We start from the raw sequence: 65,247 nt of genomic DNA, 5'->3' as shown, positions 1-65,247 counted from the left end.
AGTGGATCCAACCCATCAAGAGACAACTGCCATTGAGAAGAGGGCTGTTAGCCAGGTGCTGGTGGCTCACTCCTGTAATCCTACTCAGGAGGCTGAGACCTGAGAAACGTGGTTCAAAGCCAGCCTGGGCAGAAATGCCTGTGAGGCTCTTTTCTCCAACAAACTACCTAGAAAAGGCCAGAAGTGGCGTTGTAGCCTTGAGCCAAAGAAGCTCAGGGACAGTGATCGTCCAGGCCCTGAGTTCAAGCTCCAGGACTGGCACAAAAGAGAGGGAGGGAGGGAGAGAGAGAGAGAGAGAGAGAGAGAGAGAGAGAGAGAGAGAGAGAGAGAGAGAGAGAGAGAGAATTGTTATTCACAGATCTCAAGGGGGAAAGGCATAGTGCTTTTTTTTTTTTTGGCCAGTCCTGGGCCTTGGACTCAGGGCCTGAGCACTGTCCCTGGCTTCTTCCCGCTCAAGGCTAGCACTCTGCCACTTGAGCCACAGCACCGCTTCTGGCCGTTTTCTGTATATGTGGTGCTGGGGAATCAAACCTAGGGCCTCGTGTATCCGAGGCAGGCACTCTTGCCACTAGGCTGTATCCCCAGCCCCGGCATAGTGCTTTTTGGTGATTAATTGGAGATAAAAATATCTCACGTATTTTCCTGCCCAGGCTAGCTTCGAACCTCCATCCTCAGATCTTAATCTTGTGTAGCTAAGATACAGGCATGAGCCACCAGCGCCCGGCTGGAACCAGTTTTGATGGCTGTAACCAAGGGCCCCAAGCTGCACAGGACCTCTCTCTTCCTTCTACTTGACCCCAGGACACCAGGCTTTTGTTGCAGATCCCACCAGCCCCCAGGAGAACATCTTGCATTGACAGGGCCCAATCCACTCCTCCCTGGCCCCAGCCCTCCCTCTGGCCCTCCCCTTCCTGTTTCCTTTCTATTTATGCTGCCTCTCTTCCTAGGTCTTTGCAAACCAGCTGTATGTAATCCCACAGTCCCTGTGACATCCGAGGAACTGATAACCTGGACAATCCTCTTAAATCCATCCCTTTCAGACTGTGAGCTTGCAGGGCTGCCATAACAAAGAACCGAAGCCTCGGTGAGGGAAACTGCGGTTCTGGAAGCCTCCAGTCCAAGGTCAAGCTGCTGGCTGGCTGTTTCTGTTAAAGCCATCTTGTTTTGTTTGTAGATGGCCATCTCCTCCCTGTGTCTTTGCGTGGCCTTCCCTTCCTACAACTGTGTTCTCTTTTCCTTTTCTTTTTTTTTTTTTTCTTTTGCCAGTCCTGGGGCTTGAACTCAGGGCCTGAGCACTGTCCCCTGACTTCTTTTCTCTCAAGGCTAGCACTCTGCCATTTGAGCCACAGCGCCACTTGTGGCCGTTTTCTATATATGTGGTGCTGGGGAATTGAACCCAGGGCTTCATGTATATGAGGCAAACACTCTTGCCATTAGGCCATATTCCCAGCCCTCTCTTTTCCTCTTAAGGACATCACTCAGAGTAATTCTGGGACCAGCCTAATGACCTCATTTCATTTCAACTTGACTGCTTCGTTGTTTGTTTGTCATCTGCAGGTCCTGCGGCTTGGACTCAGGGCCTGGACACTATCCCCCCTCCCCCAGCTTCTTTTGCCCAAGGCTAGCACTCTAGCACTGGAGTCACAGCTCCACTTCTGCCTTTCTCCATAGTTTATGGGAGAGAAGAGCCTCACAGGCTTGCCTTCCCCTGCTGACTTCAAACAGACCTCAGCCTCCTGAGTAGCTAGGATGACAGATGTGAGCCACCAGCACCCAGCTTTTGCCCTTTCTTCAAGTGCAGTTCCATTTGGAGGTGCTGGAGGGGTTGTCACTGGCATAGAGGGCACGCCATTATAAGCCGTGGCCCCCCTTTCCTCTGCCTCAGCCTCAGCCCTGCCTTTCTCTCCTGTCACAGGACCAGCTCGGCCGCTGGAGCACACAGTACCTGCACTCCTTGGCCAGCCGCCCCTGCTCTGAGAGCTTCCCTAGCTCCTCGGTGCTTCCAGAACGCCGTGCTGCCAGCCAAGGCCCTTCAGAACCCAGCTCCAACCTACGATCGTCATTGCCGGCAGGGCCTGGGAAAGGCAAGGTTGCCCAATGTATCTACCATGGGCCAGTGGCATCAGCGACTCCCAGGATTTTGTTGGAAATGCAGAACCGTAGGCCACTCCCCAGCCCTGCTGAATCAAAGTCTGCGTTGCTAGCACAAGATTTAGGACAGACTCTAAACCCAATGACCAATAGTCCTTATTTAAATAGGAAATAAAGGGCAGGGGAGGGAGGGAGGTTTAAAGCAGGTCAAACCTGGGGTTTGCTTTCTTTTCTTGGTAGTGTTGGGGTTGGAACTCAGGACCACACACATGCAAGTGTGATTATTTGTAGGGGGCTGGGGTGTGGCCCAAGGGTTCCATCCCTAGCACCATTGAATGAATGAATGAATGAATGAATGTGTTAAAAACAAAAGCCATACTTGCAGATGCCAGCGAGACATTCCCAGGAGCAGGCCTAGGAATTTCCCTAAAGGAGCTAGTGATTCTCAGGAATCAGCGATGCTCAGCAGATAACACTGAACTTGACCTCCCTCCTCTCTAAGAACAAGCTCACGGGGATGAGCTAAGGCAAAGAGGGCCGGTGCTAGCTCCCTGGGGGGGAAAGGCAGGCTCTCCCCCTCACCTCACAGGTAACGCCCATGGGTCCCTTGCTGAGGGTGCTACTGGGGTAGAAAGTGCCCGGTCCTGCAGAGAGCTCACCACCAGGAAAGGACGTGGACCCCACGCAGCACTCCCTCCCCACCCCTGGGAACACATCAGGTCCCTGGCTGCTCAGCACAGAAGGTCTTCCCACGCCTCTCCTCCTGGCCGCCCCCGCCCTTTGCCCAGCTCAAGCTTATTTATTCATCTTTTCGATTTCAGCTGAGGCATCAGATCTTCCAGGAAAATCATGCTGACTGCCCCCACCTGGGAAGGGGGCCTCTTCCACACTCCCATGACTCCTCTCAGCCCACCACTTCCCTTATTGTGGCATTTTTTTTCATCATTCAGAGTGAATTTCCTGTTTGTCTATCTCACCCCCCCCCCAGGCTAAGAACATCACCCAGGCAGGAAACCTCATCTGCTGGGTGCACTGTAATCCCAGGTATTTTCTTAAATATAGAAAGATAATAGTAATTGTGCTCAGCTGTTCTGGAGCTCATACTCTGTGCCAGGCACCATCCTAAGAAGTTATCTGTAATATCTCATTTAATCCTTATAAGTAGCCAGCGAGATGGGTACTGTACGATAGAGGCACAGAGAAGTTAGGTAACTTGCCCAAGGTCACACAGCTATAAAATGGCACAGTGGGGACTGGAACCCAGGAAGCCTGGCTCCAGAGTACATAGTGGAAGAGGAAGTGAGGTCAGAGGTCAGGGAAGGTTTCTGCAGGCGGCTGAGCCAGGTGACCAGGAGTTTGCCAGATGGAAAAGAAAGAGCAGAGCAGGGCATCAGTAGCCCATGCCTGTAATCCTAACTACTTGGGAGGCTGAGATGGAGGCTCAAAGCCAAGCTGGACAGAAAAATCATCCATGAGACTCTTATCATCCCCAATTAACCAGCTGGATGTACAGCTATAGCTCAAGTGGTCCAGCACCAGCTTTGAGTGAAAAAGCTAAGGGACAGCTCTCAGGCCCCGAGTTCAAGCCCCAGGACCAGCAGAAAAGAAAAAAAAAGAGCAGGAGAGGAGAGGGCGGGAGAGGGAGAGAGAGCGCTGGGGAGCAGAAGTTGTTTAATTTAACAATCTCCAATCTGGGCTCCACCTGTCAGTGCCATAGCACTGAAGGACAAATGGAAGGCAATTGGCAATGCCCCAGACACTGGCAGACGAGGCTTAGACAGGGCGAATGCCAGGCCCTGCTTCACCTTGAGTCACCCGTGGTGGGGCAGGGCAGGGCACACACACCCTGGGGTAAGGTGCCCAAACCCCACGCCTTGCCCACGGTTCAGGCTCTCTCCCTCCTGGTAGACTGTCCCCCCTCAAGGCACACCTCCGGGAGGGCTGAGCTCACAGTGGCCTACAGGCCGGAAGGAGAGCCCCACGTCCCCTCTCGGCCCTCCGCCTGACCACACAGAAGCAGCAGCTGGATGTGAAGGGGGCCTGGAACTGTGTACAAACCCATGCATTGCCCCTAAAAGAACCCGACCAGGACAGCAGCTCCCAGAGCTCCCAGAGCTCCCAGGGCCAGGACCCTGTGAAAGCGTTTAGGAATTGACTGACATTGGCCAAATGTGGGACTACTCATTTTTCCAGGGGGGAAAAACTATTTTTCAGCTTGTTCATTTTTGAGACAAGTTCCCACTATGTAATCAAAGCTGGGTTGAACTCTCTCGATCCTTCTGCCTCGGCCTTTAGAGTGCTGGGAGGACATGCGTGTCCTCCCAGAAAATGCCTGGATACCAGGAAATGTTTAAGAAGTAAAAACAAACAAACAAACAAAAGAAGTAAAAACAACCCCCAAAAAAGTAAGAGCCAGGCACTAGTGGCTCACTCTGTAATCCTAGCTATTCAGAAGGCTGAGGTCTGGAGGATCATGGTTCAAAGCTGCCTGGGCAAAAAGTGCATGAGACTTAAGCTCCAATTAACCAGCATAAAGCTGGAAGTGGAGGTATGGCTAAGGTTGTAGGAAATATGAGGTTATGAGTTCAAACCCTAGGACTGCCAAAAAAAAAAAAAAAGTGGAGGGGGGGACAGGGACAGAAAGATGGAATTCTGGACCTCACTTATGCCAGGCAAACTTGGATGGCTGAGCCTCACCCCAGCCCAGTATGATTCTTCTCCCTGGGCCATGAGTTTAAAATATAGTCATATAGCGTACTGGTCCAGGGAATCCGGGAGGGGACGTTAGTGCAGCCAATGGAGAAATGTGAATAGAGATTGCTTGTTGGCTTCCCAATCTGTGGGAGAGGGCCCTGGGTCTTAGAGGTGGAAGGATGGAGGCTTAAGAACTGAAAAGAGAGGATGCCTACAACCTAACCCCCATGCTCAGAAAGAAGTATACATAAACATATATATCAGTAGGGGGCTGAGGATGTGGCTTAGCGGTAGAGTGCTTGCCTTGTATGCCTGAAGTGCTGGGTTCAATTCCCCAGCACCACATATATAGAAAATGGCCAGAAGTGGCGCTGTGGCTCAAGTGGCAGAGTGCTAGCCTTGAGCAAAAAGAAGCCAGGGACAGTGCTCAGGCCCTGAGTCCAAGGCCTAGGACTGGATACATAAATAAAAACTGGGTGCTGGTGGCTTAGGCCTGTCACCCTAGCTACTCAGAAGGCTGAGTTCTAAAGATCAAGGTTCAAAGCCAGACCTGGCAGACTCTGATTTCCAATGAACCAGCAAAAAAAGCCAGAAGCGGAGCTGTGGCTCCAAGTGGTAGACCGCTAATCTTGAGCACAAAAGCTCAGAGACAGTGAGTTCAAGCCCCAGGATTGGCACACAAAATAAAAAATTTAAAAGTGTATGTACACACACACACACACACACACACACACACACACACACACACCTCGACACATAGAGAAGCAGCACCCCTGCCGGGACGCTCACCCTGCTGGACCCTGCCACTTCTCGGAAGATGAGAGACTTCTTCCAAATTCAGCTGAAGAAAAATGAGAAGTCAGGTAGGGGCGACTCGTGTTTGGACACAGCAGGAGGGAGTCCTCTGGGGCCACACGACACCCCGTGTCCTCCTAGGGTATGGGCTACTAGATGTGGTCCATTGAAAGGTGCTCTAAATCAGCTGCACCCTATGCCACCTCCTACCCCTCCCCACCCCACTCAAGAAAGGATATTTACAAATCCTTAAGAATGAGGTGAGACTTAGGATGGACTCTAAATATAATAACTGATGGTCCTTATTTAACATAAATTTAAAATAAGTTAATTAATTGAAAAGGGCAGGGGGAAAGAGGGAGGTCTGGGATTGAGGAAGGGAAAGTGCTGTTGGACAGTGCTGTTGGCCATGGAGAGGCTGGTGTTCCCTCTAACAAGCCAAGGAGACTGCAAAGGAGCTCAGCTTGCAGAGGAACAGGTCCCCCGGGACAGCTCGCAGAGGGACAGGTCCTGAGACACCAGGATGACCCTGAACTATGACCTTCAAACCAAGCTTGTGCAAGTTGGCTGTAGCAGCTGGAGGAAATTAGTGCAGGTGTTGAATTAGTGACAATTCATTGAGCTGGGCACTTCAGATTGGTGCATGTCCTCAGTGGGTTATTCTCCTTTAGAAAGACACTAAAAATAAGAGAGAATGACCATCCACTCTTAACATTAATTTACCTAAACTTCTTCAACACAAAAGGTAGCCAGTCCATAATCTCAGAAGGAAAAGATGCACCTGGCAGTGAAATGTAACTTTATGGTACTCTTTCCTTTTCTTTCCTTCAGGACTAAGAATCTACAAAAATATCTCGTCATAGATGAGCACCATCTGTAGACTGACTGCATCCGAGTCACCTGGGAGCTCTAAAAAGTCCCAAATCCCAGACAGAGCGCTCACCAGGACAGGACGGGACGGGACAGGACCGGACAGGGACTCCAGAAATAGACCTGGGCACACCTGGGAGTTCGGTTATGCTAAGGGGTGGTGTCTGGAGCCCGTCCGGGGAGGACAGATCATCCAATATCATGCTGATTCAACTGGCCAGCTGCTTGGAGGAATGAAGCTGTATCTCTCCCTCATTTAAATCACCAAAATAAATCCCACAGAGGGGGAAATTCCAACTGATGGGGAAAGTGGGAGAGAGGGAGGGAGGGAAGGAGGGAGGGAAGGAAGAAAGCAAGAAGGAAGGGAAGGAGGGAGGAAGGGAGGGAGGAAAGGAGGGAGGGAGGAAGAAAGGAATGAAGGAAGGAAGGTAGGGAGGAAGGGAGGAAGGGAGGAAGGAAAGGAGGAAGGGAGGAAGGAAGGAAGGAAGGGAGGGAGGGAGGGAGGGAGGGAGGACAGACTCTAGAAGATCAGCGAGCTAGGCACTGGTGGCTCACACCTGTAATCCTAGCTACTCAGCAGGCTGAATATTTAAGGATCACAATTCAAAGCTAGCACAGTCAAAAGTCTGTGAGACTCTTAGCTCTAACTAACCAGTAAAAGTCAGAAGTGGAGGAGTGGCTCAAGTAGTAAAGCACCAGCCTTAAACACAAAACGCCAATAAGAATAGGAGGCCCTGAGTTCAAGTATCAGTACCAGTACCAAAATGGTGGAGAAAAAAAAAAAAAAGGTTTTCTTTTAGAATCTCCAAACAGGAACTTGCTTGTAAGCAATGTTTCCTGAATACTTATCTGTTCTCTCACTGACTTTGTGCTAGGGCTCTTTTTTTTTTTCCAGTCCTGGGGCTTGAACTCAGGGCCTGAGCACTGTCCCTGGGCTTCTTTTGCTCAAGGCTAGCACTCTACCACTTGAGCGACAGCGCCACTTCCACTTTTTTCCGTGTATATGTGGTGCTGAGGAATCGAACCCAGGGCTTCGTGCGCTCTACCACTAGGCCATATTCCCAGCCCCAGGCCCAATTTTTTACTGGTTGTTTTGGAAATGAAGTTTCAAAGACTTTTCTGCCCCAAGCTGGCCTCCCATTGCCATCCTCTGGATCTCAGCCTCCCAGTGCCGGGCAGCACTCTGAGCTTTACTGGAGTCTTCCTCTGTGCCCTCTCTACTGGGCAAGAAGTCAGGGAGGGGTGAGGAGAGGCTAAGAACGTCCACAGCAGAGTCTGCGGGACTCCTAGGGCACTCTGGCTCCCCTGACTCCTAGCCCAAACACCCATGCAGACGTTCTCCAGGGCCAAGCCTTCTGAGGGTCGAAGAGTGACCAAGGGAGTCACTGCGGGTGCAGAGCGGCGCAGCTGCTGCAGCTGGGCTGCAGTGTGCACATCCCCACCGGAGGCTGCATCTGGCAGCTCACTTCTTTGCTAGGCAAGCACTGTACCACTTGAGCCAGGTCCCCAGCCCTCTGCATTACTTTTTTTTTTTTTTAACATTACAGGTTTTTTTCCCCCCCAGTAATATCCAACCATTTTACATTCATGCAATGAAACAAAGAATATAAATCATATTGGAGATTAAAATACATAACATCGATGGATTATAGAGCTTACATTGTCAAAATGAAAAAAATCACTGAAAATTTATATCTAGGTGTTTTATTTCAGCAAATATTTAATTCAAAGGTAGTTTTTTTGTTGTTATTATAAAGTGATGTGCAGAGGAGTGCATTATGCATGTTAATACCATTAGCTCCAGCTCATTTGACTTCTCACTCCCATACTGTACTTCATTAGTTTCTGATTCCTGGTGCATATTTAGAAGCCAAGCTCCTGATGTCGGGAAGGATCGCGCACCTCCGGGGAGAAAAGTTCTGGGTCCTGAGGTGGGAGGGGGACCAGCGCCCCCTGCTGGGAGCCATCGGAACTGAGCAGACCTGCCTTCTCTGCTCCGGCCTCCCCCACCTAGGGCTCATTTAATAAGGCCTTAGTCCATCCTGCACCTGCAGAGATGTTCCTACGCAACAGGTATTCTGATGGCTGCCATTTACAGAGCCTCTACTGGGGAGAAAGCGGGGACTGAGAGTCTGCCGGACTCGCCTTCTCCACTGATTGCTCAGAGACCTCTGACAAAATGGAGGACCTCATGGCTGGGAATATGGTCTAGTGGCAAGGGTGCTGGCCTTGTATACATGAAGCCCCTGGTTCGATTCCTCAGCACATGTGTAGAAACTGGCCAGAAGTGGCGCTGTGGCTCAAGTGGTAGAGTGCTATCCTTGAGCAAAAAGAAGCCAGGGACAGTGCTCAGACGCTGAGTCCAAGCCCCAGGACTGGCAAAAATAAAATAAAATATGGAGGACCTCAGAGTCAGTCAGGTCCTCAGGATGAAGATGGGGACAGCGCCGTCACCTACCTGCAAGGGCTGCTTCTCAGTGTGACATGTTTGAAGTGGTGCCCTGTGTGCAGGCAGCACTAGTTACCATTAGCCCTGCCAGAGGCCTTTGCCAGACACTGGCCCACAAGGCAATCATTCCACTTAACTCCCCATGGGAGTAGAATTTTTTGTTTTTTATTTTTGTCAGTTGTAGGGCTTGAACTCAGGACCTCGGTGCTGTCCCTGAGCCTCTTTGTGCTCAAGGCTATCTCTCTTCCACTTGAGACACAATGCTCCTTCTGGTTGTTGAGTGGTTCATTGGAGATAAAGAGTCTCATGGGGGACTCTTCTGCCCGGGCTAGCTTTGACCCTTGATCCTCAGATCTCAGCCTCCTGAGTAGCTAGGATTATAGGTGTGAGCCACCAGCACTCAGCTGGGAGTGAACTGTTCACCCTACTTAGCAGGAGAGGAAACTGAGGCAGGGAGATCGCATGACTCAAAGTGATAGAGCAGGATTTGAACTAAAAAAATGTACTCCCAGGGCCTGGCTTTATATGCTCACAGTGGTCTGGTGAATCAGGTCTTGTCCCTGATAGATGGATGGGGAGATAAAGGCTCAGAGAGGTGAAGTGACTTGCCTTAGGATAGACAGCTAATTAGTACTGGAGTGCTGGTTTGGACTTGACCTAGTTCTGTCTCCCTGCCCTGTCTCATGGAATACCATGACAAATGCAGCCCTGGTGACCCACTGTGACAAGCGAGGACACTGAACTGAGATGCTTACTTGCTCAAGGTCACAGAGCAAGTGAGCAGGGAGCCTTACACCAAGGGGAGGGGGGACATTTATTTTAGCACCTCCTTTGGCGCTCTGCTGCAGCTCCCAGCCTTCTCTTGTCTTTCTGATCAAGAGTCCTCCTCTTCTCAGGCTCCAAGTTTAGCCCTGTTTGCTTCTGGCCAGCTCCAGCACAGCTGTCAAAGTCCAGGTCTCAAGCTGTCAGTCAGCCAGTGCCTGGTGTCAGCATTGGGTCTTGGAGCTCAGTTCCTCTCCTATCCCCTGCCCTGTAGAAGGCAGCTGGAACAGCAGGAAGAATAGGGGCTTGGAGCTGGACAGTCAAGAGTTCAAATCCAGCTGTGCTCCTTTGTCCATCAGTCAAACGTTTAGGACACACATCCTCTGCAGTGCCGGGTAGATCCTCTGCAGTGCCAGGTAGGGGAGTACGTTGCAAAGCTCTGTGTTTCTAAGAAGAGCATCGCTCAAGCCAGGCACTGGTGGCTCACACCTGCAATCCTAACTACTCAGGAGACTGAGATCTGAGGACAGAAGTTCCAAGCCTGACCGGGCAGACAAATCCAAGAGACTCTTATCTTCAATTAACCGGAAAAAAAACCAGAAGTAGAGCTGTGGCTCAAGTGGTAGAGTGCCAGCCTCAAGTGAAAAAGCCAAGGTGAAAGTGTGAGGCCCTGAGTTCAAGCCCCAGTACACACACACACACACACACACACACACACACACACACACGAATAGTGTCACTGTCATTGTGCAGTGGTCCAGCAGAGATGGACTGAGCACCCACTGTGGGCAGGTGACTATGCCTGGTGGGGTGGCTCTGGGCCTCCGATTCAGCACTTGGTCACTGGGCGAGGCACCATACATGATGCTACTGAACGCTGCACTCGTTTCCACACAGGATCTCTGAACCCCCGTGGGGAGCCTGTCAAGCATTAATATCACCATTCGTTTTCAGGTGAGGGGCAGGGCCGTGGAGAGCTAAGTGCCTCCACATGGTTCCAGGCTACAGCTCAGCAGCCGCACACATTCTCCGCTGCACTTGGGGTGTTCCCCGAGTGCCAGTCCCACTTCACAGATGAGGATCCTGAGGCTCAGAGGGAAGGACACCCGTCCAAGGTCAGACAGCGTGGAACCACAGATGCTGGGATTGGGGGGGCCCTTGGTGGGCCCACATTCTAGAGGTCTTTGTTCCATGTACCAAGTGTTGATTTGATCAACAGCCAGTTTGTGCCAATCAGGAAATCTGACCCAGGTCTGGCTCTGGGAAGCTCAGTCCACGGAAGAGGCTGGGAACTGGCGGCATCATGGGCGGTACTTGCTGTGAGGGGCCCGTGGAGCACACTGGAAGAGCTCCGCTCCACAGGGCAGGAGCTGGCCCGTGCACACCATGCTGCCTGGGCTCCCTCGCCACCTGCTTCAGACTAGGCATGGCCAATGGGAGCCCCGGTGAGAAACTGACAGCAACCAGGGAGTTTCTCCCTGTGCTCAGGGAGGACTAGGTGGGAGCACTTTTGCCACTGCTGTGATCCCCCGGATTTGGCTCCTGCTAGGGAGTCCCTGAGGACCCACCTAGGGGAGGCCGTGGTTGAAATCCCAGGTTGCCACCTCCTCCCCTACTTGCTATTTTGGCCATCAAATAACTTTGTAGCTGATTCCTCATATAAACTTCCTGCTTTTAAACCACCTGGCATGGGGATTGGCATCTTGGCTGGACCGTGGATAATCTATTTCCATGTCCATAAAATGAGGGACCAACAACGTATGGTGGGTCCTGCCTGTAATCCCAGCAGCTGGAAGGCAGGAGGATCATGAGCTCAGGGGCCAGCTGGGGTTGGCTTGCACATGCATGCGCATGCACACACATGCACGTGCATGCGCACGTGTGCACACACACGAAGATAAAATGGAGGTTCATCTACTCATTCACACACAAATAGATACCTATTATCTTCCTTGGTCTGCAAAACTGGGCTGAATGTTGGGGATACCATAGGAAAAGGGAGGAAAACCTCAGGCCCTGCCTGTCCCTCATGTCTTATAATCAGGTGAGATGTTTGCAGACCTGTGACCTATGCCCGAAGTTCACATTCATCTACAGACAGGAAACAACATTTGCACTTCAGTCTATTTCCTGCATCCAAGCGTTCTGGTCCTAGGACCTTCTTCCACTCACTACCGACTCCCCCTTCAATCCTGAAAGATTTAGGATGAATAAAAGGAAGCCTTAATTTACACCACAGGGAGTCAAGTTAAGGGGCTCATTATACCGAGTGATGGTGTAGTCTAAGCTATAAATAGAGCTTCAAAAACAGGTTTCGCTAAACCCATAGATGGAGGTGGATGGAGAAGGTAGTCCTGAGTCCCTGAGCACCACCTGCTACCTGCCGGCTCTCAGCTCTGTGGTCTCCCTGGGTAGCCAGTGCCACGGAAGGAGCCAGAAAGCCATGGTTTGGATCCCAGCGGAGCTGCCCACCAAGTGCCTGACCTTAGACAAGTCACTCCCAAGCCGCTGCTTCCGCATCAGTGACACGGAAATATTAAGAGGATCTAACATCTCTAGTTGTTATAATTACGGCTTAAAGCACGCAGCAGCAGCTGGTATTGGTTAAGTGCTTAATAAACATTCACTATACAATATATTATAATATTATAAATAAACAATCCTAAGCAATCTTAGGATTATTAACTGATGCAGGGGGAAATATGGCTTGGACTCATAGCTTTTCCATTAGACCAGGAAACTTTGCAGTGTGAGTTTCAGTAAGTTGTTTCTTCCCTCTGGGCTTCAGTTTCATCATCTGTAAAAGGAGAAAATACCTAACAAAAAAAGTAAATTATTCTCCAACAAGGTATTACTATTTTTTTTCTGCCAGTCCTGGGACTTGAACTCAGAGTCTGGGCACTGTCCCTGAGCTTCTTTTGCTCAAGGCTAGCACTCTACCACTTGATCCACAGTGCTGCTTCTGGCTTTTTCTGTGTATGTGGTATTGAGGAATCAAACCTAGGGCTTCATGTATGCTAGGTAAGCACTCTACCACTAAGCCATGTTCCTAGCCCAAGGTATTACTATTTTTGCATGAGAAATGGTAGAACAATTTGAAAGTATGGAGTCTGGCACCACTGCCAATGAATGGTGCAGTCCCTAATTGCCCTTTGAACCAGATGTTACTGTGTGCTCTGTGTAACTTCACCAAAATGCCTAGTTCCAACTTCTTTTCCCAATCACACTTCCTGGGATCTGTTGCATAAATCCATTTTTTGCATGTCATATGCATTACTGTTCTAAAGGATATTTTGTGTATTATATCAGTAGTGTACATTGGCATGTAATGTAAAAATATGAACCGTGCAACAACTATCCACATGTTATACTGAAACACCAAATAAACATTAAACAATGGGGGGAAAAAAGTATGGAGTCTGGAGCCAGACTCTTGTTTTTAAGCTTTGACTCTTTCCTTCCTCAGGTGTATTCTTTACTGTTCTGTGCCTCCATTTCTTCATATTTAAAACAAAAATAATAACTACCTAAAAAGGTGGCTGGAAAGGTTAAATAAATTAATAGAGATGAAGTGCTTAGAGGCAGGGTATGGTAGTTCATACCTGTAATTCCAGCACTGGGATGAACAGTTTGCTCTCTGCCTCAGCTATGCAGTAAATTCAAGACAAGCCTGCTAGGTGCCAGTGGCTTCCACCTATAGTCCTAGCTACTCAGAGGGCTGAGGTCTGAGGATTGATGTTTGAAGCCAGACCAGTCAGAAAAGTCTGTAAGACTCTTCTCCCCAATTAGCCAGTAAAAAAGCCAGAAATGGAGGTATGGCTCAAGTGGTAGAATGCCAGCGTTGAGCAAAAATGGGAAGCAAGAGCACAAGGCACTGAGTTTAAGTGCCAGTACTAGCATAAATGTAAAAAAAAAAAAATTTTTTTTTAAAGGAAGCGCTTCAAGCATAGGATTACTAAATCTACTCGACATGGTAGCTAAGTCCCACGAAGCTTTGGAAGAAGACACACCTGGGTCTACATGCCAGCCCAAGACCTTTCCTAGCTCCTGCCTTCTCCTCTCTAAGGGGAAGATGACAATCTTTTGTGATGGGTGGATAGGAAGTGCTCCTCCCAAAAGGTTTCCCGTGTTGAAGGTTTGATCCCTGGCTAATGGCACTACTGACATTATTAGATGTTTTGTCATGGGGCTTGAACTCGGGGCCAGGACACTGTCCCTGAGCTCTTTTTGTTCAAAGCTAGTGCCCTACCACTTTAAGCCACAGCATCTCTTCTGGTTTTCTGGTGGTTCATTGGAGATAGTCTGATGGACTTTCCTGACCAGGCTGGCTTTGAACTGTTGAGCAGCTAGAATTACGGGAGTGAGCCACCAGCACCTGGCATTACTGGATCTTGAGGGCACTAGCTGTACCCATGGGTTAATCCATGGCTAAGTTCATAAGTGAAAGGGCTCTTAGGTGGGGCTCTCTTGAAGGGGGGGGGGAGCTTGAAGAGAACTTGTTCTCTCTGGATGCTCTAGCCAGCATAAGGTAAGCAGCTTTCCTTCACATGGCTCTCTTCCATGTTGTCTGAAAGTAATAGCCAGCCAGTGAGCCAAAAGCTGAAACCTCAGAAACTGCGAGCCAAATTAAATCCCTCTTTCCTTCCAATTGTTCTCAAGTATTTTGTCACAGCAACAAAACCAGATCAATGTGCCTTCCTTTCTGAAAGGGAAGCACAACACCGCCAAGTCTACAGGCAGCGCCTGACACAGGTCTGCCTCCTTCCCGCTTGACTCCCTGTCTCTTCATTTTTTTCCCAGTGGTTCACTTTAAACATCCTTCTGACTCAGAGCCCCTTCCTTCACTGCTTCCAGAATTCTTGCCCTTGGTGTGCTCTAGCAGCTCCGACTTCAGTCAGAAAGCAGTCAGGATATGCCTGTCTTAGGAACAAAAGGATTTCGACATGTTTCCGAGGAGCCTTGAGCCCCTGGGCCACTTTAGGCTTTGATCTCTTCAGTTCGGAGATAAGGCTATTTCTTTATCTTAACCCTCGGCAATCCTGTGATATGGCAGGAAAGGCCAAGGTGCGGGCTGGGAATGTGTGCTGCTGGGTTTCTCTTGGGTACCCCAGATGACTTGGTCAGAAACAGCCATATGCTTCCATCTTGGAAATGGGCTGAGGAATCAAGTCCACTGGGAACCAACCTGCTGCCAGCACATTCAGCACGTTGTAGTCCTTCCTGGACTGCTCTGCAGGCCTGCTGCCGACACTGCTGGGCCAGAGGGGAAAAAAGGGAGGAGCCTAATTCGGGTAGAGCCTCCAGCTCAATACTCATCCAAGATTGAGGCCAGGGAGAGTGTGAGGGGAACTCCTTTATACCCAGGTGTAGGCAACCAGCTCAAAGCCCTTTAATAGGCTTGTAATCTCAGCAACGCTCCTAATGCCCAGGGGAGGCAGAAGCAGGAGGACCAGTTTGAGACCAATCTGGGCTATAAATGCTGGGATGGCTGGATGTAAGCATGGACTATTGTTTTTGTCTCAAAAACAAAAGCAAGGAACATTTTGCCCCCATCAGGAGTTTCCTTAGATCTCCCTCCACCCCCACCTCCACCTCCCAAGTTATGTTTTCCAAACAGCCTGAGCAATTTAACACTTGGGGACAACACCAGGGTGCATTACTCCCTCTCAGGTTCTCTTCCATTGCAAAAAAGGCGTCAACAGAAGGTGACATTTTGGGCACCTACATGTATATCTCCCCCCCCCCCTTTACTTTGGAGCTGGGGATTGAACCCAGGACCCTGGCTAAGTCTCTGACCCCTAAATTTACCTATACTGTCTACAGTGGATAGAAGACAGCTCTGAAAGTATGACCTATGCAGGTAACAAATACACGTAGGAAGCTCACTAGAGGGCAGGCATTAACTCCCTTCCCATCCCCAGACTCATGCCTTCCGGATTTGCCCCAGGAGTCCTCTCCGTGTAATCTTGAACCAGCCTTTCCCATCTTTTAATTAGGCCATAAGGATGACAGGCTCTACTCCATCAGGGCACATCAATTCTAACTGGGAAGGATTAGATCGAGCTCAAGGAGAGAGTTAAGTAATCGGTGAAATGCCAGGGAAACGATCGATAACATTTACTCCTTTGCTGCCAAGTCCAAGGCTCCCACAGCCGCAGGATTCCCCCCACCACTCCCGCAGCCACACCAGGAGGGGGCGTGGCTATCAGGAGCCGCGCCCAGCGCCACGCCCAGGAGAGCCGAGCGACGCCGGACCCCACCCGCGGTGCGAGCGAGGAAGGGACCTGCATGACGTCAAACCACTTCCTATGTAGCCATCCGCCGCAAGGGAAAGTAGTCCCTAGGTCCTTGCAGAACCCGCCCGCTATCCGGGGCATCACACAATATCTTAGAACACATCTGGACCCGAGTATGGTTTTCAGGCCTTCAAGTAATCCTCCGGAACACTGGAAACCTTATTTTCCCTGGGGCGACGGTGGAAGTAGTCCCGACCTACAGTGAGCCGATGGGTCCCTCCGCAGCGGGGGGAAGAGGATGGCGACCTCGTCGATGCCGGAGTCGGGGAGAGACGCGCCGACGAAAGCCTCAGGTGAGCGCCGGGTAGGGTTAGTACGCCCCCCCTGCACGCTGCACTGAGATTTAGGGTCCCGCCTAGGGGCTACTCGGAGGCGAGGTCCCAGGCCGGCGGGGCTGTCCGAACAGGGCCCTGGGGTCCCAGGCCCTTTAGTCGCTCTCGCACTTGCCTGAGCGGAAACGCGGCGCCACCACAAGATGGCGTCGGGCCTGGAGCTCAGGCAGCGCCGGGGACAGCCCCTAGTCACCAGGCCCCGAGCCTGTCGCTTCGGCCCCCTCCGCAGGGGAGCCGCGGGGGGGGGGCGGGAGAAGCGAACCACTGACCCCGGGGTCCTGTGGGCTGTACCACCGACCCCGCACTCGGGGGGGGGGGCGCGGGGGGCCGGAGGACTGAACCACCGCGCCGAGGCCCGTAGGGGTCCAGAGCCCACGCTGTGTGGCCCCGATTACCCGCCCCTGACGCACCTCCCCGGGAACGGCGCCCGCCCGAGAGGCCTGGCTTGTCTTCCGGAAGCTTCTTTCCCGAAACGCCTGCAAGCCCCACCCCGGCGGAGACTCAGTCTTTGCATCTGCGAAATGGGCGCCCGGGCGCCGGCGGGCGGGTCGCGGCGGCCGGGGAGTCGGCCCGCTGGTCGCAGCCCTCCTGGCCTCTCCCCGCAGAGTGAGGGCCCCGCTCCCCGCGTCCCCCCGGCCATCCGTCCCCCGAGCCCATGGAGGAGAACGAGGTGGAGAGCAGTAGCGACGCCACCCCTCGGCCGGGCCGGCCCGAGGAGCCCTCGGAGAGCGGCCTGGGCGTGGGCACCTCGGAAGCCGTGTCCGCCGACAGCAGCGACTCCGCTACGGTCCTGGGCCCGGCCGAGGCGGACGACTCCGGCGTGGGGCAAAGCTCGGACAGCGGCCGCCGCTCTTTGGTATGGACGGGCTGGACGGCAGGGGTGTGACGGCACTGGGACTCTGCCCAGCCCTTGGCAGGGATCCTCCCTTCACCTTCATAACTTGTAAGACACATACGATCACTGTCCCCCCCTCCCCTCCACCTTACATTAAGGGAAATCGAGGCACAGAATGCTAACAGACGCGGGATTCAAATCTAGCCTGAATCACACCCACAGCACTTTCCAGCGGCCTCCCACTATGGGAGGCAGTGTCTTGGTTCAAATCTTGTTCCGGTCCCTCTTTCACTCTGAGACCTTTCAGCCTCAGTTTCCCCATATGTCAAGTGGGAAACACTTGTGAATCATCTCTTCCAGGCCCAGCTTCTTTGTAGGTCTGTGATCTTGACTAACCAACGCTTATCCCTCTTCTTGCTCATCTGTAGAGTGGTAATAACAGATACACCTGCCTCAAATAGTTTTCATGAGGCTTACCTGGATGCAAAGGAATTGAAGCAGTGCTCCCCACACGGAAGCACTCAGCGAAATAGTGCTAAGTGTCCCTGGAGAAAGCAGGGTGGGGCTGCCAAGTGTTGAGCATGGGCTCGACCCCAAGGCCAGTGAGTTTTTGACCACTGTGGTCCCAGCCCTTGTGTAGAGCAGTGTGACATGGGGACCTGAGGTGCAGGGGCCTAAGAAATTGGGTCCACACTGGGAAACTGCCCCAGAGGACAAGCCCAGCCTGTGAGTTCAGTGATGGGGGGCGGGGGGGGCGGGGGGCAAGGGGTTGTGGTGCCACGGATGAAGAGGTCCTGCCTTGGCCTTGGTGTTGGGGTTGGCTTCCTAGGAGAGCTACCAGCCAAATGAGGGTGAGTGGAGGCTGCCACCGGTGGGGCCGGAAAGGACTTGAGGCCTAAGGAATAAATTAGGTGAAGCCCAGTCATGCTCACTCCACCCGGCTGGGATGTGACAGGGCCTCTGAACACCACTGGAAACCCTGTGGCTTCTTGGTGCACTGTGTATGGAAAGCTGTCACTGGCCCTCTGTGCAGTTGAGGATGTGTTCTGCTCCACCTCTGTATCCTGGGGCCCAGGAACCAGACCTAGCAGGCAGAGGGAGCTGTCAGGCTGCCCAGCCTGGCCCACTTATGTCACCCGAACCCTTTGTTTCTTCCCTTCAGGAGGAGGTATCTGAGAGCAGCTCCAGCACAGACCCCCTCCCTCATGGCTATCTCCCAGATTCCTCTTCTGTGTCCCAGGGGACTGTGGCCAGGCTAGCGGGTGGCCCCACAGTCCTGGTACACTCGAGTGCCCTCCCAGACCCCAGCATGCTGGTGGCGGACTGCACAGCTTCCTCCTCAGACCTGGGCTCAGCCATCGACAAGATCATTGAGTCCACCATTGGGCCCGACCTCATCCAGAGTGAGTCCCGAGGTGACCCCACACTCGTGCTGGGAAGCACCGCACTGAGCCTGCTCCCACCAGTGAGGTCCGAGTGCCTCACGCAGTGCTGGGGTAGTCAGAAAGGCATGCCCTAAGTGTTTGAGAGCCAGGCAGGCTCTGGTGACTCAGACCTGTAATTCTAGCTACTCAGGAGACTGAGATTTGAGGATTGCCATTTGAAGCCAGCCTGGGCAGAAATGTCTGAGTTTCTTTTCTTCAGTTAACTAGCAAAAAGCTACAAGTAGAGCTGTGGTTCAAGTGGTAGAGTGCTAGCTTTGAGTGAAAATCTCAGCAACAATGCCCAGGCCCTGAGTGTGTCAATGCTCCAGCACTGACACACAAAAGGGAAGGAAAGGGAGAGGGGAGGGAAGGGGAGGGAGGAGAAAGAAAAAAAAGGAAGAAAAGAGCGAGCCAGGAAAAGGCTGGAAGTGGAGCTATGGTTCAAGTGGTAGAGCATTATTAGCCTTGAGCACAAAAGCCCAGGAACAGTACTCAGGCCGAGTTCAAGACCCAGTATTGGCACCAGAAAAGAGAAGTGCAGGGCCTAGGTCTGACCTTAAGTTTGGAGAGAAGGAGGAAGGTGGACAGCTGTGGTAGCACTGCTATCCCGGTGCCTGGGCCACCATTGGCACCAGGGCTAGCCCTGTTGGGGGCACACCTGAGGCTCAGAGGAACAATTCAGCTGGTCTCCAGTTGCCCAGTAGGCTCCAGGGTGCACACTGACAGCTGGGAGCCCCTCCTGGGATGAACACCTCCCCTCTCTACCAGGCTGCATCACTGTGACCAGTGCTGAAGATGGCGGGGCTGAGACCACACAGTACCTCATCCTGCAGGGCCCAGATGACGGTAAGACCCTGCTGCCCCTCAGTGAGCCCCATAGCAAGCATGGGTCCTCTAGGAGCATGACAATTCCCCATTGCTCTGGGTCAAGTTTCCCTCCTGGCATAGGATTTGGTTCTGGGATCCCCAGGCCTGTGTAGGAGGGGCATCTGCAGGTCACAGCCAGCCTTGCCCACTGTGTAATCTCCCCTGTCTTATTGCATCCCCTCCCCCCCAGGTGCCCCCATGACATCAGCACTGTCCAGTTCCACCCTAGCCCACAGCCTGGCAGCCATCGAAGCCCTGGCGGACGGCCCTACGTCAACATCCACAAGTCTGGAGCCTTCTGAGGAGGCAGTGGCCGGATCGAGCTCTCAGACCCAGCCGCTCCCAGCCCCTGGCACTGAGGAGCTGGACCTGCAGAGCCTGGAGGCTCTGATGGAGGTGGTGGTGGTCCAGCAGTTCAAGTGCAAGATGTGCCAGTACCGGAGTAGCACCAAGGCCACATTGCTGCGGCACATGCGGGAGCGGCACCTCCGCCCAGGTGTGGACACGCACCTGTCCCCCGGGGGTGGGGGTATTGGGATGCTGGGGCCTCACATGGCAAGCCTGACTCTCCCTACCTGGTGGTAGTAGTGGTGTCCACAGCTGGCAAAAAGGGACGTCTACGGAAGGGGATGCCGTCGCTGCCACCAAGACCCCAGAGGAGGAAGGGCCAGAGGAGGAGGAGGACGATGACATTGTAGACGCGGGGGCCATCGATGACCTGGAGGGTAAGCGCCTGTGCTTCCCAGCCCTGCCGCCCCCACTCCCTCCACAGTCACTGGGTTCCTGCAGAGCACCTCTGTTACACAAGACCCCCATCCCCATGTGCAGTGGTGCAGGCTGTGCACCAAAAAAAGAAATGAGCCTCGCTTATATTTATCCAAGAGAAGTACTCAAGCACATAGCCAGGTAGGGTGGCAGTTCACGACTGTAACGCCATCTAGTCAGGAGGCAGAGATCTGGAAGATGGAGATTTTACGGCTAGTTTCCACAAAATGTTACCTATCTCCACCAATGATCCAGGTGAAGTGATGAACACCTGTAGTCCAAGCTACTCAGCACTTGCAGGTAGAAGATTGAAGTCTAGGGCTAGACCCCCGCAAAACGCTATCCAAAAAATAGCCAAAACCTTAAGGGCCCAAGGCCTCTCTCTCAAGGGTGTAGCACTGCCTAGCCATCACAAGTCCCCTAAGTTCAAACCCTAGTGGTACCAAAAGAAAAAATAATCATTGCTGGCCGCCAGTAGCTCACGCCTGTAATCCTAGCCACTCAGGAGGCTGAGATGTGAGGATTGTGATTTGAAGCCACCCTGAGCAGGAAAGTTCATGAGACCCTTATCTCCAGAAAAAACTGGAAGTGGTGCTGTGGCTCAAGTGATAAGAGCACTAGCCTTGAACACCAAGAGGCTTAGGGGACAGCGCCCAGGCCCTGAGTTCAAGCCCCATGACTAGAAAAAAAATTAAAAATTAATAATAAACCACATGCGTGCTTTTCATTATTTTAATAGAAAGTTAAAAAAAAAGATTAACTGTTTGTTATATACTTAATATATGTGAAGTATTAGTTCCATGAACAACTATTACTAAAAAAAATTAGCTGTTTCCACTGTGTATGAGAGAGAGGGAGAGAGACAGAGACACACAAGGCTCCATGTGTAGCTCAGGCTTACACTGAACTTGAGATCTTCTTTATTCAGCCTCCCAAGTGTTGGGGTTGGCAGGCATTTTGAAACCCAGTGTATATTTTACACCTACTTATATCTCAGGTGGACAAGGCACATTTTAAGTGGTGAGCCGCCGAGTGCCCCGGGAGGGGCTAGTGTCAGGAAAGGTGCAGAGAAGGTCCTGCCGGGGCATGCGCTGAGGGGCCTGCAGGGTGCTCCCCTGGTGGGCTCGAAGCAGAAGTGGGCCAGGATGTGGGTGGTCTTCTAGAGGATCGGGGCTGGGGCTGGGGCTGCAAGGCTGGTCCAGCGCTGCCCTTTCACGGTCTCCACAGAGGACAGTGACTACAATCCAGCTGAAGATGAGCCCCGAGGCCGGCAGTTACGGCCCCAGCGCCCCACCCCCAGCACCCCAAGACCCCGGAGGAGACCTGGCCGGCCCCGGAAGCTGCCTCGCTTGGAGACCTCAGACCTCCCGGGTGGTGAGACTCAGTCTGGGAAGGGCTGTGCTCTGGGCAAGGGCTGTGCTCTGGGGAAGGGCTGTGCTCTGGGAAGGGCTGTGTGGGTACTGGTGGGCACTGGCCTCACTCCCTGCTGCTTGTGTATGGCTCTTGGGAGAAGAGGTGTGCCCAGTGACAGTCTCAAACCAGCCCGCAGGTCCTCAGCAGAGTCCTCCTGGCCCCAGCCAGTGACTTGAAGGCTTCAGGGAGGTGGGTCTATGGCACTGGCACAGCAGAAGCTTGGCTAGGTTTTTGAAACTAAGCAAGAAAGCTTTAAATATTGGTGAAATAAGAACCGAGCAGGCTCAGACCTGAAACTTTCAGCCCAAGGAGTCGTGACTCTAGCATCCGGCTGGAGCAGGGAGCCTGTCATAAGTGTGAGTGCCACTCAGTGCGCTGTGTGACCGAGAGCGGCTCCTTGTCCACTGGGCTCCTTCTCCTGGCTGGAAGGGTTCAACGTGCACAGTGGTACCTGGTGGTCTTGTGCATCTGCAGTTTGGAGATCTGATTGAAGGCCCTGTCCTGGAGCTTCAGCTCAGCCTGGGCACTGCCCTGAGCTTCTTTGACTCAAGACTAGTGCTCTACCACTTGAGCCACAGTGCCACTTCTGGTTTTGAGTGGTTAATTGGAGATAAGAGTCTCACAGGGACTTCAGACCGCAGTCCTCAGATCTCAGCCTCCTGAGTAGCTAGGAAGGATCACAGGTGTGAGCCACCAATGCCCGGCTTTTTATTTTTATTTTTTAAAGAATAGTCCTACTGGGAAAAGTACATATATATATTCCAGAGCCAGTGAGAGCTTACACTAATAGCCCCCACTGGAAAACATGACCCGGGTGTCTGCAGTGTGCTTAAATTTTTGGCAGTACCGATATGAACTCCAGGCCTCCGACTTGCACTCAGGGACTGCATTCCTTGAACCACACCCCACCCATTCTGCTTTATTTGCTTTTTAGATAGGGTCTTTCATCCTGTTTATCTGCTTGTTTATCCTGTGGCCCCATCCTACATAGCTGAGATTACATGTGTGTATCTACATACTGGGCTTGTTAGGTATTTTGCTTCTAGCTTGTATTTTGTTTTTCCTGGAACAGAGCTGCTTGTGTAACCCCAGCTGGTTTTTAAACTCTCATCTGCCAGACTTAGAGATACATGGCACCTGGCCTTTTTTTTTTTTTTTTTTCCCCTGGTTGGTAGTGGGGCTTGAACTCAGGGCCCGGGCATGGTCCCTGAGCTTTTTCAAAAGATCAAGGTTATATTCCACACTTTGAGCCACAGCCTCCAGTTTTCTGGTGGTTAATTGGAAATGAGAGTCTCAAGGACTTTCCTGCCTGGACTGGCTTTGAACCATGATCCTTAGAGCTCAGCTTCCTGTGTAGCTAGAATCACAGTTGTGAGCTATCAGTGCCTAGATAACTCCTTAATTTCTAAAGTAGTATTGTCCAACACACTCAGGTGGTTAAGACTTGAAAGGAAATCTGACCAGCTTCTCCAAAGGAATGCCAGAATTAGTCTTGCTGTTGCTTCCCTAGCCTAAAATGTCCTGTAACATCAGAGGGGACTCAGGACAGGAGTGGCTTTGCCCGAGGACACACAGCAAGTCAAGTGAGCTGAGGCTGGAAGCTAGCTCTCTGGAGCTGGGCGGTCCCCAGCTCTTGAGGGCGTCCCTGATCCGAGGGGCTGTGCTGGAGGCCTCAGCTCAGGAGAGGGTGGCTTATGCGCGGGTCCCGCTGTGAACTGACTAGAGAGAGGGGTTGGCTGGTGTCCAGTCCTCCACCTACATCTGGTCCGCTCTGTCTGGCTGACTATGACCTGCGTGTCTGGCAGGTGTGGGCGAGCCTCTTGTGAGTTCCCAGAGTGGACAGAGCCCTCCAGAGCCTCACGACCCCGAGGCTCCCAGCTCTTCAGGCCCAGGACGCCTGGTTGCCCCAGAGAAGACCGGCAAGAGCCTTGCAGAGCCAGGTGTGAGCCAGTCCGACGAGCCCGACGTCCCACCCCGCCGGCGGGGCCGACCGTCCAGGCGCTTCCTAGGCAAGAAGTACCGCAAGTATGTGGAGCAGAGGTAAGGGGCGGGTGGCGGGTCCCCCAGAACTCCCACCCCAGCAAGACCTCCCCATACCCTTCCGCCAGGTACTACTACAAATCACCCAAACCTCTTCTGAGGCCCTATCTGTGCCGAATCTGCGGCTCCCGCTTCTTGTCCCACGAGGACCTGCGCTTCCATGTCAACTCCCATGAGGCCGGGGACCCTCAGCTCTTCAAGTGCCTGCAGTGCAGCTACCGCTCCCGACGCTGGTCCTCGCTCAAGGTGGGGAAGGCAGAAGGCTAGTGGGGGGAGTTGGGGTCCCCAGCATCCCGTTCCCCAGCACATGAAGGATATGTAGCTTTTCTAGACATGCTGAGATGACTACATTCTTCAGAAGGCAGCCAGTGGGGGCGGGGGCACCCTATTGTACAGTTCACCCCAGGATGCAGATTAATTTACTGTAGTCTGGCAGTGGTGATTTCATGAGATGCATTTCCAGCAGATGGCAGCCATGTGTCTCAAGAAAGGGCCTCTTCCTCTGCAAGCTGTAGGTGCTGGCTGGTGCCTACTGTAGCCCTAAGAACCAGCTCACCCAGCAATTCATTCTCTGCCCTGTGGCCCAGTGAGATTGTAGACTGGTGGCTCCATTTTCCTGACCCAGGGAACTTGGGGGGGGGGGGCATCAGACACAGGGGCGGAGCTTGTGCTTTCTTCATATGCCGCCCCCTCCCAGCCTCAGGGACCCACAGCTCGACATTGTGGGCTTCACCGGGGGACGTTCCATTGCACAGCCGGAGGAGCATGGGCTGTGGAGCCCAGCTACCTGGAACATCTCCAGGGACTGCCATTTCAAGGCCCCATCCTTGGCTTCCGTTTCCTTTTGTGTCAAATGTCAAGCCAGCACTCCTCTCTGATGAGACTTCCCCGCCATCGCAGCCCTGACCCTAGCTGCTGTGTCACCTGTCCTCAGCCCCTTGGCCTGGAGCCTGCTGGGAGCCCCAAGGCTGTGGGCATGGGCATGGGAGGGAGGCCGAGCCCCAGCCCACCAGCCTGCCTCTCTTGCAGGAGCACATGTTCAACCACGTGGGCAGCAAACCCTACAAATGTGACGAATGCAGCTACACCAGTGTCTACCGGAAGGACGTCATTCGACACGCAGCTGTGCATAGCCGGGACCGGTTAGTGGGTGGGACAGGCGGGGGGGGGGGGGGACAAGGAGGCCAAGGGGGGGGGCGGGTGGAGCCCTAGGATCATCACAGTCCCAGCAGCTTACGAGAGACGGCCAGGAAGACAAGGCAATTCATCCCTCGTCATTTGGCAAGGAAGGCAGTTCCCCAGTCTAGTCTTCATTGATTTTGTTTCTCAACTGGAAACTGAGGGCGGAAGTGGCTTGCAGGCGCTCCCTCAGGGACTTGAAGATCCTGTGCTTTCTGGGCACAGCACTGAAGACAGATGGGACTCAGGGGTCTGGTGGCTGCTCGTGGAATTGTAGGAAGGCCTGCAGCTCCCATGGCTGGCTGCATGGGGAGCGGTCTGTGCACCACAGGTGGATACAAAGACCCCTGGAACCCTGATTCTAGCCAGGAGTGTGGAAAGCCAGCCTCCCAAAATTCTATGGGCTTCCTTAAAAATTTAAGTAAAAGGGGCTGGGAATGTGGCTTAGTGGTAGAATGCTTGATCAGCATGCATGAAGCCCTGGGTTCAGTTCCTCAGTATCACATAAATAGAAAGATGGAAGTGGTACTGTGGATCAAGAGGTAGAGTGCTAGCCTTGAGCAAAAAGAAGCCAGGGCGGTGCTCAGGCCCTGAGTTCAAGCCCCAAGACTGGCAAAATAATAATAAAGAAGCCAGGCACCAGTGCCTCACTCCTGCAACCCTAGCTATTCAGGAGGCTAAGATCTGAGGATTATTGTACTTCGAAGCCAGCTGGGGCATGAAAGTACATAAGACTTCTCTCCAATTAACCACCAGAAAACCAGAAATGGTACTGTGCTCAAGGTGGTAGAGTGCTAGCCTTGAGCAAAATGGCTCAGTTACAGTCCCCAGTCCCTGAGTTCAAGCCCCATGATGGAAAAATAGGAAGAGAAGCTCTGTGGCCCCCTAAGGTTATGGTCACGAGGCTGATGGCCTGTTTTCCCATAGCTCTCTTTCCTGAGGGTCTTCTAGAAGCCATAGTAGAGAATGTGTTGTGTGATTGCAGGGAAAGAATCCTAGTGGCCATGTCAGGACGAGACACCCGCAGGGAGCTGTAGCATCTCCCTGTGGGCTCCCTCTGGGGAAATACTGGTCTAGAAGAAGGGGCAAAGGTCCTCATGTCGGAGATGGGGTGTGGCGGGCACGAGAGCTCCTATATAGGCTTTAGGGAAGGCATGGTTTAATTTCTCGATCTTTCTTTCCAGGAAGAAGAGGCCAGATCCGGTGAGTCTGGAGCCCTGGGCTAGAAACGGATTTGCCTGTGGCTGTCGATGGATAGAGGCAGAAGGCAAGGCCCCTTCCTCCTCTTCTCTCCATATCATCCCTTCTCTTTCTCCTCAGACCCCAAAGCTGAGCTCTTTTCCCTGCCCTGTGTGCGGCCGTGTGTACCCCATGCAGAAGAGACTGACACAGCACATGAAGACACACAGCACTGAGAAGCCCCACATGTGTGACAAGGCGTGTGTGGGGTGTGGGGGCGCACTCTGGGGCTGGGGTGAGGACCTTCCCTGAGCAACATCCCACCTAATCCCTCCTCCCCCCCATACACAGTGCGGAAAGTCTTTCAAGAAGCGCTACACCTTCAAAATGCACCTGCTCACGCATATCCAGGCTGTAGCCAACCGCAGGTACGTCCCCACCCCCACCCGGCGTGCTGGGCCTCCACAGGTGACTGCCCCTCATCACTGAGCCAGCCCCCCTTGAACTGCCTCCAGGTTCAAGTGTGAGTTCTGTGAGTTCGTGTGTGAGGACAAGAAGGCCCTGCTGAACCACCAGCTGTCCCATGTGAGCGACAAGCCCTTCAAGTGCAGCTTCTGTCCCTACCGCACCTTCCGCGAGGACTTCCTGCTGTCCCATGTGGCCGTCAAGCACACGGGTGAGGCCAGGCACGACCCCGTGGCCCTGTCCAGTCCTCGTTTCCCCAAGCCGCCCGCAGAGGCGCGCCTTTCATGGTCTCCCCTCTGACAGCCCCTGCCACGCAGAGTCCTGCCTTAGGAAGGGATCTGAAGGACCCACTGTGGGGGGGTGGGGGCAGCCATGGGAAAGTGAGTCTTTGATCCTGAGCCCCATGTGTGCGCTGGGCACTGGGTTTAAAGGGCTCCTGGAGCCTCCCCCAGATGCAGCAGCGGTGTTACTCAGCCCACAGAAGGGGGTTCTGTGGTCCCATGGTGGCAGCTATGGGAAGGAGCTCGAGGCTCTCAGAGCCAGGTTTCTGGCTATCTGGTGACTCAACAGAAGAGAGTGCAGTCACGTGAGCCTGAGCAGGCCGGGAAGGCTGAGTGCAGAGTGGCCCTGGTCCCTTCTACCCTGGCCCACCAATGGCCAGTGCCCCGTGTCTACCGCCCATGGGAGGGTGTTGCTGCAGATTAGGGGTGCAGGTGTGCCCGTGTGTCCGCAGGAGCCAAGCCCTTTGCCTGTGAGTACTGCCACTTCAGCACGCGGCACAAGAAGAATCTGCGCCTGCACATCCGCTGCCGACATGCCAGCAGCTTTGAGGAATGGGGGCGGCGCCACCCCGAGGAGCCCCCCTCCCGCCGCCGCCCCTTCTTCTCTCTGCAGCAGATCGAGGAGCTGAAGCAGCAGCACAGCGCAGCCCCTGGCCTGCCCCCCAGCTCACCGGGACCCCCTGAGGTAGGCCCCGCTAAGGGCCAGGATGGCTGGGATGCCACCTCTGCTGTCCCCACTGTCCACATCTGGGCAGAGGCATGGGGACAGCTGTCCAGGACTAGTATGGACAATGGAAACACCAGTAGCTGAGTGGTGACAGTAACTTAGGGCGCTTTCACACAGAAGAATTCCTAAGGACCACAGTCCACCTGGTTATCGAGGGCCAAGCTCTCAATACTTTTGGGCGTCCATCCTAGGCATGTGGCTTCCATCTTGTAGTTGCCTGATGGTCCAGCAACAGCTGCAGGAAAGCCAACCCTCCCAGCCACATCCCACACTGGAAGGAGGGGGCGAGGTGAGGGCAAAAAGAATATGTGCTGCCTACCCACCCATCTGTCTTCCTCACAAACTTCACCAAAAGTCCCTTGCTTAGCAGTGTGACCGCACTGTACCTGGCTGTAAGGGAGAGTGAGAAGTGTAGCTTGTAGCCATGTCTGCTGCTTGTCCTGAAAGAAATCAGTGCTGTTAGCAAGAAAGAAGGAGTCAGTGGGCAGCTGGCATTCAGAGCCATCACCGAGGCTCACGGGCCACCGGAGGACCACACACCATGCTGATAGAACACAGGCCCTTGGGTTCAAGTCCTAGGCCTCCAGCGGCCATCAGCTCACCTCTGTGAGCCTCTAGGTTCCTCTGTGGCACTGAGCTCTGGGAGGGAATTGAAAAGTTGAGAAGGGAGAGGCTGAGCTATGGACGTGCTTAGGGAAGCTTCATGGTTCTGGGCCACCCTCCTTAGGCTTGGCCCTGTCCCCACCCTCAGGTCCCCCAAGAGGCAGCACCTTTCCAGCCATCCGAGACCCCCCCACTGCTCTGTTCCGACACCCTGGGTGGCGCCACCATCATCTACCAGCATGGTGAGCTCCGGGGAGACCAGGGGCCCACGGGGTGCCACGGGGAGGAGGGCAGCACTTGTACCATTTCCGGGCACTCTGAGGCTCAGGTCCCGCCCCACCCAGGAGCTGAGGAGTCTACTGCAATGGCCACACGGACAGCCTTGGACCTGCTGCTGAACATGAGTGCCCCACGGGAACTGGGGGGCACAGCCCTACAGGTGAGTCTCCTGGGCCCTCCTCCCCTACCCAGCACGCATCGCTCCATGTAGGACACGGGACAGGATGCAGGAGAGTGATGACTCAGAACACCACCTGCAGGAAGCTCCAGCTAGTGGGGCACAGTGCTGACAAGGAGGCTCCAGGAGTCCAGGGCATCACCCACCCCACCCTCTGCTGTATGGAGGTGTCCAGCATGTGTACAGCTTGTACCATTTTTCCCTAGAAAGGTCCAAGGTTAGATACACATTGATTTATAACCTTTTTTGTTGTTGGTGTTCATGGGGCTTGAATTTAGGGCCTGGGCACTGTCCCTGAGCTTTTTTGCTCAAGGCTAGCACTCTACCACTGAGACACAAGTCTACTTCCAGTTTGTTTTGGTAGTTAGCTGGAGATGAGATCTGACGGAGCTTCCCTGCTGGGACTGACTTTAACCACGATTCTCAAATCTCTGCCTCCTGAGTAGCTAAAATTACATGTGTGAGCCACCTGGTGCCCAGCTGATTTGCAAACCTTTTTAAGAGTTTCTTGTTCTACACTTAAGTATTTAATCTGGAATTTATTTTTGTATGTGTGCAGGAAGGTAGGGTCTATTTTTCTTCTAAAAGTAGTCCCAGTGAGATGGTTCAAAATGATCCTTTCATCATATGCACTGTTCTGATTTGCTGGTGGTGGTGGGGGGGTGTGTGTGCACGCACGCACATACATGTGCACATGTGCATGTGTATGACCACATCTAGGGATCTGAGCCTAGTGCATGTACCACTATAGAGGTACGTCCTCAGCCCTTGATCTCACTGTGCTGCCTGAAGCCCTCAATCCTGTTACCTCTATTTTCCAAGTACTGGGATTACAGGTGTGCACTACGATGCCCAGCTTATTTTGGTTTCTGATTACAAAAGAATGTGCTTGTATAAAAACCAAAATGGGCACTAAGAAGTGAAAGTCCTTAACATTCCTCTAGTCCCCTCAGGTAACCAGTAAGGAGACTTTTTCGGAGTATTCTCCATGTACACACTCACACTTAGACCTTTGTTCCTTTAAAAACGAGATCACACCAGGCGCTGGTGGCACACACCTGTAATCCTAGATACTCAGGAGGTTGAGATCAAAGGATCTCAGTTCAAAGCCAGCTGGGGCAGGAAAGTCCATGAAACCCATTTAACCAGTTAACCACCATAAAACCAGAAGTGGCCCTGTGGCTCAAGTGGTAGAGCCTTGAGCTGAAGAGTTCAGGGACAACACTCAGGCCCAGAGTTCAAGCTCCACAACTGATACAAAAAAAATGAGATCACACTTGATACTCCTTAGCCACATACTTTTCTCCTCAACAGTGTGATGCATAACTCAGCGCTTTCACGTGATATCACACCTTCATCATCGCAGCATGTAGATGTTCTCAGGATTATCTGCATTGTTTGCAGGTTGTCATTAATTCAAGCAGTGTGGTCTGATTGAAGTTTTATCTATGGTCTCTTATAACTGTGTGACTGTTACAGGTTGAATTTCTCCTCTTTCTACTAACTTGGAGAAAGATTCCCTTTTTTTTTAATTATCAAGATGACATACAGAGGGGTTACAGTTAGATACTTAAGGTAGTGAGTACATATGGAAGTCTCCCTTTTATCTTACACAGTTGTTAAATATTCCGTTCTATTTTCTTTGTTTCCCAGTCTCATTTCCTGATTTGTTTTGCTATATGCTTTATATTTTCTGTCATCAGAAAAATCTGTGTATTCCAAGATTACAAAATACTAATTCTTTGTTTGTTTTTTTGGCCAGTCCTGGGGCTTGGACTCAGGGCCTGAGCGCTGTCCCTGGCTTCTTTTTGCTCAAGGCTAGCACTCTGCCACTTGAGCCACAGCGCCACTTCTGGCCGTTTTCTGTATATGTGGTGCTGGGGAATTGAACCCAGGGCCTCATGTATACGAGGCAAGCACTCTTGCCACTAGGCCATATCCCCAGCCCCCAAAATACTAATTCTTATACACTGTATTTTATAAAATATACAATATTTTATTTTATAGAATACAGTATGTTAGAAACAGTATAACATATAGTATAGCCTATTAACATAATTATAAAAACTCTTACATAAAATGCTATATATTTTAAAACTATTGCATTTCAATTTTTAATTCATTTAAAGCAAACCTTGGAGTAAGATGTTAGGTAGAACTCAGACTTTTGTTGCAATGGTTTGTCACTTGTCCCTCTTCCCTAGGGTCTCTTGGTTGTAGCACTGTTGACATTTTAGTCTATCTCTGTGGTGGACGCCCTGTGCATTCTGCCGTGCCCTGTGCCGGTACTACTACATGCCAGTACCAGCCATCACCCCAGTAGTGACGACCAGAAATGTCTCTACACAGTGCCACATGTCCCCAAAGAGGAAAAGAAAGGCAAAACCACTGCTCTACCCATGCACCAGTGGCTCTCACCTATAATCCTAGCTACTCTCAGGAGGCTAAAATCTGAGGATCCTGGTTCAAAGCCAACCTGGGGAGGAAATTCCATGAGATTCTTATTGCCAGTTAACCACCCAAAAGCCCAAAATGGAACTGTGGCTCAAGGGGTAGAGCACTATCTTTGAACACAAAAACTCAGGGATAGCGCCCAGGACCGGCACAAAAAATAAAAGTCACTGTTGTAAGCCTGTTTGCAGTTGCTCAGTGCAACTTAGAAAACCAGAGGGTATCTTGGAAAGCACTTGGGTTTTGCAAATGAGTGGTGGCAGCACTAGGTCTGGCCTGTGAGCTTTGGGGCACTGAGATTAGAGAAGGGCCTTGCATGCCAGCTCCTTGGCAAGCTCTAGCCCGTCATGCCCCCGGTGCCGTTGCAGGTGGCTGTGGTGAAGTCGGAGAACACAGAAGCAGCAGTCCCCGGTGGGCAGCCCTCCCCTGAAGACCCTACTCCCCAGGTGGTGACGCTGCACGTGGCAGAGCCGGAGGGCGGCATGGCAGCCGAGAGCCAGCTAGGTCCCTCTGATCTACAGCAGATCACCTTGGCACCTGGGCCCTTTGGTGGGGCTGGCTACAGTGTTATCACAGCGCCCCCTACAGAGGAGGGGACATCAGCCCCTGGCACACCTTTCAGGTAGACTTGTCCTCAGCGTGCTGAGACGGTCACTTGCCTAGTGAGCTTGTACAAAGTCATTGGGGCACAGGGAGACTGTCACAGGTCAGGGGTTGCCACTTCTTTGGCCATTAGCTGTCCTGGGAACTTGATGCTCAGGACCTCACCCAGCCTCCTCCCATGATCTGTTTCCCTCCACACACACACCCTTTTTTTTTTGCCAGTCCTGTGGCTTGAACTCGTGGCCTGAGCACTGTCCCTGGCTTCTTTTGCTCAAGGCTAGCACTCTACCTCTTGAGCCACAGCGCCACTTCCGGCTTTTTCTGTTTATGTGGTGCTGAGGAATCAAACCCAGGGCTTCGCGCACTCTACCACTAAGCCACATTCCCAGCCCCATGTTGCCTTCCTTTCCTAAGTGAGGAAATAAGCCAAGGAGGTGTGTCACTGGCCTAAGATCAGACAAGTTGGAAGTGAGCTTTGAACCCAGGTTCCGCTGGTTTCCAAAACCTGGTGGTGTTGGTCTTCAGTTTTCTTGGTCTTTTTCCAGCTGGCATTCGGAACAAGCTCAGGTTCTTTGTCAGTATTACAGCCTGGCACCTGTACTTGGCTTCCCTACAGTGAGGAGGTTTGAGCAAAAATGTGTTCATTGAGTTCCAAAGCCATGGAAGTGAGCCCTGGAGTCAGGTGCTGAGCTGGCATCAGGAGCCCTGGTCCAGCACTGGGCAGGCCTCCTCAGCCTCTGCCCTTCGCAGTTGGGGTTCCTGTCCCACTTGACCAGGCTTGGGCTGGACTCCTAGCACCCTTTCTCGGTTGGCCCTGCCCATCAGGACAGGAATTAAGGAACATGCTACTGCTGGAGTAGAACAGAGTACTGGATACCTGAGAGCCACTCCTGGGAAAGGCAGTGCACTCGGCTTGCAAAGACAGAGCCTCAGGTTCCCCCAAAGTCTCCATCTCGCCTGCCTATAGTGGGGACTACCCCCAGTTGATGCCTGTTGCATGGAAAGGCATTCCTGTGGCCCCCCATTCTCCTAGAACCCCACCTCAGCCTTCTTTTCTGCCCCAGTGAGGAACCCCCAGGGGAGGCAGCCCAGGCTGTGGTTGTGAGCGACACCCTCAAAGACACAGGAACCCACTACATAATGGCAGCCGATGGGACCCAGCTGCACCACATCGAGGTGAGCTTTGGGGCACCCCCCCTCCCACACCCAGCCCCTCCTCAGCCCCTCACACTGCTGCTCTCTCCACAGCTGACTGCAGATGGCTCCATCTCCTTCCCAAGTGCTGATGCTCTGGCCTCTGGAGCCAAGTGGCCCTTGCTGCAATGTGGAGGGCTGCCCAAAGACGGCCCGGAGCCCCTGTCTCCAGCCAAGACCCACCCAGCAGGGGACCCCCAGGGCACCGCCTCCCCATCCCCTGCAGCCAGCAAAGCCTCCCCACCATCAGCTGCTACAGCAGCGTCAAAGAAGTTCTCCTGCAAGATCTGTGCGGAGGCCTTCCCAGGCCGAGCTGAGATGGAGAGTCACAAGCGGGCCCATGCGGGGCCTGCTGCCTTCAAGTGCCCCGACTGCCCCTTCAGCGCCCGCCAGTGGCCCGAGGTCCGGGTAAGCGCAGCCCTTCCACGGCTGCCTGGGCTCATCTAGCCACTTGCCCGTGCACAGTCCCTCTCTTGGGAAGCCAGTTGGAAAGTGACTCATGGCAGACACGGGGGTGCAGGGCACAGAGCAGACACCCAGCCAGTCTCAGCTTGGAGTGCTGGGGGAAATACCAAGAAGGGGGCGGGGGCGGGGTCTGCAGGAGCAGAGATGTGGGGGTGATGGTGTAAGGCATGGGTAGGGGCTCCAACTGCATAGTTTTGGGGAGCAGCTTCTGGTCCTCTTGGGCCCATCTGCTCGCTGAGTTTGTTTCCTGACCCATCTCTGCCCTGCATGCTGTGAAGTCTTGAGGGACTAGAGCCAAGGGCCCCATCCTCCAGACAGGGACACCTGAGGCCCAGCTAGGCTGGACGGGTCCCATGTGGATACACAGTCCACCGCTGGCCAGGACTTCTCAAGCGAGCCAGTGGCTTACCACCCTCACCCACTGCACAGCCTGAGAGAGACAAGTGGGTTTGTGCTTTTGACCCAGCTCTTTCAGTGCACAGGAGTTTGACTCCCCATCTCCCCGGCCAACTCTCCCAGCACCCGAGAGCTCACTGCTGTCACCTGACTCCGCCATGCCTGTCCTCTGCCCCTGCCACAGGCCCACATGGCGCAGCACTCAAGCTTGCGGCCCCACCAGTGCAGCCAGTGCAGCTTTGCCTCCAAGAACAAGAAAGACCTGAGGCGGCACGTGCTGACCCACACCAACGAGAAGCCCTTCTCCTGCCATCTCTGCGGGCAGCGGTGAGGCCAGGCACCGCCACACAGGCTTGTGGTGCATGCCCCGTGGAGCTACCCTGAACCTGCCTTTTTCCTTCATCCACAGCTTCAACCGCAATGGGCACCTCAAGTTCCACATCCAGAGGCTGCACAATTCCGATGGGAGGAAGTCAGGGGCGCCTGTAGCCCGGCCCCCAGCCCAGACCCCCACCCAGACCATTATCCTGAACAGTGATGAGGAGACTCTGGCCACACTGCACAGTGAGCAGTCACTGGGGGAGAGGGAGGTTGTCGGGATCCAGAGGCTAGAGCTACAGCTTGAGGGTTCCTCTGGGCTGGAGCACTCCAAGCCTCCCTGAAGCCCCTAGGTAAGCACCCTGCCCTCTGCCTAGCTGCCCTCCAGTCCAGTCATGGAGTCCTGGGCCCAGAACGGCTGCAACAGGCACTGGGCCAGGAACATATCATCGTGGCCCAGGAACAGACAGTGACCAATCAGGTAAGAACCAGGTTGGGGTACCCTGCTGGCAGGACTAAGGCCAGATGGGGATATACCAAGCTGAAGCAACAGCCACTTTTGGCCTTGGCAGGAGGAAGCCACCTACATCCAAGAGATCACCACAGCAGATGGTCAGACAGTACAGCATCTGGTCACCTCTGACAACCAGGTGAGCTTCTGCTCTTTCTACCCATCAGGTCCCACCTGGGGGAGAACAAGTGCTTCCCACACAGCCTCTGCCAGGGTCCACGCTTAGTGGTGTACACTCTGCCTTACCTGGCCCCACCCACCCTTTTCTAGGTACAGTATATCATCTCTCAGGATGGTGTCCAGCATCTTCTGCCTCAGGAGTATGTTGTGGTCCCTGATGGCCATCATATCCAGGTAGGCCAGACCTGGGCTGAGCTGGGGTCTGGAGGGCTGTGGCCTCCTGGGATTACAAAGTGGCTTCCTCTCCAGGTCCAGGAGGGTCAGATCACACACATTCAGTACGAGCAGGGGGCACCATTCTTGCAAGAGTCCCAGGTAGGGTGCCAGGGGGACTAGGCAGTGACGGTGTGCCAGTTCTCACGGAGCCAGATCTCACCAGCTTCTCCCCTCCAGATCCAGTATGTGCCTGTGTCCCCGGGCCAGCAGCTTGTCACTCAGGCCCAGCTTGAGGCTGCGGCACACTCTGCTGTCACAGGTATGCAGCTGGCCCCTGATGACAAGAGGCTGGGGCCAAGCCTAGCTCCTGGGGCCTCAGACTCACCTTGCTTTCCCTTCCCCTGGCAGCAGTGGCTGATGCTGCTATGGCCCAAGCCCAGGGCCTGTTCAGTACCGAGGAGGCAGTGCCTGAACACATCCAGCAGCTGCAGCACCAGGGCATCGAGTATGACGTCATAACCCTGGCCGATGACTGAGCCCCAGGGGCCCAACGCAGATCCTGGATGTTGGGACTGGCTCTCCTGGGGCCTGGGGGACTCACCTCCCTGTCCTCTTAAGGTGTTCATATACTGGGCAGCCAGCACCCTCTGACTCCCAGGGAGCCAGACCTATGCTGTTAAGGTGGGGAGGCAGCCATGGGCCCCAGCTAGGACATGCTGGGTGCCCCAGCCTGCAGGCAGGCTTTGGGAGATAAATTTATTTTTTTCTGGATGGACCCCACTGGGCCCTTACTCTTAATAAAGGGACCAGAGTCCAGCCCTGACCAACTTACTTTGTCTACTTGCTGCTAGCAGCTTGAACGAGACAAGGACCCAGGAAGCAGCAGGCAGGGAAGGGCCTGAGGCTGCTGGTCCTGTGGTCAGCTTTCCCTGTCACCTCTCAGTACCTTGGTCTTGCTACTGGGTGGACCCATGGGGTGTACTCATGGGGTGGGGGAGCCTGATCCCAGGAGAGGTTTGAGCTGAGGAAGCCCTCCCAGAGCCTGCAGACCCTGTTTGTTTCTTCCTCTGGGCTCCAATGGCAGATCTGTGGTGGTGCTGAGACTATTTTCTCCTGAGCTCACTAGCATGGCTCCAAGGCCATTGAGTCTTCTAAGTACCCCAGCAGGTAGCTTTGGGAGTTTAGAGCAAGATGATGTAGGCCTTGGACTCCTCTAACCTGCTGCGCACAGCAGAGGCTCCAGGCACCTGGCTGCATCAGCACTCAGGATGGAGTATGGAGACCGAGGGCACATGAGAAGGGGAGCCTGGATATGGAAAATGATCCCAGAGCGAGCTCTAGGCAGCCCTCTGCTCTCATGACCCTCACACATTGTTGGTGGGGTTCTGTATTTCCTTTTACAAATGAAACAAGGCAGCAACAGGGTCAGTGTGGGGTTGGGAAGACATGGGCCTATTTACAATGGGGACTTGGAGACCAGTCCGAGGTGGAGAGAGGAGGCAGAGGCAGGGAGGGGGAGCCCTAGCAGAGCCATAATATTCCTATGTCATTGGCAGTCCAAGTCCTGCTGCCACCCCAGGAGAGGGCCCTGGAGTCCCAGCCATTCAAACAGCACCCGTGGGGCTCCTCCTCCCCGCAGGTTGTGTTAAGTGGGGTGAGGCTCGCGGCTAGGGCCCTGCTCTCGGCCTGAGTCCCGGTCCTTGGCCTCTGAAGATGAGGAAGAACTGGAGCCATGGCTTCGGGCTGACTGCCGGTAGGCAGTGGTCAGCTCCTGTAACCGCTCAGGTGTCGGTCCCCACTTGGTAAAGCCAGGTTCATTCTGTAGGAAGAGCACGGCTGTGTTGTGGACGGCCTTGTAGTGCATTTCCTCCCTGTGGGCAAAGGTAGCGGCTCAGGGTAGGGCTTGGCCTGGCCTGGTCATCTGGCCTGGCCAGTCCAGCCCTGCCCTCCCCTCCCCTGCCTCTGGGGCACCCACTTCTTGCAGATGTGCTGGGAGCCACTGCGGTATTCGTGCTCAAAGGCAGGCAGGACCAGCTGGTGGCGTTTGAAGCGGCTCTGCTCCATGCGGGTGAGCACTGGTGTGGGGGGTTCCCGCCACTCGGGGATGAACACGATGAAGGACAGGGGCTCAGGTGAGCTATCTAGCAGTTTCTATGGGAAGAAGCACCAGTGGGGAGGTCAGGAGCTGCCCTCAGGGGTCTGGCAGTTCTGCCTGCCTCCCCTCTGGTAGCAACACACCCACCTCAAAGTGAGAGACCATTGCATCCATGAGCTCCTCACAGAACGGAGGGTTGGCCTCAAAGGAACCACTCAGTGGGGCGAAGTCCAGACAGGGGCTAGAGATAGAATACGTTAAGTCCCTAGACAGGCATACTGAAGGGATGGTCAGGCAGAGACCAACATACTCATTGTATGGACGAGGATAGAAGCTTGGGTGCAGGGTTGGTGCCTACAGAGGTGCTGGGGTTGTAAGGTACCCCAACACGAGCCACACTCAGGGCTTCCCTGGCTGAGCATTGGGCCTGGCCATTTCTTCTCTCTCTCTCTCTCTCTCTCTCTCTCTCTCTCTCTTGCCAGTCCTGGGCTTGGACTCAGGGCCTAAGCACTGTCCTTGGCTTATTTTTGCTCAAGGCTAGCACTCTGCCACTTGACCCACAGTGCCACTTCTGGCCGTTTTCTATATATGTGGTACGAAGGAATTGAACCCAGGGCTTCATGTATACGAGGCAAGCACTCTTGCCACTAGGCCATATCCCCAGCCCGGGCCTGGCCACTTCTTAAAGAGCTGACCTCTTCATCTGGCTCGTCCCGCCCCCCTAACCCCCGCACTGGCTATGAGGTCTGCCTTACCATTTCTCAAGGTCTGGAACCAGACTGGTCCTGTTCCAAACCTGAGTTAATGCACTGAGAAGCCTGCAGGCCAGGTTAGGTATTACATGTCTGCCCACAGGGTATGAAAAGCTGAGGCTCCCAGAAGTGAAGCAGCGTGTCCAGAGCTCCCCCTAAGACTGCCTTAGGGAGCAGCTGGCTGAGGTGGGACCCTTGCTCCGGAGGCCCACTTCCCGGGCATGGGCAGAAGGGACTCTCACCCTCGGGAACCAAAGTAGCCATCTGTGTCAGGGAAGGCAGAACAGTACTGGCGGAAGTAGCAGTTGAGAGGTGAGGCAAAGCATTCAAAGCTGACGCCAAAGAGTCGGTGGAGAGCCTCAAAGACGTGCACTGGAAGGGATCCCTGCAGGCCAGTCCCCTCGTAGAGGCCCACTCCAAACATCATCTGCAGAGTAGCCAGGCAAGAGTCAGGCCCAGTCCCCCTGCTCCCTCTGAGGGAGCCCTTCCCCGCTGCCCCAGGCTTGTACCTGGTACCGCCGGAGAAGACACCAGACCCGGGGTAAGAACCGCTCCGAGGCAGAGTCATCGATACAGCTGTAGCGGTAAAGGAGCCACTGTGGGACAGAAAATGGCTTCAGCAGTGGCCCACATCCTCATCATGGGTCACCTGCTGAGGTCTGTGAGTCAAGAAAGACCCCAAGCCCCAAGTCAGCCTGCAGCTAGGGCCTCCCCCACCAAGCTCTTACCAGCTTGCTGAAGTAGTTGCGGCTGACCTTGACCATTTCTCCCTTATACCGGATGCAGACCACATTATTTTCCATGTGCATCTCCACGCTGGGCATGGGGGGCGCAGACACAGCCAGCCGCACCGGGTAGCAGTACACCAGGCGGGGCTCCATCTCAGAGGCCTCCACCTCCTCTGTGGACAGGGAGAACAGTGAGGGCTGCCCCGCCCTGCATGAACTCATCACCTACTGTATGCCAGGTGCACTTAGTGGAGCAAGGAAAGCCTCAATCCACAGCTCAGTCAAGTTCAGTAAGGAAGGAACTAAGAAGTCATTCAAAACAAAAGCACCCGGCAATTGGCAGAAACTGGTGGCCTGTGTCAACATGCTTGGCACTGAAGCAGACCCTGTTTTCCTTGCCTTGGGCCTGGAAGGCAAGCAGGCTCCAGCCCTTGGACCTCAGTGCTGGGCAGAAGTATGAGAACTGTGTTTCCTTCGAGGGGCAAGTGGTCTATCTGAGATAGCTATGGATACCCAGTCCTCTAGTCAGGTATTGCACTTCAGTCTGGGGAAAGTGAGGCGTGTACAGAGAATGGATAGAAGCCAAGTTCCCCAACTACTTCCTGGCATGTCTTTCTCCACTGACTTCGGCTCTCTGTCTACCAGAAGAATACTGACACTATCTAGCCAGAGAACATGGCAGGTTTTGACCCAAACATGGGAGAAAAAGGGCTCCCCGAACTCGGTCATGGCCTTAAGGCTCAACCTCACTCCCTCAAGCAGGGTCTGGGCCACAGAGTTGCTGTCATTGACCCTACCTGGAATATTGTTTTCCTTGAGGATGGCGAGGTGCTTCTCTCGGATCCGTTTGACATACTCCAGGGAGATGTGGTAGATCTTGCTGCAGATTCCTTCCACAGAGTCCTTGGCTGCGGCTGAGACGTGGGGGCCGCACTGCCTCCGCAGGTGCTCCAGGCGGTCCTGGAGAAGACTCCAGGTCAGGATACTTGTGGAAGCCAAGGGTCTCAGCCGGGGTGGCAGGCAACTGCAGGGCTGTTTGATTCCAGCAGTCCTGGTTTTGAAATTGGCCCTGCTGCTTACTAGCTGTCATTCTGACAGATTGCTTGACTCCTCTGAGTCTTTCTCAACTGCCAATGGAACTTGAAATATCAAAGAGCACAGTCTGAGTGGTAAATGTGATCGCACCCCTTCAGGATTCACCCTGCCTCTGGCAGGAGTGTCCAATAAATGCCAGCAGTGTTTGCTGGGGTTACAGAGAACTGCAGCCTATGCTAACTAACAAAGAAACACACACCAGCAGTGTTGTGCCTTACATTTGCAGTCCACCAGAGAGCCGACGCCAACACAGGGAGCTCAGTGCAGATTTAAAAACAGCTTTTAGCTACTTGCAAGGGTCACTGTAGGTATTTTGTGATTTTGCTGAATCACAGCTGTGAAACTGAAGAGTGAAGATGAGTCACTCTGGCTAGCAAACACACCTACCTTTGGCACTCTCTACGTGTCAAGTACACAGTTACTATCATGAAGTGATAAACTTTGTCTCTTGTGGAAAACAGCCCTGAAAAGAAAGCCCATTGCTGGTGCTGGGAGTGTACTTTAAGAAGTGATAGGTTCTGGCCAAACAAAACCCAGAATTGTTCTGGACACTTTAAGAAAAGGGAAGTGGGGGCTGGGGATATAGCCTAGTGGCAAGAGTGCCTGCCTCGGATACACGAGGCCCTAGGTTCGATTCCCCAGCACCACATATACAGAAAAAACGGCCAGAAGCGGCGCTGTGGCTCACGTGGCAGAGTGCTAGCCTTGAGCAGGAAGAAGCCAGGGACAGTGCTCAGGCCCTGAGTCCAAGGCCCAGGACTGGCCAAAAAAGAAAGAAAAGGGAAGTGAATAGAGTGATGGCATTTAATTGTAACACAGACAAATATGGGGGGAGGGGAGGGAAGGTGTGTCACTCTTATTTCCAAAAGTCTTCTCAGGGGAGATGCTGAAAAGGGAGCTCTTTGTACGTGGCCGAGCTTAAGATTGCAGTAGATGTTAACAGAAATGTTCTTTGGGAAAGAGCCAGGAACCTGGATGAACATCTCCAGTCATGAGTCTGGGGACTGAGAAAGAAGGTTTGCTGTGGAAGCCCATCTATACCCACAGGTAAGGAAGGTTTCCTGGAGAAAGTGGCATGTGCGTGTCCCAGTTGTGGGGCTTGAACTCAGGGCCTGGGCATTGTCCCTGAGCTTTTGCTCAAGGTTGGTGCTATACTACTTGAGCCACAGCTCCACTTTGTTTTTCAGTGGCTAATTGGAAATAAGAGTCTCACGGGGAGTTTTCTGCCCAGGCTGGCTTCAAACCTTGATCCTCTCCCCCTCCTGAGTAGCTAGAATTACGGGTGTGAGCCACCAGTACCTGGCTTCCCTGAGTTTTTTTGCTCAAGGCTAGCTAGCACTCTACCACTTGAGCCACAGCTCTGCTTCTGGTTTTTTAGTGGTTAATTGGAGATAAGAATCTCAGGGACTTTCCTGCCTGGCTGGCTTTTAAAAACTGCAATCCTCAGGTCTCAGCTTCCTGAGTAGCTGGATTACAGGTGTGAACCACAGGAGCCTGGCCACAGAGCCTTTTAACTGCCCTCCCCAGGGCCCACTCACCATGTAGTCCTCCTTGGAGGCCGAATGGTCCTTTCGCAGCCAGCTGAAGGTATCTTCCACATTCCACTTGACTACCTTCCTGCTGTCAGGGGATGCACTCCTGCATGGCAAGGGCAGAAAAAAGGGCTCAGCCATTTGGCTATCAGCTCTACCACCTTGTCTCCCCAACCCGCTTGACTTGCACTGAAGCACTGGCCCCAGGCCCTTGTTCTGAGGTGCGCACAGGCCAAGTGCCTTAAGACCTTTCCCTCAATCACAGTCCTGCTTCCTGTGGGGCAGAGAGCCAAACCTGGACTCGATAAGCCGCCTGGCAGCCTCTGCGTATTTGAAGAGTAGGCGCTTGGCTTCCTCCCGGAACTTGATTCGAGATAACCTGGGTTCAAACATGGGCAGAGTTAGAGCCCATCTACACGTGACTGGGCATAGAAGCCAAGTGGCCCAGCTGAGGAACTGTACCTGATGGGAATGTCATTCATGATTTCACGAAACATGGAAGGCGACACGACTGGTTCACAGTTGCTTGGCAACAGGGGATCAGATCCTTTGTCTACCACCTTGCGTTCCAGCATCCAGCGGTTGAAAGATTCCCGGGGAGGCTCAATTCCTGCAGGATAGGAGCATTGCTGAGGATCTGGATCTAGAGCCATTGGCCTCTAACAGGCTCCTCCAGCCTGGCACACAGGAGGCACAGTGTTGGGCTGTCAACAAGAGATGGTCCCTAGTACCTCTAGGAGGCACTTCCCAAACTACATTCTGACAGTCATGAATAAGAGCTTCTGTTTCTGTGGCTGCTGCTCATTTCTTAGGTCAGGGTCCCCTCATGTAGACCAGGACCGGCCTCAAACTCACAATGCTCCTTACTCAGCCTCTTGAGTGCCAAGATTACAAGTGTGGGTCACCATACCTGGCCTGAATTACTTAAGTTTTACAGTGCTAGTGCTAATAGGATAAGAAGGGGAGGGAAAAGCCTATATTTCAGCAAAGTCAAGCTTCTATAAAAATTAAAAGCTGCAGTTTACTGAAAATTTATGTACCTATGCAGTACAGGTATTCTTTTAATTCTCTTTTACCGATATGTGAAGTGTTGACATTACCTAACATAGTAAATTCCAGCCACCCTTTATGTAAGAATAGGTACTGTCCTCGTTTGACAGATGAACAAACCACAGCACAGAGATTTGAGTAATGGGCCTGGGATCATAGAGGCAGCAGACTCCCCCCTTTATTGTCCCTGAACCCCCATGTTACAGCCCTAGCTCTTGCTAAAGGTGGGTGGAAATCTGGGGTGGAGGAGGGAAGACTGCAGCCCGGGGAGCAGTTACCTTCCCGCTGCTGGCACAGCTCCCGGTAGTGCTGCCGGAGCTTCAAGATGAGCTGGGAGCGAAGCAGCTCCACTTCGGGATGCGGAGGCAGGATCTCTGAAGGCCCCCGGTGTTTGATGACAGCATTGGTCTGGATATCCAGGTCCCAGTACACCCTTGAGACAGACAGGAGTGAGGAAGATGGCCTTGCCTGGCCACCACACCCCACAGTCCCAGGCAGGCTGGCCACCAGCAATGGTGCTTGCAAGACAATCCACAGAGACTCACTCAGTGGGCCGGAGAAGCGCTGCCTGCTGCTTATCTTCAGAAGATGCACCCCAAATCTTGAGTGTTGGGGTTCCTGGGATGCTGGGTGAGCTGGGCACCGACTGGCCTGTGGGCGTCACAGGGATTTCAATCTGGAGCAGAAGAACCAGAGCATCGGGTCAAAAGACTTAGCAACCAGGCTCTAGCACTGCACCCTGAGCCCTGGTGAGCCGGAGCCCAGGGCCCCCTCCTGACTAGCCTGCTAATGCCCATGCCTTTGCAGGAGCTTGCTGGCTGCCTGTCTGAGGAGGCTGCCTACCAGCGACATCTTGAGACCCCACATACTCACCTTGGGCTTCTTCACACCATTGCCACTCGGCTGCTCTTCCGAGAGCTGCCGCTTTCTGGACTTGTTCTCGACTGGAGGGGTTTCCACCAGGCTTGAGTCTTGGGGCAGTGGGGTTGCATTCAACCCCAAAGGGTCCGACTGGGGGAGGGAGAATAGCAGAGTTGCAGCCAAGGCCAGCAGCTTGGGAACCCCAGTACCTTGGAATTCTGCCCTCATGTTCTGCTCTTAGACTGCAGGGGGGGGGACATGGTTTTGCCACTGCCTGCTACTTGCAACTTTGTGGGCTCCAGTGAGCTACTTCTTCATTTCCTCATCTTCAAATGGCCATGCTAATTACCTCACCAATGAAAAGATAACAGGAAGTGAGTGGTGAGTGACTTGTACAAGATCAACGCTCAGTGCCCTAATTTATTTTTCTTCAGAAAATAACGAAAGCAGTAAAAAGAAAACTCAAGAACTGCTTGTTTTCAAAAAAGAAAGGCTCTGAGGATGAACCTTCTTTGGTCACATGACAAGGGGGTATGTTTCTGGTCACATCAAGGTGCAATCTTGCTCTGCCTGATGCTAGTTGTGAAACATGGGTCATTTCCCCTCTGAACCTCTGGTCTTCACCTGCACCTCAGGATGCCGCCTGCTGCCTGCCTGCCGTAGCCAAGAGAACCCAAAGCCTCTGCTCCCACTGGACAGCCCATGCCTGCACTTCCCTTCACAGACGCATTCCAGTGCCTAGACCACTCTCTTTACCAGTCTCCTAGCTAATCTCACCTTGGAATCACTTCCTGTCCCCATGTTTTTCCCCAGACCAGGTAAGGTCACCAGTGTGCTCCTATACCACACAAGTCTACCACTATAATCCTGCTAGCAGAGCTTGAACATGCCCAAGGGCAAGGAAGCATGACTATTTCCACGCCTTTCTCCTTTCTTTGCACAGGGCCAAAAGAGCAGAAGTTCACTATGCTATACTGTTAGAATCAGCTGTCAGTCTCCCATTTGAGTGTAGGTAGGTTCCATGAGATTGTGTCTTGCAGGACTTTTTTTTTTATTTATTGTCAGTTGTGGAACTTAAATTTGGCCTGGGCGCTATCCCTGAGCTCCTAAAGGCCAGTGCTCTACCACTTTAAACCACAGCGCCACTTCCAGTTTTGTGGTGGTTAACTAGAGATAAGAGTCTCATGGACTTTCCTGCCTGGGCTGGCTTTGAACCACAATCCTCCAGTCTCAGCCTGAGTAGCTAGGATTATAGGCTTGAGCCACAGTGCCCAGCCAGGACATTTTATCCAGATGTTAGCATAGGGCTAGGCACAAAGCTAATGAGGTCCACTTGAGGAAGGCTCTCATGCCAGAGGCTGCTCGGGGCCCACTACCCCAGGCAGGCACTCACAATCACATCGTGCTGGCCCAGCACTGGCATCTCCCACAGGGACTGGTTGGTGAATCGGTTGAAGTAGTAGGGACGGTTCTCTCTCCGGCTCCAGCACTTCTCCCAACCTGCGTGCACCAGCTCCTCTGAAACAGGCATGGAAGGAACCAGGCCAGAGTTGGGGCTGCTCTTGGGGCCACCTTCCTCCCTCGCTTGTCCCACCTTGACTCCCCAGCAGTACCTGGGAGATCCTGTACCAGACGCACTGGCTTTGGAGAACAGGGCTGGCTCTGATTGGAGGTGCCTGGGGAGTGACTCAGCAGGGAAGCTTCCTCCCGGGGGCTACCATGATTCTCATTGGCCATCTCAGCACCCACACAGGACCTGCCACACAGAGGACCAAATAGTCAGCTCCTCCCTACCAGACAGTTACAATTGAGGGGCCCGGCGACCACCCACCAACAAGGAGAAATCCAACCCAGCCCTGCCCTGGGGGGCCAGTGGACACCACACAAGGCACCCTGGCATCTAAGTTTAGTGCTCTCCTGCTGCTCCTTCTGCTTAAAGTATTCTTCCTCCAGCTCTCTGCCATCCTCCACGAAGCCTTCCTTGACTGTGCTTCTGGCCTGTGCCTCTCGATGCCAATGAACACCATCATGGTTGGTCTAGCATCTGGGGTTCTTTCATTAGGAATAGGCGCTTGGTCCAATGCACCTCTCAGCTTGCTACCTGGACCAGTGGGAGCTCTAGTAATTCCGAAAACATTTACAAAGCACCTAGAGTTGCAAACAAGACAGAACCGGGTCTGCTCTTGAGAATCTACTCTTACAAAAAAGACTAATACCTCCTCCTGAGGAGGGAGGGGGGGAGGATAGTATTTTACTGCTACCAATCAGTAAAATCTCAATGGAGCAAGGAAGGATGGGAAAGGGGCTTAGCATCTAACTAGTAACTTCATTCTACACGCTAGGACAGGAAGTAATCTGTTTCTACAGGAACCTGAGACCAGCATAAAACAAAATTGGAACTTGTGCATTTAAGGACTAATTTGGATCCTTCAGAATCCCCAGGTAAACACTGATTTTACTTACTACCAGCAAAGATGCCAGCTTCCTTAGCTTTGAATTATCCCCAATTCCCCATCCAAACTACACCAAGCCAAGGAAAGCCTCAGGGGCCAAAGTAGTTCCAGCCTGGGGCTATTAAAACCCCAGGGGGCCAAGTGAGATCAGTATGTCAGAACACCCACACCCAAAAAAAGAAATCAACCCCCAAAATAAAACCACAAAGGCAGATTTAGACATTATCTTTAACATGCTGAATTTTTACCAACTCATTTTGGCCACACTTATTGGCTTATGCTAAGAGGAGCCTCTATTGGCTGTTGACATAAGAAACATGGGGACACTGATTTTATTGTACATTCATAGACTTTTTTGTTAATTTGGAAAGGGAAAAGTGAATGATTATACTTATGATACAATATGGAAGATACAAACACAAGGGCAACAGGACATGGATAAAACACAAGAGGACCTTGATAACAAAAAGGCTTGGAACTGTTGCTTGAGTACCCCCCTTTCTCACCCTCTGGGGTCTGCAATGCTAGCATGAGAGGGTTTTCTTCTCCAGCCGGGCTGACCTCACGTCACAGGATCCCACAGAAGAAGTGGGGAGGCCTGCAGGAAGCTCGGCACAGGTGGGTGGGCAAGTCAGCAGTGAAGTGGACAGGAGCCCTGGGGACTCCTGGCATCAGCAGCTGGAGAACAAACAAAAAACAATCACTGACCCACAAGTGCTGCCTGGCAGGGACAATAGCAAGAAGGGAAGGACACAGCAGCCCTGATCCAACAGGTTTGCTTTTGAGAACTGTGGACTCTCATAGTCCGAAGGGGCCCATGTTTGAGGAGGCCCTGAGATTGATTTCATCAGGAGGACCAGGCTCTACCATCACCAACTTGAAATTTTTCTTCTGTCGTGGATCAAAGCCAAGGCCTGGAGCATGACAGGCAAGCCTTCTATCATCACATTACACACCCAGGTCAAAATTGGTATGAATGTGTTCGTGTGCCAATCCTGGAACTTTACCTCAGAGCCTGAATGCTAAGCCTGAGCCTTTAGCTCAAGAATGGCGTTCTACCACTTGAGCTACAGCTCCACTTTCAGATTTTTGGTGGTTAATTGGAGATATGAGTCTCAAGGACTTCTTGCCCCAGCTGACTTCAAACTATGATACTCAGATCTCAGCCTCCGGAGTAGCTAGGCTTACAGGTATGAGCGACCAGTATCTGGTTTTTGTTTGTTTCACTGTATTGCCCAGGCTAGTGCCCAACTACTGACCTCAAACAGTCCTCCCATGACTACAGGGCATGGCTATGGCATATGTTTCTGTTTTGAATAGTAGGCTCCACAAACTGTGTAATCAGCTCTGCCAACCAAAGTACTCTTAGGCCAAAGAAAAGTAACAGTAACAGTCGGGCGCTGGTGGCTCACACCTATAATCCTAGCTACTCAGGAGTGTGCAGTTTCAAACCAGCCCAGGCAAAAAAAAAAAGTGCATGAGATTCCTATCTCCAATTAACTACCCCCCCAAAAGAAAGCCATAATTGGAGCTGTAGTTAAGTGGTAGAGTGCTAGACTTGGGCAAGAAATCTCAGGGACAGCACCCCAGCCCTAAGTCCAAGCCCCAGGAAAGACACCCAAAAAACATGAACAAGTATAGGCAATGTAGATCTGGGCACCATCCCAAACCACCCACACAAATGAAGTGCACCCTTTTTTTTTTTGCCAGTAGTAGTGCTTGAACTCAGGGTCAGAGCCTGGGCATTGTCTTTTAGCTTTTTCACTCAAGGCTGGCACTCTACCACTGAGTCACAGCTCCACTTTAAGCTTTTTGGTGGTTAATTGAAGATTAGAATTTCAAAGCCTTTCCTGCCTAGGCTAGCTTCAAAGTGTGATCCTTAGGGAAAGACACAGTTTGAATAATGTCTTAAGGAAAAAGAAACCATGCAAACGTGTTATGGAATGCAACTAGTTCATCTTTATTTAACAATGTTTCTCCCAAAAAATATTCTATAAATACTGCACCAGATATATGCACTTTGTAGACCACAACAAACAGTATAGGTTAATGTGAGGGAAAAATCACTCCCAAACCCAATCTGTATCAGAATCATCTAGGAACTTAAAAAAAAAAGGCAGGTACTGGTGGCTCATGCCTGTGATCATAGCTATTCAGGAGTCTGAGATCTGAGGATCCCAGTTTGAAGCCATCCATGAGATTATCTTTGTTTTGTTTTGTTTTATTTTTTTGCCAGTCCTGGGGCTTGGACTCAGGGCCTGAGCACTGTCCCTGGCTTCTTTTTGCTCAAGGCTAGCACTCTGCCACTTGAGCCACAGCGCCACTTCTGGCTTTTTCTGTTTATGTGGTGCTGGGGAATCGAACCCAGGGCCTCATGTATATGGGGCAAGCACTCTTGCCACTAGGCCATATCCCCAGCCCCGAGATTATCTCTAATTACAAAAAATAAAATAAAATTTTAAAAAGCCAGAAGGGGAGCTGTGGCTCTAGTGGCAGAGTGGAAGCCTTGAGCAAAAGCAGCTCAGGAACAAGTGCTCATGCCCTGAATTCAAGCCCCTAGGACTGGTGCGCACACGTGTGTGTGCACATGCATACACACACACACAACCCAGGCCAGATGCCAGTGGCTCACACCCTTACTACTCAGGAACCTGAGATCTGAGGATGCTGGTTCAAAGCCATCTCTGGCAGGAAAGCCATGAGAATCTTATCTCCAACAAACTGCCGAAAAGCCAGAAGTGGAGCACCAGCCTTGAGCAAAAAAAAAAAAAAGCTAAGGGACAGTGTGCTGATCAGCACCACCTTACCCCCCCACCCCCCGCCAAAACAAGTGCCAAAAATGAGAAAGCACAAGGCTGATATGAGACCTTGGTACACCAAGCACCAGTAATAATAATAATAATCACCTCAGCAGCCAGGCGCTGGGGGCTCACACCTGTAACCCTAGCAGCTGAGGCTGAGATCCCAACACCGTTTGAGGCCAGCCGGCCTGGGTGTAAACGTCCCTGAGGCTCCATGTCCACTAAACTACTCAGAAAAGGCCAGACGTGGCTGGCGCTGTGGCCTGGAGCACTGAGTGGGTCAGGGACAACACCCAGGGACTGAGTTCAAGTCCCAGGACCAGCAAAAAATAAAATAAAAAATAGTAATACCAGCCCCGCCCCCCCCAACCCTTCACATCTTAAGAGTCAGGACCAGGGAGACCTTCACCGGCACCCCAAGTAGGGCCGAAAGACGAGTCAACGTTCCCGCCACGCCATGTAAAACATCCCCACTTGAAACTCGTTAGGAGCTGAGGGCGGCGTCGCTCGACGGTACCGCGACCGCCCGGCTGCGCGTGGGGTGCTGGGGCTCAAACCTCTCAAAAATAAATAAATAAATCCAACTTGTAACATGGCTACAAGACTTCGGGGTGACAGGCGCGCAGCCCGGAGACCCGCGGCGTCCGACCGACCGACCACCGGTCCGGGCCGTTCCGAACGCCGCTCGCCGGCTGGCAAGCCAGAACCCCACCGCCGGTGTGCACGGAACCCGGCCTCCTCCACACTCAACACGAGACAGCGGCTCTTCTCAGGACAAAGCTTTTATTGAGCCTGCGGCTTCCCGACCCCACGCCTACCGCCGTCGACGCTGCTCAGCGACTCTTAAGGACAAATAACTGCATCTGCGCAACTGGAGGAACCTACCAGAAGGCAAAGGAGCTCGATTCCGGGATTGGAGTAAAACGGGGCGGGAGCATCTCGGTGGTGTGCCAATCAGAACGCACCGGGCCAGCGGGGCGGAGTCACAGGGCTTGCGAGTGCGCAGGCGCGGAGGCGGGAGCGAGCGCGGCCGGACGCCCGGGCGCCCCACGGCGCGCGTACCTCCGCCCCCCCACCTCATCCCCACCCCCCCCCTCGGCCCCGGCGGGGGCGGGCTGTTTGGCGCGCGCGCGCCGGCCCATCACCCGGGCTCCGCCCCCCGCCCCGCCGCGCGCTCCCGCCCCCGGGCTGAGGCGACTCAGAGTCGGAGCCCGACACAAAGGCGGTGGCAGCGGCGGCAGCAGCGGAGGGACCCTGGAGGCTGCTCCGCCCGCGCCCTCCAGGCCCACATCCCTCACCCGAGCCAGCGGCCTGGCTGCCCACCCGCGGGTCTAAGATGGCGGCGGCAAAAGAGACCGAGCGAGCGGCAGCCCCGAGCGGAGAGCGCCGGAGGGGGCCTCCATCACTCGGCTTCGGATCCCCGGACCGTGGCGCGGCTCGCGGCGAGACCGTGGCTTCCTGGGGCTCTTACCTGCCCGAAGCGGACTCGAGGGGATTCGGCTACACGTTCTGCTCGACCGCCTGTTTTGCCGCCTCCGCCTCGCCCTCCCCAGCGCCGCTGCCGCCATCTTGTGTCCCGGGCCGGGACTCCGCGCTGCGCATGCGCCGGTACCGCCTCTGAGGGACCTGGCCGCGGCCGCGCCGCCATCTTGAGTGTGGCAGAGCCGGCTGGCGGCCGGGGCCTGGCCGGCGTTCGGCCCCCTCCCCTTGCTCCGGCCCTTCGCCGCCGTCCCGTGTAGCTCTGCGGAGAGGGAGACGGCCTTGTGGTCCCGGGGAGCGGGGGGAGGGGGCGGTGTGCACTGGGGAAGCGGCGCGTTCACGAGCACGCTCCCCGCCGCAGTCTCCCCCGCGGACTCACCTGCGGGGGCCGGGGGAACCTGGTCGGGCTCCCCGGGGGCTTTCCGGGCTGGTGTGCAGCGTGGGGCGGAACCCCGGTGACACGACCTCCGGACGTGGTGGCTACCTGGGTCCTAGCTTCCGGACGGGCCCTGGGCCTCTCCCGGGCCTCTGTCCCCATCAGGGTGCCAGAAGGTTCGCGGCCTCGCCCCCATATCCAGGGGACATACAGGTGGAACCTTCTGGAAGAGTGCTCCCGCCAGTGCTCTTTCAGAAACCAAACTGCTGCCCAAGGGCTGGAAATGTGCGTATAATGAGGGTGGCCTTTGGCTTGGTGGGGCATTTTTAACGGTGCGTTGGAGTTGGATTTCCCACACCCGCCTATTTATTTAATTAAGAGTTCGTTGCCGATCGCTTGTCCAAGCTGAGCGAGACCTCGGGTTGGATCCCCAGCCTGGCGGAAGCCGCCGTGGAAAGCCTCGGGGAGACCCGGGCGGTTGCTAGGCGCCTCCCGCCCCGCCCCCTGCCCGGGCGCTGGCAGGTGCCAGCCGGGGACACACACTAGTAGCACCACCCACCGCTTGCCTCCTAAAGAGCCAATGGCAGGAGTAGCTTGAGAAGAGGGCACGCTTGCCACCTGCTGTTAGCCTGGCACTAGCCAGACGCCGACTGCCTGTGCTTGGGGGTGTAGTTGGGAGAGATGGAGTATTGTGGGTCTCCTCAGTCCGGTTTCAGAATTTCAGAATCACCGCCCCCCCCCCCCAGACGTGTGATCTTCAAGCAGTTGATCTCTTATAAACATAGTTTCCCTTAAAGTAAAATCTACTTCCTAAAGGTTTGGCAAGAGTCAACAGAAGCAGTACGGGTAATGTACTCTGCACAGTCCCTGCATTTTGAAAATAGCATTAGCTGTGATCCTCTCAGGTTCTGGAGCCCTCCAGAGGTACCTTTGCTCTTGGAGCACAGCAGGTACAGGCAGATGGGAGACTATATAGAAAGCCAGATGTCTGGGACCTACACGGAGGACCCAATGTCATGCTGCACCTAAAACAGTCTCTCACGCTTGTCCTGACATAATTATCAAGAATCACCGTGGGGCAGCTGTGGCTCACACCTGTAATCCTAGCTAGTCACGAAGCTAAGATCTGAGGATCACCGTTGGAAGCCAGCCTGGGCAGGAAAAGCTGTGAGATTCTTATCTCCAAGTAACCACTAGAAAACCGGTAAGTGGCATTGTTGCTCAAAGTGGTAAGTTCTAACCTTGAGCAACAGAGCTTAGGGACAGCACCCCGGGCCCTGAGTTAAAGCCCCACGACCACGGACAAAAATAATTGCCTGGTTTGGACAAATGACAGTATCACTGAAGTGTAAAAGCCATGTAGCTGTCAGAAGTGTGACTTCACCATGGACTGCCTCTTGCAAGTGTGAGGCTGTGAGTTCAATCCTTAGTGCCATAAAAGCAGTCCTTGTTATGTGCGATAGCTGTTTTCATTTTTTTCTTTTCCTCCCCCTCCCCCAATTTTAAAAAATAAAGTAGCTTTACAAAGGAGTTTCAATTCAACCTGTCAGTTTGAGTATAATACATCTTATCTTGGTCTTCACTCTCACCCCTGCATCCTTCTGTCCGGATGTCCTAGTCCCTTCCATTCCTGTAAATAACCTGGCTCCATTTGCACATATGTGCATACAATGACTGCATTTGCCCATCTGTCCCTCTTAGCCTCACCTCACAAAACCACAGACTATTTTCTTGTTCTTTTTGTTAATTGATAACCAAGCCCCCAGATAACCCAAGTATCTATCCCTATTGTATCAAGGAGTCCAGTGAGTTGGTATTACATCAGATCTGCAGTTGAACCTGGGGGGGGTGGTGCGGGGACAGGTGGGGAGGAAGTCACTGTTCAAGTTCCCATAACCATGGAGTAACATGGGAGTTTAAGCCCAAGGTTCCTAATATGAGAGCACAGGACTGGTTGCACTAAACCTCACTGGACTCCAGGGGAAAGGCACACAGCAGCCTTGTATCTTACAGGCTTCTCAGAGTGCTCAACACTGCAGTTTATCTTATCTACCCCTCCTGGAATGTGTCCTTTGTGGTACATTTCACTGTCAGCAGAGTCAGAATCAAAGTCTTCCTAACATCTTCATTTTCACCACCTTAGAGCAAGCCTCAATACTTGAAACCTTGTGTTTCAGCAACACAGCAGCTGTGCATGGTGGTGTGCTGGGGTCCCAGCTATGAGGGAGGCTGAGAGGAACCTCCCTTGAGGCTGAGTTTGAAAGACCAGCTTGAGTATTATGAGGCTCTAAAAAAAGAAAGAAAAAAGCTGGGTGCTGATGACACACCTGTAGTCCTAGCTACTCAGGAGGCTGAGATTTGAGGATCGCAATTCAAAGCCCAACTGGGCAGAAAAGTCCATGAGACTCTTCTCCAATTAACCACCAGAAAACCAGAAGTGCTGTGACTCAAAAGTGGTAGAGTGCTAACCTTGGACAAAAGAGCTCAGGGACAGTGCCTAGGCCCTGAGTTCAAGTCCCAGAACCAACCAGAAAGAAAAAAATCAAAATGATTCTCAGAAAGCAAACACTGGGTACTATCATTTAGGGCTAGGTACTTACTAGTCAAGCAGAAGTTCCTATAGGGTAACTGCTGTGCATAATACTTTTGTAGCTGACATCACTTTTTTTTTTTAATTTTTTACCAGTCCTGGGGCTTGAACTCAGGGCCTGAGGACTGTCCCTGGCTTCTTTTTGCCCAAGGCTAGCACTCTACCACTTGAGCCACAGCACCACTTCTGGCTTTTTCTATATATGTGAAACTGAGAAATTGAACCCAAGGCTTCCTGTATATGAGGCAGGCACACTACCACTAGGCCATATTCCCAGCCCATGACATCACTTCTATATTTATATAGTTAATCTCCGTGTTTGTTCCTAACCACTATAGTTTTGCCTCTTCCTTAAACTTTATGTAAATGGAATCGCATAGTAATAGTTTGTGTTGCTACAGGTAACTACAGTGAATTTGTTTTCATTGTATTCTGTCTCCCATTGTACCATGGTATTTAAGACCTTCCCTTTGCAAAATCTCTTAGTCTCTGAACTGGCCTTTAGGCATGTATGTGTGTAATAGTACTAAGGCTTGAACTCAAGGCTTTGAGTTCTCACTAGCCCTTTTTGCTCAGGGATGGTGCTCTACCACTTGAACCAGGTGTCCACTTTGGGCATTGTTTTGTTTCCCATTTAATTGGCGAGAAGTGTCTCCGTTTTGTTTGCCCAGGCTGGCTTTGAATGAAATCCTCAGCTCTCAGCTACTCTTGGGATATATATGTGCCCTCTTCCTTGCCCTAATTCAACCTTCAAGCCTTATCCTATGTGTCACCTACACTGGCAGCTTCCCCAAACTCTACCATGCTAGGCACATTGGGTTTCCTCTCCTACATTCCCATAGTGGCCTGCTCACTGTGTTTGCTCAGCCCATTTCTCTGTCCATTAGGCTGTGGACTGCTTAAGGGTGGGGTTTGGGCCTTGCTCTCCTTTCAGCTCCCAAGGCCAGCTGTGTGATTGACTGTACATATTTGTTGACCATAAGCAGACCACACTGGTTAAGAACTGAGTGACTGTCTCAGGCATCCCTGTTTCTATTCCAGGCCTTGGTTTTGGTGGTTGGAACACCAAGGCAAGGTGCCTTTTGGGAGACCAAGAAAAGCATGAGCTGCCTGCTTGGGCACAGTCTCTGCCAGCAGCCTAGAGTCTCCCAGTTCCTCAAATGGGGATGCCATGGTGAGCACAGATCTTGAGACTTTCCAGTACTCCAGCAATTGTTTGGGAAAGGTGATTGGGATAAGCAGGGTTCCCCCAGCTCAGCAGGGCTGGCTCTGGGTTTAGGAAGTTCTGAGTTCAGTTTGATGTTCTATAATTACGGTCCCACTGCCCTCAGGGCTGGCAGTTGAACCCACTCTACCATTGAGCGATGCCCCTTGGCCCCAGTCATTATCTTAAAAATCTTTGTAATTGTGTGTGCGTGTGTATGCACTTAAACACGTACATGCCCACGGTTAGTGGAGCTTGAACTCAGGGCCTTGTGCTCTGCTTAATTTTTCCCCTCAAGACTGGCACATATTTATCTTTTGAGCTACATCTACAGCTCTAGTTTTTTTAACTGGTTAATTAAGAGTCTCAGATTTGCCTGCCTGGGTTATCTTTGAATCTTAGTCCTCATATCTCAACCTTCTGAATAGCAGTCAGAGGTGTGAACTACCAGTGCCCAGTAAAATCTTTGTAATTTTTGAACCAAGTCCCACATCTTTATTTTGCATTATATCCCTTGTCTATGCGTGAGCTGCCAGGGCATCTGCATACCCTTGTCTCAACCCAGGACAAAGCCCAGTCTCCATATTAAAGCAGAAATCCAAGCACTAGCTTGAGATGAAAGAATTTTTCGTGTTCCTAACACTCAAAGAAATGATAAATGTTTGAGCCATACCTGCCAGTTACCATATATCATTGCACATCTTAATGTATCTGTAGAAGGGTCAAACTTCCTCATATATGTAAAATACCTATATCAATGAGAAATAAAAGTTATACTACCTCAGATTGCAATGCGTCTTTATTTTCAGTACTTGAACATTAACCTCCTTGTTCTCTTCGACTTCAGCAGCAGCTGCTGGGATGGATCAGGACCTTCTGACTGCTGAGGTCCTAATGGTGGGAGAAGGAAGGCTCCGGCAGGATTCTGTTCCAGGCCAGCTGGAGCTGCTCTGGGGCTGTGTCCTGTGGTTTAAAACCTAGGCAGATTTAAGACCTAGGCAAGTGAGCCTGGCCCTGGGGAAGCGAAGAAAGGGAGGGTTCCACTCCCAGGGCTTGGTTACCACAGGGAGTGGCTTTCTGGCTACTCTGGGACCAGATGAGAGAAGCCATCTGGGCTAAGAATAGATGAGGAGCATAGGGTGTCTCCTTTGGTCTCCCCGATCCTGTAAGTGTGTGATGGGGGTGTGATACGTCCTGTTTCTTCACTGGACTAGACCTGATGTGTATTGAGGCCTGTCCTAGGGCCTTGAGAACAAGTGAGAGATAAAGACTAGTTCTTTGTCTTCAGGTTGCCCACAGAACAGAGGAGGAGGCAGAAGCATGCAGAAGCTGTTAGCACAGGAGATAAGGCTCCCTGGGGATGACCAGGCAGGCCCGTGAGTGAGTAAAGCTTCAGAGAACAATGATGGACTGAGCATGGTGGGAGGAATCGGATTTGCCAGGTAGGCAAGGGGAGATCCCTGGCGTGGCCTATGCCTTGGCTGGGGGTGTGGTAGGAGATGGTGCGTGTGGAGACCTGGCAAACCTGAGCATAGCAGGAAGATGGGGGAGGAGCAAGGTTAGGGCCTGGGAATGCACATCTTGTCCCTGGTTAGTGTTCCTCCGCCTCCTGGGGTAGTGTTTGATCATCACAGGATGGGAGTGGAGGATGCCTATGTTCCTTCCACCTATTTCCTATGATGACCATTCAAAAGTCAAGATATTTATACCAATATGAGCTGAGTATGCAGACGTCTGAAAAAAAAAAAAGTCAAGGCGATGCTGCCAACTTCCTAAGACTCTGAGAGCAGGGGAAACTGACCAGAGAGGAGGGAGAGGACCCAATGAGATTGGAGCCCAAGACCCTTGACTTCTAGCCCAATCCTAGTTCAGAAGAACTTTTATCAACTTTTTTTTTGTTTTGTTTTGTTTTTTTTGCCAGTTCTGGCGCTTGGACTCAGGGCCTGAACACTGTCCCTGGCTTCTCCTTGCTCAAGGCTAGCATTCTGCCACTTGAGCCACAGTGCCACTTCTATATATGCCATTTTCTATATATGTGGTGCTGGGGAATCGAACCCTGGGCTTCAGGTATACAAGGCAAGCATTCTTGCCACTAGGCCATATTCCCAGCCCTTTTATCAAGTTTTAGTACGATATAACTGACCTACGGAGATCTACCTGTTTCAGATACATAATATTTTTAATACTTTACAGAGATGTACAACCACCATCACCACAATTCAGATATTTTTGTTTTTCCCATTTCATTTATTTGTTCTTCTTTTCTTCCTTCCTTTTTCTGAGAAAGGTTTTTCTATGTAGCCCAGGCTTGCTTCAGTTGATCAGTCATCCTTCAGCCACTTGAATGCTGGGATTATAGGCTTGTACCAACAACCATGCCCAAATCCATAATGCTCTTGGAATTTATCTACTGGTGAAGCAAGTATCAGTAATTATTTTTATTGCTGAACAGTATTCCATTGTTCAGATATACCAGATTTTCTCTCTTTGTTATCCAATTTCAGATGATTTCCACTTTTTGACTATTGTGATCAGTGCCATCATGGATATTCATGTGCAAGTGTGTCTGTTGGACATTTTTCTTTTTGTTGAATGGACGTTTGGAAGTGAAACTGATAAGTATGTTTAACTTCTTTTTTCTTTCTCGTCACTGCTGTGATTTAAGCTCAGGAACTCACAATTGTGTTTGCTAAGCAAATATTCTTCCACTTGAGTGCTACTCACAGTCCTTTTGCTTTTTTTCTTCAAATTTTCATGTTTTTCCTCCTATCTGGCCTGGGTCCTCTATCCTTCTATCTCTGCTACCCAAGTAGCACCACACCCAACCTTTATGTTTAAGTGTGTGTGTGTATTTGCATTGGTCCAGGGACTCCATTTAGAGCCTGTCTGTGTCTATGTTCAAGATTAGTGCTCTACCACTTGAGCCACAGCTTCACTTCTACCTTTATGGTAGTTGGTAGTTAATTGGAGATAAGAGCCTCATAGACTTTGTTGCCTGAGCTGGCTTTGAACATTTGATCCTCAGATCTCAGCCTCCTTAGTAGCTAGTACTACAGGCATGAGCCACTAGTGCCTGGCTATGTTCAACTTTTCTTTCTTTTTTTTTAACCAGTCCTGGAGCTTGAACTCAGGGCCTGAGCACTGTCCCTGGCTTCCTTTTTGCTCAAGGCTAGCACTCTGCCACTTGAGCCACAGCGCCACTTCTGGCCGTTTTTTTCTGTATATGTGGTGCTGGGGAATCGAACCCAGGGCCTCATGTATACGAGGCAAGCTCTCTTGCCACTAGGCCATATCCCCAGCCCACCTATGTTTAGCTTTTTAAGAAACTTCCAGGGGCTGGGGATATGGCCTAGTGGCAAGAGTGCTTGCCTCCTATACATGAGGCCCTGAGTTCTATTCCTCAGCACCACATATACAGAAAATGGCCAGAAGTGGCGCTGTGGCTCAAGTGGCAGAGTGCTAGCCTTATGAAAAAAGAAGCCAGGGACAGTGCTCAGGCCCTGAGTTCACGGCCTAGGACTGTCCAAAAAATAAAAACAAAAAGGCCATACTATTTTACATTCTTGTCAACAGTGAATGAGGATTCTATGTCTTTTTCAATATTGGTTGTCACATTATTATTAATTTTATCCAGAACGAATTTTTTTTTTTGCCAGTCCTAGGGCTTGAACTCAGGGCCTGAACACTGTTCCTGGCTTCTTTTTGCTCAAGGCTAGCATTCCACCACTTGAGCCACAGCGCCACTTCTAGCTTTTTCCATTTATGAGGTGCTAAGGAATCAAACTCAGGGCTTCATGCGTGCTAGGCAAGCACTATACCACTAAGCCACATTCCCAGCCTCCAGAACTAATTTTTTTTTTTTAATGCCCAGTGCACTAGCTGAACAGAATTCTGTTTTTGAAGTCTGGGCAGAAACATTCAACTCAAAAGCCTACTTACATTTCAAACTACTAGTATATGAAGGGGTTTGGAATCCTCCCTTTCCCCCAGCTCTCCTCTTCTGTAAGGCAGAGAGAGGTGGAGCTCATGGTGACCAGCAACCTTTCCCAACCAGAAAATACATGGCCTTGGGGATAGGAGACAAATGCCCATAGCTGGTCCTAGGCAAGACTAGAATGTTGGAAGGGGAGGCAAAAGAGTGGAGAGTGGATTGGGTCAAGAAATCCTGATTTCTGCACAGTCATCTGAGATCCCAAGGGCACTTCCCATGAACTTAGGGAGAGTTTGGGCCTCTGAAGAGATTAGAAAAATTATGGCATTCCTGGCTATAGGCCAGCTCCTGATAATCTCAGAGAAACACAAGATAGATGGTGCCAGCAGGAGACAAAAAAGCTTAGAGGCCCAGGAATTAGGCCAGGACCACTCTTCTTTTGAAGGGTCCAAAGATGATAACAAGCACTGGTTGTTGAATTCAACAAGTGCTTAAGGATTGTTTTCTAGGTGCCAGACCCTGTCATAGACACTGGACATACAACCATGCACAAGTGTCAGGCTCTTGACCCTGCCCCTGTGGAGCTTCAGTCTGCTGGAAAAATCAGGTAATAAAGAACTAAGCATGTAGAATGACGGGTCATGACTGGGAGGAGGCCCCTCTGTGAAATAACACTGGAGTACAGATCTGAGTGAACACAGGAAAACGATGTAAAGATCTGTGTTCCAAAGAGGAGCAGAAGATGGAGTCCTTGAGGGAGATGGGCAGGAGCTAGATCACATGGAGCATTTGGGAGGTTATGGCCAAATTTGGGGGGTTTGTGTGAGATGGGGAGCCAATGGTGGCTTAGGAAGGGTAGGAAAATGCTTTCGTTTCCACTTTTTAAAACATGACTGACTGATGCGAAGAGACTAGAACTGTAGGGGAGCTGGTGAGACAAGAGCAAGGCAAGTTGTTCAAGTACAATATGAAGGTGGCTTGTTTTTGCCAGTGCTACACATCAGTACTGAATAAGGATGGCGCTGTGATCTGAGATGAGAAGACTGAAAGGAGCAGAGTTGGGTACCTGTGGGGGTGGGGCTGCTAATCCTCTCTTCTAGCTAAGTAGAGGAGAGGAGGAGGGGCAGAGGCTGTAGTATCCTTGTTATTCCCCGAAAATGGTGGTAGAATTAGAATTTTTTGGAAATATTAAATAGTTGGAATCTATTGATTGCTTTCTGCAATCTTTAGGAAGGCCCTGAAAAAAGACAAGCTCCAGCTGAAGATGGTTGTCCATCATTACTAAGAAAAGATAAAGGCTCCTGCCAGTGGCTCACGCCTTTAATCCTCACTATTTAGGAAGCTGAGAGCTGAGGATCAAGGTTCAAAGACTGTCTGGCCAGGAAAGTCCCTGAGACTCTTATCTCCATTTAACTGCCAAAAAGCTGGCACTGTGGCTTAAAGTGGTAGAAAGCCAGCCTTGAGCACAAGAACCCAGACAGTGCCTAGGCCTTGAGTTCAATCCTCAGGACTGGCAAACACACACCAGAAAAGATAAGATAAAATCCCTACCTCTTGTTGCTCCCCTCCCTTCAGTTACTGAGAAATGTTAGTACTGGCTTATGAAATCCAAACATTTAGACAGCATCGCTTTCTCCAAACAATTTCAGGCTGAAAAAGCCATGCATACTTTAATGAAGCTAGACAATTTTAAAGTTCTAGGCCCACAGAGAAAGAGCAGCCTCTACGATTCATTGTCAACAAGGCACTAAAAGAAGCCTGGAATAGAAGAGACACAGAAAAAGGAAGTCAGAGGGGAAGAGGGAGCTGCTCACTATCAACATCCAAACCAAGATGAAGGGCCAGGTATGGAGGCAAACAGCATCCTGGGGAAGCGGCTGGACCTGAGGAAGCAGCTTCTAGTAAGAAACATTTCAATTCTCTTTTCTTTTTTTCTTTCTTTTTTTTTTTTTTTTTTTTTTTGCCAGTCCTGGGCTTGGACTCAGGGCCTGAGCACTGTCCCTGGCTTCTTTTTGCTCAAGGCTAGCACTCTGCCACTTGAGCCACAGCACCACTTCTGGCCATTTTCTGTATATGTGGTGCTGGGGAATCGAACCCAGGGCTTCATGTATAGGAGGCAAGCACTCTTGCCACTAGGCCATATTCCCAGCCCACATTTCAATTCTCGAGCTTCGAACATGGAAATGCTTTCAGAGACCAGTAGGATGGTTCTTTCTCCAGAAAAAGGAGCTAGCTTTCAAAGAGGAAGTGGAAAAGAAAGAGGGAAGATAATAGGTCAGCTCATTTGAGGCTTTAAAAGCCACAAACAGCTCTGCCGATGTTGGACTCTGAAAGCCCTAGTCCTTTGTTTGCCTTTTCCCTATTTGGTACTTTTCCAGGCCCCATGGGGAAATGTTTTGTCCAGCTGCATTCTGGAAACAGATGCTATCAAAGTCTTCTCCCACCCACAGTCTTCCACTACTTCCAGCTGGGTGCCCAGTCACGTGTTCCCAGGCGTAGACACAGTGACCAATGTGGGCACATGGGCTGCGCTGCTCAAGGCTCAGGCAGAGCGAGGAGGGGGGAGGGCAGTTCCTTCTTTGTGAGCATTAGGGGTGAGAGTGGTCAAGAAGGAAGCTTGGGTGGGCAGTAGGGGTGGTCAGGAGGGAAGATGGGCTGAGGCAGCTTCACCACGCTAGGCAGGAGTCCAAACAAAACACAGCTGGAGAGAGGGAGACTGGAGGGACCCAGGCAAGGCATCTGACATCTTGGGCAGAAATCCAGCTTTGCCTCTGTGGTCAGTGGAGCTTGTGTTCATTTTTTTGGACAGATATTTATCCGTACTGCAACCTGATTTCTCAATCTGAAAAACATGGAAAATAAGTTTGGCATGATGGTTCAAGCCTATAATCCTAGCTTCTTAGTAGGCTGAGGGAGGAGGATGCTGAGTTTGAGACAAATCTAGCGAGATTATCTTTTATAAAATTAAAAAAAAAAAAAAGGTAAGGCACTGGTGGCTCATGCCTATAACCTTGGCTACTCAGAAGACTGAAATCTGAAGATCAAGATCCAGAGCCAGCTGGGACAGCAAGGAACTAATCTGTGAGACTTTTTTTTTTTTTTTTTTTTTTTGCCACTCCTGGGGCTTGAACTCAGTGCCCGAGCACTGTCCCTGGCTTCTTTTTTGCTCAAGGCTAGCACTCTACCACTTGAGCCACAGCACCACTTCTGGCTTTTTCTATATATGTGGTGCTGAGGAATTGAACCCAGGGCTTCAAGTATGCAAGGCAAGCACTCTAGGCCATATGGCACTAGGCCATATCCCAGCCGTTCTGTGAGACTCTTATCTCTAATTATCCAATAAAAATAAAGAGGCTGAGCTGCGGCTCAAGTGGTAGAGCATTAGCCACGAGTGAAAAAGCTTAAGGAAGTGAACAGGCCCCTGAGTTGAAATCCTAGTACTGGCACAAAAACAAAAACCCGCACACTAAAACACGGGAAAGAATAGCTATCTCAAAGGATTGCTGTGAGGATCAACTAGGATAATAACAATGATTATTTATAATAATAGTAAATAATAGCTGGGATGGAGTGACTACTCTATAACTCAGAGTAGAACACTTGCCTAGCATGCACAAAGTCCTAGATTCTATCCCTCACACCTCAGAAAAGACAGGGAAAATTTAAAAGGTTCTGCTCTGGAACCAATTAACCTAACTAATTTAACCTCTCTGGCTTAGTTCCCTGATCTGTAAATTGAGGCTGAAGCTACCTGCCTTACCCTTACCCACCTGATAGAAGAGTATGAGGTTTACATAAACTAACATTTTTTTTTTAATTTTTTTTTGGCCAGTCCTGGGGCTTGGACTCAGGGCCTGAGCACTGTCCCTGGCTTCCTTTTTGCTCAAGGCTAGCACTCTGCCACTTGAGCCACAGCGCCACTTCTGGCCGTTTTCTGTATATGTGGTGCTGGGGAATCGAACCCAGGGCCTCATGTATACGAGGCAAGCTCTCTTGCCACTAGGCCATATCCCCAGCCCATAAACTAACATTTGTAAAGCACTTTCTGTTTGTTAAGCTACTAGCTAATAAACAGCTATTAGAACCATTTATTCGAGCCCTTTGGTTTTCCATGTACTAGTTTCAGCTGTTTGTATCCATCAATTACATTAGGTCCTCACGGCTCCCAGGGAAGGAGGCAGCAACTAGGTCATCCCATTTGACAGATGTGCAAACTGTTCAGAAACAGAGTGTTTTTTTTTTAAATTTCTCTACACCAGGAATTGACAAACTATAGTCCAGACACTAAACCCAGCCTGTCTGTCTGTCTATATGTGTTTTCGTGCTGCCATGGTAGGGTTGAGCAAAGCCTAAAATCTGTGCTCTGTGGCCCTGAATGGCTTCCTGATGCCTGCTACAGAAAAAGGTAGAAGCAGGATTTGAATTAGATCTATCTGGATCCATATTCCTTGATTGTTTCTACTGACCTGAGTTTTGTGATGGGGCTGGGCTGTTGTGCATTAAAAACCAGAAAAGGCATTTCTTTGCTGTTCCTTTGAGTGCCAGGAACCCTGCCCTTTCCAATCCAAAGCCAGGAGTAAAAGTGGAAGCAATTTGAGGTTGCTGGTCTCTCTGTCCCTCAAGCTAGATAGAAAGGCTCAGGGAGACTGTGGGAGCCTGCCTGGACTGTGCCCTGCTGATGTCATTCTGAGAGGTTTTGAGAAGAAGGGGAAACTCATGTAAGGGAGAAAGGAGGCCAAGTGACAAGTCCCTAGACTCAAGGCCAGGACCATGATTCTCTTGGGCCATGTCAGGGCTGTGTTTAGAGCCATGTGCACCAGGGCTAACTAAGTGAAGGAGTTAATTTTTAAAAATATCATGCCAGGCACCAGTGAGCACCAGTGGCTCATGCCTGTAATCCTAGCTACTCAGGAAGCTGAGATATGAGGATCAAGGTTCAAAGCCAGCCTGGGCAGGATTGAGACTCTCATCTCCAATTAACCACAGAAAACTGGAAGTGGCACTGTGGCTGAGGCAGAGCAGCAGAAGAGCTCGGGGACAACGCCCAGGCCCTGAGTTTAAGCCAACAACAACAACAACAACAACAACAACAAAAATCCTGAGGGAAATGGACCTGTGGCTCAAAGGGACAGCACCCAGGCCTTTGAGTTCAAGTCCCATGACCCACCAAAAAATAAAAATTAAAAATTCTGAGGTGACAGCTGAGTGCCAGTGTCTCACCTAGAATCCTAGCTACTCAGGAGGCTGAGACCTGAGGATCTTGGTTTAGAGCCATCCTAGGCAGACAAATCTTGGGAGTCTTATCGCCAATTAGCCAGTTACACCCCCCCCCAAAAAAAACTGGAAGTGGAGGCACGGCTCAAGTCACAAAGCACCTGCCCAAAAGCCAAGTGTGAGGCACTGAGTTCAAGCACTAGTACCAGCAAAGGGGGAGGGAGGAATCTTGAGGTGCTACAGATACCACCTATTCCTTAGAGACATCTGAGAACTTCAAACCAGTTCAATCACTGAACAAATATTTATTCCCTACCCTCTGGGTGCCAAGCACTTGTCTAGGCACTGAGAATACAGTGCTAAACAAAATGCTGATGCTCATCAGGATTGATAATTGACAAGTAAATAGACAAGAAAATATCAAGTAGTAACATGATCTCTAAAAACTCAAGCAAGCTGTGATTGAGAGGAAGTGGTTAATACAGAGCAAGAGGGCCACCCTAAAGTGACACCATTTGAGCTGAAACCACAGTGACAAAGAAAGACGTGCTAAGCATGTACTCCATCACTGAGCTGTACCCCAGGCCTGCAGCTTTGCTCCCTGAGTCAGACTCCAGAAAGGTTACTTGAGTTCAAAGGAATAGAACCATGCCGCCTCTGAATACCCTCAGCACATCCTCTCTTCCTCATGCACCCATTCCACCCATGTACTTGTAGTGTGTGCCTCCAATCCCAATAGTCAGCATGTCTTTGGTACTAATAGTATGCCATGTACTGTGCCCAGCACAGGTCCACTCATTATTTCTTTTTTGTTTTTTTGTGTTTTTTTTTTTTTTTTGCCAGTCCTGGGGCTTGAACTCAGGGCCTGAGCACTGTCCCTGGTTTCTTTTGTTGTTCAAGGCTAGCACTGTACCACTCGAGCCACGGTGCTACTTCTGGCTTTTTCTTTTTCTTTTTCTTTTTTTTTTCCCTTTGGCCAGTTCTGGGACTTGGACTCAGGGCCTGAGCACTGTCCCTGGCTTCTTTTTGCTCAAGGCTAGCACTCTGCCACTTGAGTCACAACGCCACTTCTGGCCATTTTCTATATATGTGATGCTGGGGAATTGAACCCAGGGCCTCATGTATACGGGGCAAGCACTCTTGCCACTAGGCCATATCCCCAGCCCCACTTCTGGCTTTTTCTATATACGTGGTGCTGAGGAATAAAACCCAGGGCTTCATATATATGAGGCGAGCACTTTACCACTAGGCCATATTCCCAGCCCCTCAAGTTATTATTCCAGTAACCTTAAGTGATGGTTCTTCTGTGTGTGTGTGTGTGTGTGTGTGTGTGTGTGTGTGTGTGTGTGTGTATACACACATGCTGGTACTGGGGCTTGAATTTGGCCTGAACCCTATCCCTAAATTCTATTTGTTATTGTTGTTGTTCAAGGCTAGTGCTCTACCACCTGAGCCACAGCTCCACTTCTGGCTTTTTAGTGAAGATCAGGGTCTCGTGGTCTTTCTTGCCCAGGCTACCTTTAAACCTTGATCCTCAGATCTCAGCCTCCTAACTAGCTAAGATTACAGGTGGGAGCCACTGACACCAGGTTGGTTGTTTTCCTGTTTTAGATTGAGGAAATATGCTAAGAAAAATAAGGATTAATGCTAGGCATTTTAGAATGTGAGCGGTGGTCCCTCAGAAGAGTCTTTATTGGGCTATACAGCCCACTTCCCACTGTTTATGCACTGTAAGCAAGGTCCCCAGTCACAGCCATGGAGTCTCCTCAGTCTCCAGTTTTGTGCAAAAGAGGGTTAAGAGTGTCAACCACACAGGCTGTTAAGAAGGCTAAAGAAGTTGGCCTAGATCTAGGGTGCTCTGCCATCCTGGTTTGCATGGGACTGAGTGGGTTCCCAGGAACTTTAAATACCAGGAAAGTCCTAGGAAAATCAGAACAAGTTGGCTAGCTAGAGGAGTGCTTGGTGCTAAGTACAAGCTCTGTGGACAACATTATTGCTTCCTCTTTGACAGTAAATAGCACCTCCTCTGTCCCTGTGCTAGGCCCTTGGAACCCTGTTGGCAGTAGAGGAGGGACAAGAGTTTTGTGCAGAGTAGCTAGCTAGCTCCAAGAGCTCATCAAAGAATCCACAATCCCCACCAGAAAGAGGGATTTCAGTCCCTTGTGCAATTCCCCGGGGGCAGAAAGCACTTGTTAGGACTTGATATCCCTCCTAGGGAAGGTCTCTGAGTCCTGGGGCCTAGGCAAAGAGGAAAGGGGGCGGGGTAACTTGGCCTGGGTTGCAATGAA

General features: G+C 51.8%; 2 protein-coding genes across 4 annotated transcripts; one reads left to right on the top strand and one right to left on the bottom strand.

Moving 5' to 3' along the window:
- Nucleotides 1-16,130: 16,130 nt before the first annotated feature.
- Znf335 (zinc finger protein 335) lies at nt 16,131-35,621 on the top strand. The gene is given in 29 exon segments (XM_048349523.1): nt 16,131-16,250; nt 16,895-17,145; nt 18,287-18,527; nt 19,317-19,394; nt 19,606-19,911; nt 20,001-20,056; nt 20,059-20,140; nt 21,408-21,554; nt 23,399-23,618; nt 23,702-23,879; nt 24,663-24,775; nt 25,997-26,015; nt 26,133-26,249; nt 26,343-26,419; nt 26,507-26,667; nt 27,190-27,422; nt 28,216-28,309; nt 28,412-28,506; nt 31,344-31,597; nt 32,643-32,754; nt 32,827-33,180; nt 33,818-33,960; nt 34,043-34,197; nt 34,329-34,432; nt 34,524-34,601; nt 34,733-34,816; nt 34,892-34,957; nt 35,036-35,117; nt 35,207-35,621. Coding segments are annotated over 28 exon segments (3,978 nt in total). The 5' UTR covers nt 16,131-16,250; nt 16,895-16,944; the 3' UTR covers nt 35,335-35,621.
- A 551-nt stretch (nt 35,622-36,172) lies between these two features.
- Nucleotides 36,173-49,750, bottom strand: Pcif1 (phosphorylated CTD interacting factor 1). 3 transcript variants are annotated; one of them, XM_048349524.1, is made up of 17 exons: nt 49,637-49,750; nt 45,871-46,042; nt 44,525-44,667; nt 44,305-44,429; nt 42,924-43,061; nt 42,596-42,726; nt 42,329-42,483; nt 41,463-41,610; nt 41,296-41,379; nt 41,007-41,106; nt 39,171-39,405; nt 38,374-38,546; nt 38,155-38,241; nt 37,888-38,072; nt 37,041-37,134; nt 36,774-36,949; nt 36,173-36,669 (listed from the first exon to the last, which is right to left on the bottom strand). In XM_048349524.1, exons 3-17 carry the CDS (start codon nt 44,646-44,648, stop codon nt 36,444-36,446), a joined length of 2,181 nt encoding a protein of 726 aa, XP_048205481.1. In that variant the 5' UTR covers nt 44,649-44,667; nt 45,871-46,042; nt 49,637-49,750; the 3' UTR covers nt 36,173-36,443. The 3 variants fall into 3 exon arrangements, with proteins under 3 accessions (XP_048205481.1, XP_048205483.1, XP_048205482.1); XM_048349526.1 differs by having other exon boundaries at nt 36,173-36,617; XM_048349525.1 differs by having other exon boundaries at nt 39,171-39,333.
- Between the last annotated feature and the right edge of the window lie 15,497 nt (nt 49,751-65,247).

The sequence above is a fragment of the Perognathus longimembris genome, chromosome 6 (assembly GCF_023159225.1).
Source record: "Perognathus longimembris pacificus isolate PPM17 chromosome 6, ASM2315922v1, whole genome shotgun sequence".
NCBI classification, from domain to species: Eukaryota; Metazoa; Chordata; class Mammalia; order Rodentia; family Heteromyidae; genus Perognathus; species Perognathus longimembris.
The sequence above is the reverse complement of the archived record's forward strand: the minus strand, read 5'-3'. Positions and strand labels throughout refer to the sequence as shown.

What these genes read in the sequence shown, in the direction of transcription:
- Pcif1 (XM_048349524.1), bottom strand. Translation starts at nt 44,648, where the DNA reads ATGGCCAATGAGAATCATGGTAGCCCCCGGGAGGAAGCTTCCCTGCTG. An exon ending in GTCTTCTCCGGCGGTACCAG is followed by an intron (nt 38,073 to 38,154) that starts GTACAAGCCTGG and finishes GCTACTCTGCAG; the next exon opens with ATGATGTTTGGAGTGGGCCT. An exon ending in CAATGGTCTCTCACTTTGAG is followed by an intron (nt 36,950 to 37,040) that starts GTGGGTGTGTTG and finishes TTCTTCCCATAG; the next exon opens with AAACTGCTAGATAGCTCACC.